At 39.2% G+C, this 72089-nt stretch overlaps 2 protein-coding genes across 4 annotated transcripts; both read right to left on the minus strand.

Moving 5' to 3' along the window:
- Nucleotides 1-4417: 4417 nt before the first annotated feature.
- LOC129366753 (sphingosine 1-phosphate receptor 3) lies at nucleotides 4418-8999 on the minus strand. Its single transcript, XM_055040763.1, is given in 3 exon segments — nucleotides 4418-8548; nucleotides 8768-8843; nucleotides 8845-8999. Coding segments are annotated over 3 exon segments (1266 nt in total). The 5' UTR covers nucleotides 8890-8999; the 3' UTR covers nucleotides 4418-7403.
- Nucleotides 9000-21954: 12955 nt separating this feature from the next.
- Nucleotides 21955-44537, minus strand: LOC129366435 (zinc finger and BTB domain-containing protein 7C). 3 transcript variants are annotated; one of them, XM_055040271.1, is made up of 4 exons: nucleotides 44451-44537; nucleotides 25177-25897; nucleotides 24050-24702; nucleotides 21955-23692 (listed from the first exon to the last, which is right to left on the minus strand). In XM_055040271.1, exons 2-4 carry the CDS (start codon nucleotides 25879-25881, stop codon nucleotides 23071-23073), a joined length of 1980 nt encoding a protein of 659 aa, XP_054896246.1. In that variant the 5' UTR covers nucleotides 25882-25897; nucleotides 44451-44537; the 3' UTR covers nucleotides 21955-23070. The 3 variants fall into 3 exon arrangements, with proteins under 3 accessions (XP_054896246.1, XP_054896248.1, XP_054896247.1); XM_055040273.1 differs by lacking the exon at nucleotides 44451-44537 and adding an exon at nucleotides 41213-41236; XM_055040272.1 differs by lacking the exon at nucleotides 44451-44537 and adding an exon at nucleotides 32232-32628.
- Between the last annotated feature and the right edge of the window lie 27552 nt (nucleotides 44538-72089).

Consider the following 72089-nt stretch of genomic DNA (forward strand, 5'->3'; position numbering starts at 1 on the left):
GAAGAAAGAAACTCACATTTTGATAGGGTTAGTGGAAATGATCTGCAGCTGCTCTGGAAACTGCCTGTTTTTTTGTTTCTACTCTCTCTCTTTTTTTTTTTTTTCAAATGGCTTCATTCTTACTGTTGTTGTCAGGACTCTGATGGATACCAAATGAATGGGGCATTGTGTTTGAAATGCACTCAACCACTTGAGTTGTACCAAAACAAGTACGTGTTCAATGAGTTTGACAAGACAGATGCAATGTAATATAACGTGCCTGTGTTTTGCTGCAAGAAGGTGTGTATAGTAGGGGGAACTGCACAGCAACCTGTTTGGTCACGGACCTTTGACATACTATAAAACACTTTTACTTCTTTACATCTTTTACTTCTGCAATGTTTGTGACTAAATTTGAGCAAACTTGAGAACATGCAAAAGGGAACAATACTAAATTTTCTAAAAAAAAAAAAAAAAAGAAACGAGCAAATTAGACAAAATTTTGAAGAAGGTGAAAACAGCTTCATACTTGAATGTAACAGACTGAACCTTATTATTTCTGCAATGTAAAGAATCTACTCCACTAAAAACGCTCGGACACTGATGGCGTCTTTCCAGATTTCTCTTGACTGAAATGTGCCTTTAATTTGTACAAATGGTGTTTTGTTTTCTCTCTCTCTCTCCCATTCTCTCCCTTCAGTGTGCAATAGCTGATCTTCAATGGGGCATGCCTGTTCACTGGAGGTTGTTTTTGCCCTGCTGCGTGTTGCTGCTTGAGACTAGCGTTCTCACTTTATCTTGGTCTCTTTCCCTCACTATTAATATGTATTATAAATGTCATTATTTCTGGGTTACACATTAATGACAGAGGGTGTCACAGAAAAACACCATTTCGGGACAGCTATATTTAAAAGTATGAAATAAAAACGAGTCCAAATGATGTTTACAGATGTTCAATCTTTTAGTTGTATGGGTTTGTTATTATTCTGTTTGACTGTTTGGCAATAAAATTGTGAATGTGTATAATCTCTCTTGTGTTTACTACGAATAAGATTCTTTTTCTTTGGCTTCGCATACAACTTTTGGCATTTTTTAAACACATTTTCCCTCAGTAGCAGATGTGCTTTCATCTAAAAAACATATCTGGCTACTTTAGATAAGCTTGTGCTGTTGAAGCATTTGTTAGTAACCAAAGAATTGCAGCAAACAAACAGGTGCCAGTAAATTCCCATCTGAATTTCCTTGCCAAAGTGTAGGGTTGACCTCAGCAAGTCCAGCAAACCAGTCGACCTTGGAGTGGTCTAGCCAGTGCTGGCACATCCACCAAGAGAAGGAAAAAGAGCTTGTTCCTAATTCTGGATAAGCTACACTCTTTTTTTAAGTTAGTTTTTGCCATGTTCCTGATGCCTCTTCACATCTGTGAGACCTCACTGGGTTGTGTGTCTGTCTCCAAACCTCTCTGTTCGTTCTGGTTTTGGTTGTTCTGGCTGCTCCATAATTTCTTCCAGCTTTGCCTGGGCTTTAGGATCTGTCTGTACCCACCGCCGTCCACAAAAAGTCTTTGTCTTGTCACGAACGCCACAAACCAGAGCCAGGAAGGCCCGTCTCATCTCGCGACTGGCCAGAGTGTAGATGACTGGGTTCATGGCCGAGTTGAGCACAGCCAGTGCTATAAACATTGTGGAGGAAGGGGAGATTTTCAGATATAAGAAGTACAAGTTCAGAGAGGAACAGAAAAGTTTCCTAAACTCATTTTCCAACTCTCATAATCTTTGCCCGTTTTTGGCTACAATGTTACATGGACCTAATTCTCATTGGCACAAAAATGTTTTAATCCACTACAACCTGTAGAACCACACATGCAACAAACCAACTTCCGCTACTTGCTGGCAGGTCGGTCTTTTTTTAGATGTCTTGCTATCAACCTGTTGTAATTTCCCCTGACATTCTTGAGAAGTCGTCTTTACCGGAATGAAAAAACAAGCCACAGTTTATTTGTGGTTTCCCTCAAAATTTTCGTTTATTTGAAATGAACTGTCTCCTCTTTCTGATCAAGTGACAAGCTGCCATTTCACGTATATTTTAAATGCATGTGAAGTTTTTGCTGAGCAATAAGCCAAAATTATATAGCAGCACTTTAGGAAGAAGGCAACTTTTCAGGCACCTCAAGCAGACTGTAAAACAACCAAAAACGATACTCAAGTATTTAGGTATTGCAAATAATCTTAAAGATCATCTCTGAGCAGCGATGAGGCTTCAGTAGCCTGAAGGAGGGCGCTGTGCTGTTTCAGTCGTCAGGTAACATGCAACACATTGCTGTCAAAAGCTAATGCCACCCCAGTTAATGAAATGAAGTTTTTAAAACTTTTTTTTCTTAACAAAGGTCCCAACAAAAGTGGAAGGTGCTATTTCTTCAACATGTTCCGACTTTTTATTATAAATCAAACATAGACCCCTGTCTAAGGCAGTCGAAGAAAAACTAAAGTATCTATTTTGTGCTTCTCTTCAACACTTTAAATTAGAGGTTTTCCAATTTCAGCTTCTTTAAATTCCCAAGCCTTTATAATTGTAAATGTCTGCCAAGTGAAATGGGACAACGTTAATGTGGGAGCATAGCTTTAAAGCTCCCTCTTTTGCTTGACTAACAGGATGCGGAACACATACCATGATCTGATGCTAACTGCATTAGACTAGCTGGTGCCACTGTTGCCTTGCAGCAAGAAGGTCCTGGGATTGAAACCTGGGATTTTCTGCCTGGAGTTTGGATCTTCTCTCCATCCATCTGTGGTGACCCCGTTCTCCATACCCTTGTTTCCACTCAAAACCAATCAGCCAAAATGTCAAAAGACAGACTTTTTTTCCTTCACAAATATCTTTTAAAAACCTTAAAGACAGACGATATACAATTTTAGTAAATATGAGAATACATCTGCGATCCAAATCAAGAGGCCGAACTATATAGACTCTATACTTCAGGCTGTATCAAGTGTGGTTGACTCACTTGGTGTGGTTTCTTACACATTGTGCGTCATGATTTTCTTGTAAAAGGAACACAACTCTTGCAGCGCTTCTTTAAAATAAAACTCAGTGTGTTCTCAGTGTTTTAGTGAAATGTGGCTAAAAGATCTACACACAAACCTCAGCATGAACTCTCATTTTTGCAGAAGAAAAAGGGGTAACCTATAAAGGGGGGTAACCTTGATGCATTACAAACAATTTAAGTAGACAGCAAAACTGAAAACAAGAATTGAAAACAGCTGTCTACTGTTTGTCTTACTGTTTAAGAACAAACATTTTCATCTTGAATGCAAAATAGTTTTCTTTTTATCCTTTTGTACATAGAAACAACAAAGAACATAATTTAAAATATGTATGAACTTTAGTTTATTCAAAGTAAGTGGAACTTTGCACATAAAGTGATAATAAAAATGTTTTTGATTTTTTTTTTAATTTTGCTTTTATTTGGATTTACAGAATATTGACATTTTCAAAAATGTTTGCCACATTTTAAATATGTTGCTTTGTATGGTTCTCTCATTATTATTCCAAATTACACACATTCACTTTTTTCAGTAAAACAGTGAATGTGTGTAATTTTTTTACACATGCGTATGCGTAGGGAGGACACATGTCAGTGCTGCCTGCTCTGATTGCAGCTTTCTCATCCCTGTTCAATTTCAAACTTAACACATTGGATCTCCCTGTGACCCCTCGTTGCGCCCTAGTGACTCCTCGTCGACCCCAAGTGCTCCCAGAGCTTCCTCGTCACCTCCTTCCTAGTGCTCTGTCTGAGTCTCAACCTCCTCGTGGCCCTCCAGCTCCATCGCCGCCTCCAGTGGTCCGGATCTCCCACGACGGTCCACCTCTTGAGCCTCTGCCCACCCTGGTTGGGTTGTTTTTTGTTGATTTTGGACTCTGGCCCCCCGTCCAGTGCCCTTCCGCCCGCCCTTGTTGTGTTTCTGTTTTTGGACATTTGGGGCATCTTGGAGCCACCCTTGAAAGGATGGGAGGGGGTACCATCATGGTTTGAGTTTTTCTGCGTGTTTACTTTAAGTCTCAGAGTCTTCTGAGTCTCCATGTTGTCCTGTCTTCCCATTGATTGTTCGTGTTCTCGTTCCCTGATTACCGTCTGTGTATTTAATGTCACCTGCGTCTCTAAGTCTTTGTCGCGTCCTCGTCTCGTTTAGTCTCTGTTCTGCTGTCCACTCGTTTACCAGTCGCTGCCAGTGATGAACCTAAGCCTTCCGCTCAGCTGTGCTGCCTGGGTTATCGGATTGTTGTTTAAGTCTTCATTAAATCATTTCATTTTACATAACTGGGTCGACGGCGTCTTCCTCATCACCTACTACTGCATATTATGGCACACATATCTTGTTCTCTCAAAATTCTATTAAAATGAACAGAAAAACAATCGGCACAGGTGAATAACACAACGTAATAAATATATATTTTTTAATTTGAGTAAACAATACAGTAAATACAAATAAACATGCTGTAAGAAAAACCAAAGAGCTAAATCTTCACAATGATCCTTTTCCAGCTCTGTAGCAAAAACGTCATGTCTGTACACTAATGTCTTGTTTAAGTCTGTCCGTTTTCAGGTTTTTCTTCAAGGTGACAGTAAATTTGAAAACAATATACAAAATTCAGGTGTCAAAAAAAATTTTAAACAACATTTGGTAATTAATACCTCTTCACAATAATAGTATTTGTTTCTGTTTTGGTAGAGCAGTGCTGCCATTTAGGTTGAAACGTTTGCAAGACAGATTACCTACATTGGTTGGTCTACGTTTTGCGTTCACATCTTACCTTTTTACATGTTCAAAAATTATTACTGCTGATCCCCGTAGATGTTTGAAAAATCTGTTACTTTCACTAAACTTAATCTATTTAGCCCTTTTCTAAGCATAATGACTGTTCAAAAGATAATACACTAGAGCCAAATTCCCCCAGTAGTACTCACTAGGCGCACATGTTCAAACACCGATAAGTAGATTGTGAGACATCCAGCAGACTGAAGCACCTTGCCTAAAGGCACATCAGCATGCAGCAGAAAAACACTGGACTCAAACCCGCAGCTTTCAAACTGCAAAATGACTATTCCATCCACTGATCCACAGTAACCCCAAAATAACTTTTATTCATTTTGATTAAGTAGATTAATAGATGACTGACAGGATTTGGTATTGAGAAAATAACCTGGATATAACTTGCAAACCAAACAGTCACTTTGGTAGATTTCTTCATTCAATATTTCAACATAATAAACTTCATTTATAATGTAACATCTTGAACATAAGTAGTGAAAATAAACAACAATGCACATTTTCTCGTGTCTTGAAATGTTACAACTTGAGGTAAAACATTCATCAAAAAAAAAAAAGACAGGAATGATTTTTATAGTTTGAGCTTTTGCATTTAAGATTGTTGACAGATCAGAATAAAAAAAGTTTGACATTAGGCACACAGAGAGTAGCACTCATGTATTTGCGCCAAAAATTATTCAACCCTCACAGCAAGTCAGGTGTGAACGCATTTGCAATAAATTAATAACTAAAAAACAGTTAAGGTAGCTAAATAAAATAAATATTTTCAAAAATTACTTTTTTTTAAAAATGTTGTGGAAAGACTTAATTTCACAACAGACTGTCCAAGGTGACCCTGCTTCGCGCCCGAAACGTTCACTGGAGATAGGCACCAGCACCCTCCCTGACCCCTCCAAGGTCATAGTTGTAAGAAAATGGTTGGATGGATGAAAGACTCAATTTGTTTGTGTCACGCTCGATGACAACCAATTCTGATTCAACCCCCCCAAAAGCCCTCAACTGACTGTACAGGCCCTTACAAGTTTCCACAGTAAGGGCTTCATGTCTCAACTTCAAGACATATCCCATTACTGACACAAAAGTACAAGAAAAGTTTGATCCAATTTACTCACCACTGTGTAACTAGGCCAAAGAGGTTTTGTGATCTAGTTCTGAGGAGCAATGAATCAAACCTAGACTATGGAACAGTGGTTTATGAGAGGAAGGAAAAATTAAGTATTGACTAAAAAAGTTCCATGCCTGCAGGTAGGAAGCATGCTGGTGGCTCTGTGAGGCTTTAGATGTCCTTTGCTTCTTTTGGCATTGGAAAGGAAGCAAAGATGGATTCAATGAAGTCCCTACTATTTATTAAAGAGACCTGTCATGATGGAAAGAAAAGACTTAAGAGACTTGCTGCCATTTAAGGTGTTATTTGGAGGTAACATTTGTAAACTGTGTCCAGTTGAGCTATTTTAATTGATTCTGTTTGCGTCGTTTACCAACAACTAATGTGTTGGTAATAATTTCAAGCTCATATGTCAAAACTCCTTATTTTTCAATTCTTTGAAATGGAGGGTTGATAACTTTTAAGTTCCACACAATCGCTCCAATTTTGATCAGAGAACTGCACAGAGAAAACAGAGAACAGGAAAAATTAATGCTCTCAAAAAATATGTGCACTTGTCACTGGTCTGTCATCAGAGACTCCAGATTCTTTTTAGATTTTATTTTGAGTTTGAAAGATGGTATATTGCACTATATAAATAGGCTAAAATATTTTGCATACTCTTTTTTTTTTTGCATGCAGCATCCACATTTTTCTTAAATACTTGATTTGCCAGGGTTACATTTTTACACAAGCTCTAACTTCCACCATGAGAACAATTAAAAACTGCATTTGCAGCAATACTGCACCTGACCAGCAGAGGGAGCCCTGGTATCATTATAATAGTGTCCTCATTCGTCATTATGCAAAATAGGTGAAAGGGATGCAGTTTCTTGTGTTCTTTATCAATCAGGAATTTACAATCAAGTTACTGGTAAATACATATATATATGTATATAAATGCATAACATATACATCAATAAATACAGCTAGCTGTTTTATTCCTACATAATTGTCTACAATCATGCTTCAGTTTGTTGTGGAACTCTACTTGCACTTTCTAAAATACGTTGCAAAATGAAGGTACAATTTATTCAGATGTTATAATACTGATCACTAAAATTGTATCTAGCAATGAGCTGCCCTGTTCTCTGGAAATGCACTGTTAAAAATATTGATCGTTCTTTATATTCAAAAAAGTTACCTGTAATTTTAATGATCCCATTTGAACATATTTTGGTTTGTTTCAGGACTTGACAAGGAGGCAAAACCTGCCAGCAGAGTTACTGATTGTAACAACATTCAATTATTGAGACCAGCACAGTTACTGGATGTAATGTCTCAATTACAGATGCTTAAGATATGTAAACATTAGTCACCAAACTGAAACTTCTGTGCTGTACAGTCCAATCTTCATATTGGACTTGCTTCATGTTAAACTGACTTCATTCATCAAGCATCTTTCCACATTTTGTTTGATTTCTGGTACTCTTCTCTCAGTTTTTCCCATCACTCTAAACACCCTGTTGAGCATCCTCTCTATTCATTCCAGTGTTCGTCTCCTGGCCTCTCTGCTGGTTCTGGTTCGGGTTGTTCTGACTGCTCCACGATTTGCTCCTGCTCCGGCTGGGCTCAAGGGACTGCCTGTTCCCGCTGCCATTCACCGGCACCTTCATCTTGTAGCAAACGCCACAGACCAGAGCCAGGAAGGCCCGTCTCATCTCGCGACTGGCCAGAGTGTAGATGACCGGGTTCATGGCCGAGTTGAGCACAGCCAGTGCTATAAACCAGTCAGCCTTGTAGAGGACTGGGAAGTGCTGCTCAGACGCCACATCCACCAGGAGCAGGACAAAGAGGGGCGTCCAGCAGGCGATGAAGACTCCGACTACAATGATGACGGTGCGTAGAAGGGACATAGCGTGCTCAGAGTTGCTGTGCTTACTCACCTTTCGGCTGCTGGATTTTACCAGGATGTAGATGCGAGCATAAAGGACCGACATGGCTAAAAGCAGGATTATGAAAAGTGTGATGCAGAAAGCTACATATTTCTTGCTGTAAAGAGGCAGGACTGTGGAACAGTCTGGGAGGTTGCCAATGCAGTTCCAACCCAAGATGGGTAAAGCTCCCAGGGTCACAGCAATCAGCCAGCAGGTCCCTATAAGCAGAAACACTCTGTAGTTCTTGTTGGCATCATAAGGTCTCATTTTGATCATAGTCAGGTGTCTCTCTATGGCGATGGCCAAAAGACTGAAGATGGAGGCACTGAGCGCTACAAATGTGCTGCCCTCTCTAACAAACCACAGAGTCGGTGAGAGATCAAACGTCTTCTCCCCAGAGAGGAGCAAGTTGACCATGTAGGAGACTCCAGCCAGCAGGTCACACAGTGCCAGGTTCCCAATGAAGAAGTACATCCGGTTGTGGAACCTGTGGTTCCTCCATATGGCCACCAGGACGGTGAGGTTCTCCAGAACGATGAAGCTGCAAATAATGAGGAAGACGATGATTTTGATATCCAAAGTTCCAGAGTTTGTGTCAGAGCTCAGCAGCCGGTGGTCCAGCTTTCCAGTGTGGTTGTAGTGAAGGAGTATGACATTCATCTTCAAATCACCAAGGTTGCTGTCACTGAAGGTCCTCGCAGAGAAGAGTCTGGTCTCTTCAGCTACAGGAGAGAAATCACTGTTATTTCAGAAATCACATCATACATATACGTTCATTTTCACAGTCATAAAGTTGAGCTGCATTTTGTCAGCTGTCAAACAGTTGTCAGGGAAAAGAGGGGGTTAACAACAACAACAACAACAACAACAACAACAACAATAGTGAGAGAAAGTAAATAGAGATTCTGCTGCTCCAAATTCTTTAAATCTACATAGCCTACCTGACTTCCCATGCGTCGCACTTTTAAGTCTTTTCAGTCGCAGTTCTCGTTCATGGCAGCCTGGAGGCAATTCACTCGCTGGACGCTCGGACCTCGCAATTAGTTAAAAGTAAAAGGAGCATCAAAGGACGAGCATTTCACGGCTGCGAAAACGGGAGAGGCTACGTCTTTCCTCCATTCTCCGCTGACTTTTTTTCCCCGTCTTCACTCCGTCATGAAGGAGAGAGCGGCTCCTCATCTCTCCCACCGAGCTCTGAAAACACCCGAGAAGTCGGCGGTGGGCTGGAAGTCCCTCTCGGCCCTCCCTCCCTCCTCTTCCTCCTCCCTCGCTGCCTCTCTCCCATCAGCTCGGACACAGAGAGCCCGCTGTGGAGCAGCTGCGCACTTTTCCAGGCTCATCAGCACCAGGAGGTACGTCGTTTTCCTGCTCCGAGTTTTCCCTCCCGTGCAGAGCGCCCAAACACCAACAGGTGAACTTTTAACAGCTTGAAAACAAAACAACAACAACAACAACAACAAAAACAACCCTACCCTAGTGAAAATAAATAAATAAATATGTACATTTTTTTAGTATATTTCAAATATGTGTAAGTACATTTTAAGTTTACATCATAATTCATATTTCTATATATATTATATATATATATTTTATAAGTGAATATATATATATATATATATATATATATATATATATATATATATATATATATATATATATATATATATATATATATGTAAATATCTTATTTTTTTCATTTATATAAAATTTGTATTTTATATAAATAACAATATATATTTAATTTATTTTTAAGAAATATATTAAATAAAAGTATACTTTAAGGGAACAAAATATGTATGTAAATATACACTTGCTCAATATTTCAAAAATATTTTGCGTATATTTTAAAAATATATAAGTTCACTTAATGCTTAATTTAAATTATTAATTTCAGCTTGTTTTAAATGTCATCTTAGTGTATATTTTAGGCTAATAAAATATGCCTTTTTAGGTGCCTTAATAATATTTTACTGTTTTTTGTTAAAATGGCAAATAATTAAAAAAATAATAATAATCATCCTTATTGTGGAACTTGATGTAATGTTTAAGAATGTATTCATACCTCAAAAATATTAAACATAGACACTTTAGTGACAGAAGGTTCTACAACAAAAACAATACTTGTCCTGAACACTAATAGCGATTTTGCACGTCTCCGAATATGATCTATTGTTTTCAGTTATTTTTTAAAAACTAAAACACTGTCCTTACCCAATCCATTTTCTGTTTGTGAACGGCATTTGCTCCAGTTCACACCCCAGACCAGATGGTGGCGGTACTGCACACTTCCATATTTGTTTTTTTTTTTTTTTTTTTTTTGAAAAGCGCCATAAAAAGAATAACAGCCAAGACACGAAGAAGATAACAGACTCTGTTCAAATGTGCAATTTTTTACCCACATAATATTGAATTGAAAGTAGAGAGGGCCTTAATAATAGCAAGTAGTTTTGGTAAATTAAAGCTGACGACGTCCTAGTCCAAGTTAGACACAACAAGAACTGGATGGACGGTGGCTACCATGTTGCTAGCTGGTGGTAAGTTTGCTTCAAAATGCTAATTATCTTTGTTATAACAGTGCATAAACAGTTAATGTATCAATTTTATTACGACCTATTACTATAACAGTGCGATGCATGGAAACATTTTATTGTTGCACAATTGCCATGCGGTATAAGGGTCAGGGGTTTGAATCCTGGTATGGGGTCTTTCTGCATGGAATTTGCATGTTCTCTCCATTCATAGGTTCTCTCTGGGTACTCCCACTTCCTTCCATTGTCCAAAAAGGATGTGTGTATGTGTGTATGAATTGTGTTCCTCAAAGTCTGTGACTGAGTGGCAACATATCCAGAGATAGGCTTCAATACATGGAGAGTCACCCTCACAACACTTCCGTGACTCTGCATGGATAAATGTGTATTGAAAATAAATGGATGACTTCTAACACTTTCCTTGAAAATTATATTTAGATGAGTAAAAGTTCAAACTAACCGATCAGTCTCTGCAGACGTTGGGCAGAGATGAGCAGTTCTAGGCCCCCAAGAACTAGATGAGTACATTTCAGTACTCATCTAGTTTTTTTTCAGTACTCATCTAGAAACTCTACTGGAAACTGTAACTTACAGAACTTACAGTTCTGTAAGTTACAGTTTATTTACCATATATAAAAAAAAAACTGGTTCTGGTAATGTGTCACTGGTTCTTAATTATTCGAAGCATTTGATCAAATTGACACAGAAATGATTTATCAGACACAAAACTAGTGGCCTTCCATTGTTGCCTCAGTCCCAGATTCATTAAGATGTTTTTTTTTAACCCAACTTGATAAATTTGCATAAATTAATGAATAGATGAATATGAAATTTTCAGAGTGAAATTATGAAACGTTTTTAAAAGGTCTTGAAGGAGATGTACATGTTAACACCCATCAGTGATTTAGGATTGCTGGTCAGGGAAGGATAATAAAAAAAATAAGAAAATTACAAATCAGACTACACTAGTGAAACCAAAATAATTTAATGTTGATTAAATAGATTTTGGGGATGGTGGCAAGAAGTTACAATCTGCAGTTCGTTCTTGTTTCAAATTTAGATTAGAAATATAAAAAAAAACTGCCTTTGACCCGGGTCCATCATGCAAAGATGCTTGAACAAACTTAAATCCTATTGATGCAGATTATGTTTTTAAGATCTGATTCGAGGTGGAAGTGATATATAGTACATAGTGGTAACATTTTATTATGAATACCGTAAAATGGATAACAAATGTACCTATAGAAAAGTGAAGTAATTACAAAAACTTTATTCAAGTTTCTGATCTCTGTTTTTCCCAAAGTATGGGTCCCATAATTTGAGTGTACAAATTTCATCTGCACGGCTTGCCAGCAGAAGCACTCAGTGATTTTTATCATGATTTTCACATTTTCACACCTGTATTTGTATTTGCCGAGGCAACAACGCTAAAGATTGCGTGCAGGTTATTGTAGGTCAAGATGACTGAAACAGTCCTTTGTTCTGACTCTTCTTTTGTGACCTCATATCCAGGAAGGATGGGCAGGGCTGGCAGTAACAAGATGATGACCCTGTAAACCAAATGTGACAGAGTGGAATCTACAATCTGTTGAAGTATTGAGGCTTTTCTAACCAGTCAGCCTTAAACAGTGAAGCTAAAACAATTTACATCCAAAGTAAAAAAGAAAAAAACAGCTTTTTCCTTGTATAGGGCTGCACTCTGAGATAATTTTCTCCATACTAAGCACATGCTGTACTGTCTCACAGACCAAATCTCTAAATAGTCGATACCTTCCAGTGTGTGTGGTTATTAACCCACAGGAATGTTTAGTGTGGTTGAACAAACAGCTGCAGTCTGGCAACAGTTCATTTTGCATTGTTATAGTCACAATTCTCAGTCATTTCCTGCTGGTCTCACAGTGCCAGAAGCAATGGGAAAATTTCAGTGAAAAAAAGCCAAACATCGTTTCCGGACCCACAGCGAATCTGGGACCAATCACGGAGTGGGTTCACGTTAAGGCTGCTGGATTAACAGACTGGGAACATGGTTGGAAAATCCTGGGTTTTTAGGTTGTTGTTTTTTTTTCCAGCAAACTGCAGTGATGTGGGGCTCACATCTGCATTTACATAAACTTTCAGCCAAATCTGAAACCATCAGCAAGTACTAACCCATAATATGTGGTCAGAGTGAGTCTATGTGTATTCATAGCGTGCCGGAGAAGAAAATGGGGTGGAGGGTTTTCACTTTGGCAGGACCACCCTTGCTAAAGCCTTTCTTTTCCAGTATAAATCTGTCTTTTCCTGGTCTTTGTCTTCAGGAGATGAGAGTTATTCTCTGTTGCTGCCATTTTTTAGAATAAATTTTTCTAGAACATCCTCAAATGATGAGTGCGCCATATGTGTGACTTCCTGCCATTGCGTTGCTATATTATTTAAGCATGCCCTACAAGCTGCGGTGGTATATAACCTTCCCAGCCTCTGAGTGACTGTGCCTCATGGATGACAAACCTATCACAGTCCTGGCTATGACACAACCAGTCTTTGAAATTTGGTAGTTTTATGGGATTCTATTTGAACATATTCCTCAAAATATTTTCATATTTTATAGGCATGAACCACCAGGAGACACTCCATGTTCATTTTATTGGGATTTTGTTTTATAGAACAACACAATACAAATTTGAAGTAGAAGAAAAAGGATTCAGTCAATTTAGATAAATAAATATCAGAAAAAGTGTATCATGAATTTGTATTCACCTGCCCCAAATGTATTACTTTGCAGATAAAGACGGCAATTACGGTTGTAGGCCTAAACACAGAAATGATACACTCTCCACCCTCCGCAAAAGTGCAAAGGCGCAGTCAGATTAGGTGGAGAGTGTCTCTGTACATAATATTTGAAGTATTGACACATTTTCAAATGGATTTAGGTGTGAGTGTTGCTATGCTATCACACGAATATGCTTCGTTCTAAACCATTCCATTGTCCCTTTGGCTATAAGCTGGGATTATGCTCTTTCTGGAAGGTGAACAACCACCCTCAGTCTAGATTATGTCAGCGTTTCCCACTTGTTTTTTTTTTCCATCATCCTATATTGAGCTCCAACCACCGACTCATCTTCTCTGACCAGCTTCTCTTTCCAGTGGGTTGCCAGTTCGAACTCCTCCTTCGTCTATCTCAGTCATTGTGTTCTTGACAATAACAGCGCTTCATGAGATGTATGAAATGTGTGTCAGAGTAAAGAAAGCTACGATGCTCTGATTCTTTGCAAGTTTTTTCTATGATATTACCATATAATAAATCGAAAATACATCTACAGCGGTCAAGTCACTTTCGCATTAGAATTTGCATGCATGAATATTCTGCTTAGATGTGCAGTAAATATTTAGCATTTAACCAACTAATGTTGACTCATGACTTTGAGATCAAGACATGCATTATTAATTATAATGCTGCATGAACGAAAGCACCTTTCGGATATGTACTTGTATAGAGTATTTTACCAGCATTCATAATTGATTATAAGGAAGTCAGTGTGAGAGCTGGCACTGTACTCTGATTTAAACTGCAAATCTAATGGTCAAATGAGAACATGAACGTTAGAATAAATGTTAAGAGTGCAGAGCTGGAGTACTAAAGGTGTTCTTGTAGTTACCTCTTTTTTTCCAGGATGTGCTTTCAACCCTCCATTAGTGCACAAGAGCTTGGGTCAGGTCTGTGGGCAGTGGGCACATCCATGTGCAATTACATGTGAATGCTGCCTCTAATTTCATGCTTCCCATTTTGGGGCTAAAACACACCCTTGTGAGTCTGGGCTTCGAACCCAAGGCGGACCGTCCCCCTCCTGGCCTGCGGCTTTGTGGCAGCAGTATTTCTAGGCACAGCCTTTGGTCTCTTGCATGCAGCTGAGCAGAACAAAGCCTCAGAGATGTTTCTGCATGGGGTATAAATTCAGCTGTGGCACAGTTTAGTCTGAGACTGGCCAACTACAGAGGGCCACACAAACAGAAATAGGTCTGCTGTCTCCTTTCAAATCTGTGACTGTTTTTACCTTTAGCTCTATAAACTACGTTGCAGTGAATTTTTTTTTTTTCACTTTTTTTCCTATCCGAGAGATTAAGCCAAGGTTTTTTTGAAAATGTTTCTGACTGTGGTAATACTCCTTTGCTGGATAATTTTCAACAGAAAAGCCAGTGTCAAACGAGCCAATATTATCTTACAATCATATATTTAATGGATTAAGGTTTGATGATGCTGAACACGGAGAAAACTGAAGCCACTATTTTCTGGAGCACACTCATTGTGAAAGCTTCTACAAAAATTATATGTTTCTGAGCCAAGGTCTCTGCATGCTCATCTGGTTGAGTCCTTGTAATATTTTGCCAAACTTCCAATGCATGAAGAGAAAAAAAAAAATAACAGAAAGACCGTGTAATGTAATATGACCCAATGCAATGCCACCCAAAATATAGTCATAGGGGAAGTTTTGCTGCATGGATCAAGTATATTTAATGGAGGAAAGTGCACATGGTGCCTGCATGGTGGTCAAGTAAATTTTAAGCGTAATGCTTGTATAAAGCGAGAAGTTTCATTCTCCAGGCAACCTCTGCGAACAAAATGTACTTGTTCAGTCTGGTCAAAATGGAACTTTCACACTGTTTATATCTCAAAAGTCTCAGTCTGTCCATCACCGATTGGTTCCTTATTTTTTTAGCTCTAGAATTTATTTGGTCAGTGCACTGCCAGTCTGAAGCTACAAATAATCTTTCCTGTGATAAGTTGTAACATCTGTGAACGCCACTATATATAAATGTCTCTTATTTACTGTTAAAAGTGATATACGATGTGTCCAGAAGTTGCCTTTCAAGCCTCAGCAGATGAAGGAGAATATATATATAGGTACCACCCACTTATGAAGAAACATCTTTTTGCCAACAGCCCGTCTCGCAGAATTAATTTTAAAGTTCTATTTTTACTAATATCTAAATCGTATTGTTCCTCTCTTGCTCTCTGAGTTACTACAGGCTTATCTTCCTTCACGGGCGCTAATGTTCACCAATCAGCTGCTTGTAGTCGCTGCAAAGGCTCGACCAAAATTTAGAGGATATCAAGCTTTTACTGTTGTGGCTCCCAAACATTCCAATATGCTGCCTTTAAATAAAGATGGACATCTTTGCTTCTTGCTTTTTATCTTTTGCAGTAGTTATTGCAATGATATTTTGCAGGTCATAACAGGAACTTTCTTGTTCACCTTGAGTCAGTGTCACTCATATGGTGAGACCATGTTTTCATGTGGCCTACGGTATTTATTTTACCTTAACCTTTGTTGCATATGTAAGAAATTAATTTTTTTTCTAATAAGTTGTCTGATTGCAACACTTCATCTACATTAGGTAGTGAGCGAATCTGCTTCCTGTCCTTTGTGTTGAGTGCACTGGCCTTTCAGACAGTTAATGCGAGGGTACAGCACGGCTCCATTCTTCACAAACTGAACAGAGCGTCTCTCTCCAATCCATTAAATCAACTTTACGTGAAGCATGTTGTGTCAATGTCCTGTAGTAATTGTTTAGCTACTGGCTTTCTATCAAATAGCTGGCTGGTATGTTGTTAGCAAAACAAAATTTGATGATGTTGTAATATGTATAAAGTTTTAATCTTGTTTCTGAGGTTTTGGTCTGAACTTGCACAAGAGGTTGCATTTGTCCCACTGCTGAATTAAACTTGAGCTTCTTCTTCCAAATTATCTTAAAATCTGATCAGATAACCAAATTTATCTTAGAATACATTCACATTAAAAAAAAAACTGAAATGGTTCCTCATTCCGCTTAGCCCAGCTTTTAAAAATGTAACCATACCTCTTAGCCAACAATTGAGTGTTTGTATCCTTTCACTGCAAGTAAAAACGCACAGAGGAGCACATTTCAATTGTATGTGCATCTCAAATGCTTTTTGAGTCAATGTTTCTACCATCTGAACTGTCTATTTCCTTATTAATTCCTTCTAACTCAAGTGCTGTAACCCAAATAGCAAATTTAAAATCATTTCAATCTGAAAAGTTCCACTGAAAGCCTCAGGCAGCATCTTCATATTGCTTTCTTGCCAAGGCAGACAGGATTAAGTTTCCATAATCAGATTATCCAGGAAAAGTGTTCTGTTGGGTCAATAATTTGCGTCTCCACTTGGAACCTCCAGCCACGTTGCAAAGCCAAGCAGGATTTCATGCAATATTTTTATTGACATTATCGCCTGTCTAAGTCTCTGATTTGTGAAGCAAAGACTCCAAATAAAATACTATTTTACATTAACATGTATAAATTATTGTTCTTTTTACAATGATTGTCAAATAGTGTGCTTCCTGTTGATGAAATCAATAAAAAGGCTCCGTGGTAAGCTATAAAACTTCCTGAGATGCATTGTCAATGCACAGGAAACCATTAAAACATGTCTGATTAAATGTCTGTGTCGGCCTGAAGTGTACAGCAAAAAGCTGTTCCATAAGCGGGTGATGGGTTCTTGTATCTTAACTATTCACAGAGATTTATTTGACTTAATAAAAGCTGGTGGAATAAAGTAGAAAGAGATAAAGTTTTACTCAAAGCTGACAGTACAGCTCAAAGTAGGTTGTTTGCCCTCCCAAAAAAATTGCAAAGCTATAAAACTAAATCATTTCTTTCTTTGTCAGGTGATCTATGGATTAAGATTAATACTGAGCCTTACTGAACTAAACTGGGGCAATTTTTGGCCACAGTTTGGCATCATTAGGGGAAAGTAACCATTTATAAAATGTTCAGTTTTGCAGGTTTTACCTATTTCGAAAGTTGTGTCATAAATTGAGAAAAACCACTGAAAATCTTGATTGTTGAAACATAAATTAATGAAAAGTGATGCTTCTGGCTAAAAATGACTAAAACATTGCCCTATATGACATATCATGGGCAGCAGTAGGGAGCGGTTGCCCAGTGTTTAGACAGAAAAGGAAATGCTTTTGTAACAAAATCACTGTCAATTAAATATGTTGCTGTTTATTGGCAGAACAGAAACGACTAAAGTGAACACTCTTATTTACAAAAGATTGTCTATACTGGAAAAGCATGTGAGTAAAGAGGTCTCTCTTTGTTTGTATAATGTTTGCACAAGGAGTCATAAAAATATTGAAGTTTGGAAGGGAAATTTCTTTAGATCTGCTTGGAATAAGCAGATATAAATGAAGGATGGATGGATAGACCTCTGAGCCAATAATGGATGACAAGCTTTCACTCTGACTATACACACCCTGCAGAAGAAACTGATTTCACCCGCATGTTTGCGATCTCATTCTTTCAGTCACTAACCAAAGTTCATGACAAATAGGTAAGGGTAGGATCGCCCGGTAAATCAAGAGCATCGCCTTTTCACTCACTCTCTTTCACCAGTACTGTATTTGCATCACTGCAGATTTATCTATCCATTTATTTTCCTCATTGGTCAAAAAGGTACTTAAGCTTCTCCAGGACCTCATCCTTGGTCTTGAGAGGACTTTCTAACGTTTTCTGGATCAAGACAATGGTCTCTGATTTGTGGTGCTGATTCCCACTGAGATTTAACTGCAGAGGTGACTTAAAAAAAACAAAAACTGATTTGTCATAATCAGAATATTACGGTACACAATAAGTATATCATAAAATCCCTGGACCGCAATAAATGTCAAAATGTTTCTTTAATTTCTGTTTTTGTGCATGCACCTCGACTTTGAACATGGAAAAGAATGCAAGAAGAGAAGTTGTAAAAAATTATTCATGCCGGTGTTTTTCAAATTATCTCTGAGGGAATCATCCGTTGTTGTACTTCAGCTCATTTGTTATAATATAAAATGTCAAGGTGCATAGAAGGTTTTCTGTCTTTGAAACTCAGCCTATTGCATTAAGTCACTGACTTGCAGCATTCACTCCTACTGGATGTGCAAGAGTTGTGTGAAAATTTAACCGCGGAAACTCAGTGCACCTTATACGTGTTTACTGAAGTTGCTGCACCCAGTGGAGTGTGTCTTTTTTTGACAATGAGGTCATTATGTGGTCTTAAGCTGCAGCTGAGTGGTTTGCTAATGTGAGGACAGGTCATGATGACGTAACTTTGTAAGCAGCCAAATTGGGTGACTGACTTGGGGTTTGATCCTGGGTTCGATTCCCGGCCCGGAGTCTTTCTGCATGGAGTTTGCATGTTCTCCCTGTGCATGTGAGGGTTCTCTCCGGGTTCTTTGGCTTCCTCCCACAGTCCAAAAACATGACTGTCAGGTTAATTGGTCTTTCCAAATTCTCTTTAGGTGTGAGTGTGGTTGTTTGTCCTGTTTGTCTCTGTGTTGCCCTGCGACAGACTGGCGACCTGTCCAGGGTGAACCCCGCCTCTCACCCGGAACGCAGCTGGAGATAGGCACCAGCACCTCCCGACCCCGTTAGGGAGAAGAGTGATCAGAAAATGGATGGATGGGTGGATGGACTTAGGGTTTGAGAAGACAGATCTCCCACAGGTTATTAGTTTTCAATATTCTAGACATAGCTAACTATCAGTATCATAAATAGTGGGGAGGTTGGAGCCGGCGACATGTTGGTGATGATAGAATTTATTAAAGAAAATACTGAGAAACAGGTTCTGGAAACCACATGAACCCACAAATCAGCATGGGAACCCCCCTCTTGTCATAGAGCTCAGAAAAAAGAATGCAGATGGTGCAGGTGAAGGTGGGGGTGATGAGAATACCACAGGAGATCAGGGGGATGATGTGGTTCATATGGGTATTGTGGATGATTGACCAGTAGATGGTGATTATGATGCTGAAGTTAGCACAATGAAGCTAGGTCTCGACTGGCCACATAGACAATTGCCAAGGCTCCTTTGTGAGTGTGACTGTTGTAATGGTTAATTTGCAAAGTCTCCATGTGCAACGGTGACAGAGCTAAATCCTGTCAAACCGCGAAAGATTGTAAAATTACTTACTCAAATTACCTCCTCAAATGAAGCTCATTATATATGCATGCCAAGTTTATGGTTGCAATGTGATAAACAATTAAAATGTTCAAGGCTTATGGCATTTTTTAATTGTACAGTTCACATAAACTATTTTGGAATCACCATGAATATATCAAATATGAATGTAAGAATTTAACAGGTTTCCTGTCGCTGATACAAATGTCTCTAAACTCGTTTCTAATTGTGTCGTACATACTGTTCCATGTATCTGCGAGTTCCTTTTTCAAGGTCCTTTGGTCTGAAGGTGTTTCCGCACTGATCTCACAGAATCCCCACAGAGGACATCAGACTGTGTTACCTTTAGCAGGGCCTGTGTTCTCTCTTGAAGCTGCATTGTCACATCACTTCCTCAAAGGATTTCCCATTAGGAATGCTTTGTATGCGCAGACACACCAATAGCCACTGTGGATTCTAACAGGCCTCAGAAGATTATTAGGGCGGTGGCTAAGTGCGAGAGCAATGAGAGAGGAACCTAGTGGGTTTATGGTTTATGGGGTCAGGAAATCACACCTCAGGAGGGCTGGGCTCAGGAAGTCAAGAACACACAGGACAATTTACACATTGTCCTATGGTTCCTAAAATGTCCACCGCTGTCTCACACTTCAGTTACTGAACAATAATCATTTAAAAAGAAGCTCTTCAGCAGCTCTTTTTGATGTAGACGGGGTAGAGCAAGAGGGAAGTTAAGATTTAAGTTTGAGTCTGTTGCCATTGAAATGACAGACAGTCCAATTCTAATACAACATGTAAGGGAAATAGATATACATTATTCCAATTGACTCTCAGAATTACATAACAAGAACAAATATCTGTTTCTACCTTGAATAGTTGGACAAATCTGAAAAGAAAAATGAAAAAATGTCTCATCGAAAACCCAGACTTAACATGAAACATAAAACCTGCAATAGCAATGCATCACAATTAAGCATTTTTTTTCCCATGTCAGTGAGAAACAGACAAATTAATTGACATCACCGCAAAGTAATATTGAAGTGACTGTGTAGTACTACCAGATCAAATGTGAGCCCTCAGCATCCTCTGGTGGTAAAAAGATTACTCCTTTTATGCTATATTTAAGGGACCTGAGAAATGTTATCTTAGAGTGAGCACATTTTTATCCTTGGTCATAACAGCAATTTTCATCCAAATCTTTTATAAAAATTTTATTTTTTTATTTTTTTTTGTTTTGTCAGGGCAAATTCAATTTATAGTACCTCTTGTTTTCCACTAGAGGTCAGCACAGAGAAGCAGAAGAGTGTGGCTCTTATAACTTTGGAGGAACGTAAACTTGAAATGTTCAAAACAAATATGGACCACAGTTGCTCTCTGTTTAGAAACAATCAGTGTGTGTTGCTTGTGATTGATTTTGAGGTTTTATGCACAAGGACAACATAATCAGTCAGCATTTGGGTACTTCAGCATAAACTGTTGTTAAATACCTGCATTGATTTATGAATGTTTATTTCTCATTATGTTCCTGGCTTAACTCAATTACTTTCCTCATGTAAAGAATCATTCTTTGGATATTTTCATGGTCCAAAAATGATCATTATGATGATTTCTCCTGAAGCATTAAGCCTGTTTTTACCACATGAATGTGCAGTTAGCTGTAGGATACTATACACATTACTGGTGCCCTTGAAACAAAAACTAAATTAATGTAACTGATATTGCAGTTTTCTTCCAGTGAGAAATTGTTTTATCTCCCTTACCATCTTCCTCACTGAGTGTTATAGCAAGAGAGGCTCTGGTCCTTGTCCAGCCTTTTTGCTACAGTTCCAGTTTTTTTTAAGCTGTAATGATTTCTCTGGATACGGGAATGTTTATTTGCCCCAACACATACCTTGCTTAGCAGTAAATTAAACTTATTTAAATGACTGATTTGTTTTGTTGTTTAATCTGGAAATACTACCAAGCATCAAGTTGTAGATATGCAAAAAGTGCCGGAACCAGCTGAGCAGCAACAGGTGGGTAGGACTGCATTTGATGCTATAAATACGTTTTTTTGGCATTGCTTGAGCAGAACTTGTTAACACCAGCAAACAATTTACGGTAAAACACCGGCATCTGTGGTTGCGGTAAAATTATGGCAACCACAGCTGCCGGCATTTTACTGTAAATTAGAGATGCTTTTTTTTTTGTAGTTCACAGTTTGTCCATCGATACTAACTACTATCTGATGCATGTTTGAATCAGTAAAACGATTGGACATTTAAGCAAAACCATCAAAACACACCATCTGATCATGCATTTGTTTATTCTCTACATCTGTTTGTTTTTGAGTTGAATCAGTTCTTAATCTTGACACTGTAGGTTGACACTGCCGATCAACCTACGGAGGAACTTTCTCTGTGAGCGTAAATACTGAATACTGTAGTTTCATTATTCAAAAAGACAGAATGAAGATAACAAAACACTGATCTTCGAAGAATAAACTAACTTTACTCCCTTGCCATGTAAATGAAGGTATGCAAATTATTTGAAAGTTCTTGGAAGCTTGCATCATCGTTATGTACTGATGATGCAAGCTATCACACATAAATACGTATTTGCTTTTTTTAAGTTACAATCAATTCTCTCGCCCTCGAGCTTTAATCAGATCCTAATGCAGCCGACTAAGTTTGTCCACAGCTGTTAAAGTAATTCACCCAAAATAATACAAGCAGACAATGGTGAAGGTCAACATTTAGTGTCTTTATAAAACAGATTTGCAAAATATAGCCAAGGCTCATTCATTTAAATACACATAAATAGCAAGAAAATACTTTCCCATTTCAGTTCAAATAATTCTTGCACTCATCAGTGCGCCAATCAGAGATGAACATTGCATGAAAAAAATTTGGGCCAAAGTTCCCACTGAATCGTTGCACCAGAGCAAAAAAAAAAAAAAAAAAAAAAAAATCACAAGCATACTCTTGTAGCTAAAGCGGCTGTAGATTAGGCAGATTTGTACGGCATCCAAAGATACACATATTTCTAAATATTAAAACAGAGTTGTATTCAAGTCAGATATCAAAGTACTCATCTTTGGATGAATTTCTCAGTCTGTAAAGAGCAAAATACATATATATTTTGTTTTTTTTTTAATAACGATTATTTTACATCATCAGCCACGTCACCGTAATTAACACCACCACGGCCAGAGGTTTTATGTACAATAGTGCATATGAGGAGCCTAAATCAGAACAAGGCAGAGGAAGATAACAACCCATAAATGAATGTCCTTAAGCGTCCTGATTTAAGCTTCAAGTGGTTTTATTTGTGATTTTTTTTTTTTATAAGAAAAAAAATGGACAAATTAACTATTTAAGCTCTGGTTATTTCAACCATGTAAACACAATTATTATGAAAAAAGACTTTTATTGTTTCAAACTTAAATTTTCTGCTGTACAAACTTTTTTTTTTTCTTAGCAAAAATGCTTCAAATCTGTCAAATCTTGTTTTTTCTTGTTTTGTGGCAGATCTGTGTCGTTTTGCATAAAAGGAAACACCATTTTACAGGATTATCAAATGCTTTGGAGATACATGTAAACATTCATGGGTTTGAACAACTATTTTATAACTTAATTGGACCGTATGAAGAAGAAAAAACAGCTTTACCATTGCCACATCAGCAGGCTTCACAAAGTTCACTTTTTCCTTTTTATAAAAGGTGCTTTAGCTTCCTGGAGCAGAATAGACACAGAAATTAAAGAGATTTTCTTGTGCTTATTTTTACTCTACAGATTAGAGTTCATTTTGCCGACTCGGGGATGGGTGGAGCACGCTCCAGTCTCATGGTCCATGGGTCAGCGGTTGCAGCGTAAAATGGAGAGTGGGTAAGCATTTCTTCTCCAGCTAGGGCAAAGGCGAACACTCCCCTCTGCCTCAAGGCTCCAGCCTTTTGCTCCTCCGCGACTTGCCTTCCTTCTGCTTGCCGTTCCTCCCTGCTCTCCCTGACCGAGCTGTCCGCACTCTTAAACCCTAAACCTCTACCACTGAGGCCGAGGAGCTCCCCCAGTCCGTGATTCTTAACCCCTTGGTACGCGGGACTCAGCCCAATCTCCTCCACCTGAGCGGCTGACACTGTGGGAGGGCACAGGAAGCCAGCGGCGGGCGCGGACCTCCAGGCCGATGGCTTCCTTCCTCGTCGAGGACGCGAGATGCGGCAGCTCTGCCTCTTGATGTGTCGGTGGAGGTGGTCGGAGCGTGTGAAGCTCTTGTAGCAGTGCTCGCACTGGTAGGGACGGACACCAGTGTGGATGCGCAGGTGGTTCTTCAGGTCGTAGTTGTGGACGAACTTGGAGTTACAGTGAAGGCAGATGTAGGGACGCTCACCTGTGTGCTTCCGCATGTGGATCTTCAATTTGTCCTGCCTGCAAAAGACACAATGCACTCGTAATGAGGGTTGAAAGACAGTGACAAAAATGAGAGGGTGTTGTTCTTTGTAGTTTCTAATGCTTAATTTCTACTGTGACAAAATTACACCTTTGTCCTAGAATAGAAGCGGAAAATGCAAAAAGTAGGAGGAAGTAGTTAACAGAGATAATGCTGATAGAAAGAACAGTGAGTGGAGGGGTTTTCCACTTTGAGCTCTTTGATATTTAGATGAGATGAATGTAGATTAACCTCAGTCAGAAAAAACATGGCATACTTTTCCGTTAACCCTGCTGTTTCACAAAAGCATTTAAAGCAGAACATGACTGTCTTCCTGTGGTTTGTTGTTCACGTACCTTGTGAATCGCACTTCACAGATTGTGCACATGTAAGGTTTCTCCCCTGTATGTGTCCTCATGTGTCGCGGCAGTTTCCCGGCTCCTTGGATGACTTTGTTGCAGATGGGACACTGCTGCGAGGCTTTGGGTTTCATCTTCCTCTCCTCCTCCAGCTGCCAGGGTGGAAACAGCGCCCCCAGGTGGGATGCTGAGCTCAGGAAGCTCAGGTAAGACCGGATGTCCGCCTCGTCCTTGATGTGACTCTCTGACGACGCTGAGCCGGCATTGATGGTGCCTCCCAAACCCGAGCTGACAAATTCTTTCAGAAAGTCGCCTTGTAGAAGGCTGGGAGGGACTTCTTCCTTTATTTCCTCCTTGATGATTTCTCTTTTCACAGCGAGATCGAGGGGCCTCGAGGGCTCGATAAGCGAGGAGGTTGGGAAGGTGTGAGGCAACCGTGTTTGCGGTGAGGATGCAGTGTGAGGATGCGCAGGGTTCAGGAGCTGCTGGGGGAAAGATGGGAACTCTGCGGCCCACATAGAGGGGTAGAAGCCAGGCATGAGAGGAGAGAAGTTGGCCCTCCGGTCAAGTGCCGACATCCGGGGATAGAGCCCTTCCTGGAGAAGAGACTCAATGGAGAAATCCTTGAGGGCTCGACTCTCCATGCTCTCCTTTAACACAAAAAGTGTCAACAGTAAATTTTTCTGTAACGTGACAAACTTGAACACATAAATAGCAAACAGGAGTGTAACTAGATCTCGAGATATTATAACCTTCATTAGGAAGCCCACCAAGTCTTTTAGTGGGTGTCTATGTCTATTAATATAACTGTAGCACATTATTAAGGCCACAACATAAAAGAAACATAAATGCTGTGCTTTCTATTTTTGAGATGTAGAAATAAGAAAGGAAGTAGTTCTTGTGTGGATGGATTTACCAGATAAAGACTTATTTTTAGGCTATTTACAAAATACTTTCCTTTTTCTTTTACTACCAATATAAAATCTGTGTTTTGGGATTTGATAAGAGAATGACATAAAAGTTTGGGATTATGGCATAAATAGGGCTAAACTAAAGGGATTCTTTTACAGTCTCATGTTTTGAGTGGGATTTAGGATTGCACCACTACTAGAAAATAGACATACCTGTTTACCCCTGATGTTGTCTGGAGATTGTGACTGGGACAGTTGGTCCAGCTGTCCTTGATAAGTGGAGGTGCTGGGAGGTGAAGAGTCCTCTGTCCCCAGAGGCGTCCGCTCGCCTCTGCTCTCCAACGACTGCATAGATCTCTCACTGACGTTGTCCTCCTCCTCCTCCTGCTCATCCTTCTTGGAGCCCATGTCTTCCTCCTCGTCCTCCTCTTCCTCATCTTCCTCCTCGTCCTCTTCATCCTCCTCCTCTTCGTCCTCTTTTCCATCTCTGCCACCTCCTCCACCTCCATCTCCGCTGTCCATGATCTCTAGACACACGTTGATGATGCAGGGGATCTCAAGCATCTGTGCGGCGGTCAGGATCTCCTTGACGTTGGAGGCGGTCACTGTCAGGGTCGAGGTGTAGGCAAACTCGAGAATAGCTGTGAGGGACTCTGGAGCCACAAAGTCGATTTCATACACAGCAGCGGTGTGATGGGGGTCTCCACCATCTGTGGTCGCAACGGTAAAGAGCTTCTTAAAATACTGGCTACAGGCAGCTAGGACGGAGCGGTGGGTGCGGTACTCCTGGTCACGGACAATGAGGACGACGTCACAGAGCAGTCCATCTCGCCGCTGCTCATTGAGGCTGCAGAGAACGTCGCTGCTGTGGTTTGGGAAAGGGATCCCAATCAGGTCGTCCTCTCTGTGATGAACCATCCTCCTCCCTCTGTGTCTGTTGAAATAGAAACCGCAACAAAGTCAGACAAACTGAAACGTCTGAAAAGACATCTTTGCTTAAATTACATTGCATCTGAATGAAATGCACCTTATGAAAAACTAAATCTATTCTGATTTAAAACTAAACAGTGGTGGTTTTCACATGAATGGCCCCTACACACTTCATACACTCTCACTCCACTGAGCAAGCTTTTTCTGCCAAAAAAAAAAGCAACAAACAAAAAAATATATTTATTTTATGAGTTATCAGAAGTATTTATATTGAGTTGATAAAACTGAGAGAGAGGGATGCTAGATTTTAGCTACTATATTTTTGATAAAACCTTTCCATTACACCATAAAGAGAATTTGCAAGTTTAAAAATTTGACAGATGTGTGTTGAAATCTGCCTTTAGAGCGTCTATAATCACTACAGAATAACTCAGTTCAGGTTGATATATAGTTCTTTTCTTTCTTTTTTTATGTTATTGTGATCCTAGTGCCAAAGTCGGCATTGAAATGCCTGTTTTTGCGTCAAGAACCTAGAACTATGCAGCTGACCAATCTGAATATTTAGGATTTTGAACCACAGATGTTCAATTGCAGGCCAAACATACTGCAGGAATAGCCTTTTATATTTATTATGTCATAGCGTGTACAGAAAAATATTCTCACATTGTACATACTACAGTGGAGAGCCCATTCCCATTAACTGGACATGAAAACATGTTTTTATTTTTGCTCAGTTGCATCAAACCATGCTGGTGCATTGATCTATCATGTTTTATTTTCTCGCCTCTTTTCGACTTCACTGCAAACCAGACTTCAGCTGCATAACAGCATCACAACATAAACTGATATGGCTGTAGAAAAAATATATTTAATGGTGAGGTTTTTTTTTTCAGTCGCTATAAATAATTTGCATTGCAAACAAAATCAGCAAGTCAACCATTTTGAAGTGGGAGTTTATAAATAATCTGAATTGAACCGAATAATTCAAATGTCAGCTGCGTAGCAAACTGTCACATATTAAACAGTGATTAATTTGAACATGCCTCGTTTGATTTCCTGTTGGCATTTAATGATAAGTCTCGTTTCCTGTTCCCCTCTTCTGAAAGAGCTGCATCGTGAAACTTCATTTTCAGTGAGATGCTTCGGCAATTTTGTAGTTGGTGCTTTAAATTTTAAAAAGGTCAAACATTTCTTTAAAGAGTGCTGTGGGTCAGATATGCTCGACCAACACTTGATGTGTTGGGTTTTGCAAAGGACTTAATAAGCGATGATGATTAAAACTAATGTTCACGCACTGAGCCACAATCAAGCTTTATTCCTTCTTGCAGCGCTTGTTTGTGTGCCATCTGTGCAGTGCAGGCAACAAGTGGTAAATACAGCACGCCTAACTTTGAGCAAACATCACATTCTTGGGTAATATTTATTCTTGAAATGTGTTATTACAAATCCTCGTGTGGCAACCGTGAGTTAGGGAAGCCCATCTTCTTCATGAAGCATAAAGCACCCTTCTCAAAATTTCTTTTTTTCTTTTTACTTCGGCTCTGAGAGGCGTGATAAGTGCGTGCGAGGTTTCTGCGATCATGTCCATCGTTCTCGTCTTGTGCCTGGAAGATTTGAGCATGGAGCAAACCGATACCTTCATGTGAACAATGCAGATTGTGACTGGGATGTGGTAAGAAGAGGGGGAGAGAGCAACAAAAGAGGTCAGATCGTTCTCTAGATACTGTATCCTGTCAAAAATGCTTACTTGCAATCAGCTCTACACTCCTTCGGCGGAGGCCTAATAGAGCTTTCTCTGTGAGCCGTAAAAACCTCTCCTCCCTCGGCTTGTTTTCCCGGCGTTCCTGAGTTCCTACCTGTTGATTCACTGTGCTGTTGTTTATGCTCAGAGTGATAAAACTTCCTCTGGCAGAGCGCTCGCTCATTCACATCTATGAATAGAGCTCAAACTCAGCCATCCACACTTTGGTGGTCACCGGAGGCATGTGTAGATAAACACTTTGAAGCGGCCCCGAACACCACAGCTGCATTGTTGACTGGCTCTAAACGGGCCAGTGCTGAAGCCACATAAATACACACATACACCAAAAAAAGTACCTCTGCTTTCTTCTCGATGCAGCTCAGAATCACAATAGAGAAAAATACAAGAAAAAATAAATATAAGGGAACAAAAACACAGACTCCTTAAGTTCACCTGCAGGTACGCAACTTGGATACCAATCTTACATGTAGTTTATTCTTGTCGATCTTGTTGCTTGGTAACTGAAGCCGAGTTCATGCCATTGATACAGTGTGGACATAATTAAAATGTCTGTGGAGGGGGCGGTGGTGCAGCGTATAGGGCTGCAGACCAGATCTCCTGCCTCGCAGTGCAACGAAGAACAAAAATGACCACATATATAGGGAGGAGGCAAGCAAGTGAAATTAAAATAGTACATTAAATATTATTTTGATCTTGTTCCCATTCTGTATTCATTCTCGTTATCTATGAGAATGTCACTATTTAGATCCAAAGGTTAAGTTAAAAGTTTAATGTTTTTAGCTGCTTTAATTCATCAGAATTTAGTCTGCAAAAAAAATATTAAAGGCTTTAGCCTGTTTGATCAACCTTAGCCACCTGTACATCCCATGTTGATATCTTTCACTTTTTCCCTACTTTTTTTTTTTTGTTCATCCAGAATTATTGGAAATGTCTTTCCATTAAGATCTTGGATTTGGGGCTTGGCTTATAAAGATGTGGGGATTTCGCAACCTCTGTACATCATTCACAGGAGAAACAGCTTGGCTAAAAGGTGGGAGAATCTCCAGTTAGAGATCAGATGGCCCTAAAAGTTCCCCAACAGGTTGCACAAACACAAGCCGAGGGGCCCCTCCCTGGAGCAGCCTGCCAAGGCAAACAATAGTGCAAAGCTTAGAACAACACGGGAGTGGATAAGAGGGAGAGAGAAAAAGAGTCTGGGACTGGGGAGGGCTCGGGCGCACCAGCCGTCATCCGTTTCTTTTCTCGAACCATCCCACCTCGCTCCTGGAACCGTGGGGCCACGTGCTGCTGTTGCCGTTCGCTCTCTCCATGCCCCGGCGAGCGCCACTCCCCTTCGTTCCCACTGTTTGCCTGCCACTAGATGCAGCGTTTGGCTCTCGGTGGCCGGCCCCCTAATTACAGTGTGGAGAGGATCTGAGGAGGATGTGCCACATAGGCAGGGAGGGGAGGAGGGCACAGCGTTCCCACCGCAAGGTCCTGGAGCGACATTTCATCAAGCCAAACAGTCTTAACCCTTTATTCACACACGCACTTGCACACACCCCACCCACCCATCCGAGCAGCCAGGGTGGGGACGCCATGAGAAAGGGCACTGGTAATTAGTATGACTCACAGTCCATTATTTCTTAAAGCAAAGTTAAGATCGTCAACAACAAAAAAAAGTCTCAGTGGGTTCTCAGAAGCTTGTGACAAGTGGTCATTAAAGATCAGACTTTAAATTAATCAATAAAAACAACAAAAGTTACGTCTTTAACCCTTCTGTCAGGATGAGCTTTTCCCAGAATAATAATCTCAAATAAGAAAACACCATTTTTTCACTGGATTTGCACAGATGTTTTATGCAAAATAAATAATATATAAGCTAAAACCGACAAATTCAACAAAATTCTTCTGCTGCTAAATTACAGTAAGATTTGTGTGATCGTACTTAAAAAAAATGTTGAATTACATTTATTTATTTTGAGTTAGATATGTACCTAAACATCTAAATGCATTTGTATTTTTCAATTCCCTTTTGGTCATTATAAGAGGTACGATAAGATTTTATTAGCTGGTAATTAGCTGGGGTGTCTGCCCGAATAACTAGCCTGCAGTTTGCTGCTTAACACACTCATCTCTTATCTGTGCTTATAAAACTTTGATGTTTTTTAACATTTATGGGTAGCACTCCTTAGCTCGAAAACTGCGATTGTTAATCTTTTGTTCTTTATTTTGCAAATTAGTCAACTGTTTTGGGGAGAAAAAGGTGTAGAAGCCGTGTTTTGGTTTTTTTGAGCCAGGAAACCAGCAATGCAAAGCGATAGAGGGGGGAGCGTCAACACGTCGGTACTTTATGCTTCATGCGGCCGGAAAAAGTTCAGATCATTCAAGCACGTTCTCTGACTCCTCTCGAACAGGACTTTAAGCCATAGCAGTGGTGTATGGCAAGATTTTGGGTTTTTGAAACCTAAATTTTGTGTCATAACTTCATGCGCATGGCTCGTTTGCGGTAATTCTGTTTAAGGCTTTGTTGCAACAGATCTTCCAAAGTGACTGCTTCTAATAAAGGCTTTTCTGTGTCTTTCTCTGCAGCGGCCACGTCTCCTCATGCCTCACTTAGTCACCAACACTTTCAACTCAGCACTCCCACCTCAAATTATGTGTCACCTCTATTCGCTTGTTGTCTTTCTTCAAGAACTTCATCTGCTTTCCGGGCCCTGACCACCACCTTCTCCTCCTAATCTTCCTCCTCCTCCTCTTCCTCCTCTTTCTGTCCATGCTGCAGCTGTATCATCATTATGCCCGGAGTAGAGTTGCTAACTTGTCCCCAGCCCTGACCGCTCAGGCCACAAATCAGCAGCTAATGTCCATCTCGAACCCTCCTTGTCACAAGCAGACACTCATTTGGCCTGTTAGCTACAACAGGAAAAGCCCACTTTAGCCCTGTCAGCCCAGCGCGTACACCTGACCCACATGCTAAATCACCATCAGCCAGAATCCACCCGTCACCAACTGGCCATAGCAAACGCCTGCTAAACAGCTGTCACAGACGGACAATTGCCCAGCCAATAATTTGACAAGAGACAATTCAACCCCTCATTAAAGAGAGGACACTCATTTAAGCCATTGTGTAATTATCACCAGTAAACAGTGCACTTGTTGCTGCAGGACACAATTCACGCTCCATGCTACTTTTTTTTCTTTCTTTATTTTATAATGGGACAGTTTTTGAAACTTTTTCAAGTACATGGGGACAATTTTCATGCTTAAGTGGTGTCAATTACAGCAGCGGAGGAAGGTTTATAATGGGACCTGCACTGTAATGAAGACATGTCAGAGAGAGACGGAGTAAGCTGGAGTAAAAGTTAACTAGATTTACAACTATATATATTCACATTTTTGCTGAACAAATCACTGATTTTGTGTTCAAGTTTATTTCAGTCTACTTTTGTGTGTATTTTAATTACGTACATTGGATTCTAACCTTTGTGTGTGTATGTGTATATATATTTATGTAAGAAGCATATTTGCAACCGATATATTTATGTATAATGCTCATGTTGTAAAGCAAACTTGAGCATTAATTCCTACTGCAAAGTTGCAGATGTGTTTTTGAAAAACTCAAATATACATTTATGTACAGTTACAGTAGTTAAGGAAGCACAGCTTTTTTCTGACACAGATCTGCTACTATATATATATATATATATATATATATATATATTATATATATATATATTATATTTTTTTTTTTTTTTATTTTTTTTTTTTTTTATCACAATTAATAAGCCTGTTGAGGAGGTGTCTCCTTTTTTATATACTTTCAATCTATGTCATTAACAGTAGTGTTATCTGCTTAGCTATGATCAAAACAAACTTGAGTGAAACAAACACCAGCGGGTAAAAAGCTTTAATCATGACACTTTTTTTATGTCATTGTTGCGTTTTGTGACGTGACGTAAGAAGGCGATGAGAAGGGGCGTGTAAACAGTAATTTGCAGCTTAAGTTTGAATCCACAACATGTTTTTATTTTGTCCGCACTCCCAAACACCTCCTTTAACTCTACGAATCACCTGAGTATTTATTTTGGATTTCGCCGAGAGAACGTCGCCTGAATATGGAAACTGAAATATGTAATTACGCCAAATGACCCAAACACACACTTAAAACTTCACTGAAAACTGCTCTGTTTGCCACTTTGCAGATGTGTTATGATGCTCCATCTCCTCCGGTTATTTTCACTCCCTCTTATTTTTTATTTATTTATTTTTTCACATCTCATGTATTTAAGCCGTACCATGAACAAAACTGTGAATGTTGGGTCATTTTTATTGACCAGTTTCATGCCTTTCCAGAGTAAAGCAGAGCGTCAGCGCTCATAAACAGTGAGTAAGGCACATGTGCACGCTGTAACACAATGCACAAGTGTAAGCTTGTCCACCATCGTGCTCATGTTGTAACTCCTTGACAAATTATTACAGACTTTTCCACACACGCACACCAACACACACCTATGTGCTTGGCGCACAGGTCTTGCTTTCACATTAAATTTACACGCTCTCTGACATTCCACAGCTATCAGCCAGCATCACCCACCTTATTTCAGCTTTCACGATTCCCCTCACGTGTCTTTGTATTTCCAGACTACTAAGAGGCTCCGCTGCTCCTCACTTGACCTCTCAGCATCCCTCTCTTAAAACTCAATTGCAGCTGCCGCACTTTCTTTCTCTCTTTTTTTGCCCAGCTGTCAAGCAGGTCAGTCCATTCAAAAGCTCCTGGCTCTGGGCACTGATGCCCATTCAGAAAAATAAAATAAAAATGAGAAGAAGGGAAAAAAAAAAAGCACCTTAAGAAGAAAATATCCAGTGGAGGGGAACGGAGCGGTGCATGAGCCGAGTGTGAGCGTCGGGGTCTGTAAACGTGTGGAGTTTAGAGTCAGGCTCAGCGGCTCAGAGTGTGTGCGCGCAGCTCATGTAGGACGAGAGCGAGGGAGTGAGAGGAAGGGAGGGAGGGCAGCAGCACTGCGCTGTGGAGATGTCGCACCACTAGTTTTTATAGCAGGGTGGGTAGCTGGAAGATAATAATACCCCATCCTCCTCCACAACACAAGTTTAAGCGCAGTGTGTAATAAGCCCGTGGCGCAGACACCCTCTGATTTAGGTCAGACAAAATGAATTTTTAGTTGTGTTAGAGTGGATTCTGCTGTAAAGGGACCGGGGCAAAGAAACTCGAAGGGGTTGTTTGGGGAGACCGAGGGAGGGTTAAAAAAAGCAGCGGAGACTGAGAGAGAAAAGTTGGACAGCATCTCTGTGCACCTCCGTCGACTAGAGTGAAGAAACGACTGCATCTCGAAGCTGCTTGCTTTCATTTTTAACACCTGTTTTATTTACTCTTCGGCTGCTGCAAACTCTTAAAGTGGAAGTTTTTGCTTTTTGTCATAAATCCAGCATTTAACAAGCGATTGACCGCTCTGGGCAAGCCTTAGTTCAAAAACAGGTGGCGAGGTGGTCACCAGACTCCATAAATACTTAGAACAGACTAATTACTGAAAAACATCACAATAAATCAGCCCACTGGCATGCTGCAACCTACACACACGGAGAGCGAGACTTCTATAAAGCTGGCTGGTTCAGGGAGTTGTGTTAATTTGAAAGGAAATATTACTTAAAAAGCTGAGACTGAATTCGACCACAAACACAGAAACATACCACAGGCAAGAGAGCAGACGTGCATTGTTAAACCGTCAAATAAAACCCAAAGTTTCAAAACCGAGCTCAGACGACTGAACGTTGGATTCCTGTTTTGAGTCAGAAAGCACAGAAACAGGCAGGCAGTTGCTGATCACACCATCACCTCCGTTTGAGGAGGAGAAGGGGAAGTTAAAGCAAAAAAAGTAAAAGAAAAAAGTCATTGAACTTAGTGGGGTTTAGTTAAACATCAAAACCACACAATGCCTCATACTGTAGACAAAGTATCGACAATCTCTGAATTTTTCCACCTTTTCAATGCATTTTAGTTGGATTACGTGTGATAGACCACTGCTAGGGGAAATAATTATATGCAGTTGCAGCCCTCCGCATTACAAGACTGAAACTTTTCATTTTCAACTTTTAGAAAATGGATCAAGCTCAGTTAGCCTGAATGGAGAAAACATGTAAACATAAATTCTCAATTCTTGCTGCTGATTCTCTGTTGGAGTAGGAATTGAACTTTGAGTCACTCTAATGAATAAATATGCTTTAATCTAAACTATCCTTTTAAGGTCTTGAAATGCACAAATGGTGGGGAATCAAGTCACTGTTACAACAAAGCCATTTATCAGTTGTCATTAGTGGCCATTCTAACTAGTCTTAGCATTCACGACAGGCTTTGCTGACGGGGAAAAGCTTGATCAAAGGGCTAAGGGAGACAGCTGGGTGATAAGGGGAAATATTAGCATGATTGACAGCGCTAAGACCCGCCTCCAGGCTATGCTTGTTGATTTTTAGCACTGAGAGAAGGCAGAGTAGCTTGATTTGATTTTTTTCCACATTATCTGTCTCATACTGTCACAACATACTGGCAAATAAAAAAAAAAATAAATATATATTATAAAAGTTACATACTGCAGCTGTTTCTGTCTCCTATAGTTCTTTTGCGTAAACTGAAGCATTTCACTAAAGGCCAGCGTTGTCGAGTCGATAACTGGCTGTGGATCTCTGCAGCTCCTCCAAAGCTACCACGAACTCGCTCTCCTTGCACAGTCTCTCAGTTGTGCAATACTATTTCTATTTTAGTTCATTGTCCCTCATTATATTGTTTTTATAATCTCCAATTAACCTCTCAGGCCTTCAGAGAGTAATTATTTATACTACTGGCTACTGAGGTCCTACCAGATTTGATTTAGGAATATCAGACCTAAAGGGCCTAAATACACCACCATATTTTATTGTCCTTTTACTACTTTGAGTTTTAACCCCATTAACATATATGTTTTTACTATAAAAAAAAAAACCATAGTTCTGCTGTGATTTGAGTTTTTATTGTGTCAAAGCTTGTTTCTTATGGTGAGGAACTACAGAGAAAGAAATAGGGCAAATGTTTCATAGCCAAGCCAAATCTTATGACAAAGCACATTCACACAATCTGGAGCATTCATTGGGCTTTCCTGTGTGACATCATTAAACCGCACCCTGTGTAGTACTCCTCTTTTTTTTACATTTTAGAGATACATGTAACACGTCAAGCTAATGTAACCATCAGCATAAGCTAAAAAAAACATATATTTCAAAGTATCGGCTCAGGATTTCCACTCAGAGAGGCAGAACACACTCTAAGCCATTGTTTTCTTTGTGGCTGCTGCATTTACAAATCTTCTAAAATACTTCAAACCATCCATACAGTATAACCAACAATCATTCTGTAAAAGCTGTCACTTTCTGCTATAAACCTTGACTAGCCAAGCAGAAATCAGAATGAGTGTACATCAGGCTGCCATGCCCACTTCCCCCTACCGAGGAAAACATGGACCAAGGCAAACCACAGCCTGGGCCGATGGTGGTTTACACTGTTTTGTACAGGGTGAGAGTTGAGGGCAGCTCACATTGGCATCCAGTATATATAAACAGGGTTAGCCACAAACTGCTCGTAGCCCAGCCAGACAGCCAGAAAAATAAGAGTTTGCCATCCTATATGGGCAACTATCTGCTCTAAACGGAGCACAGCGACTATAGCAGCTTGCTAACTCCTACCTGTGAGGATGGCAATATCCCCAAATGGATCCTTTTTCTTAAATGGAAAACTACCATTGAAAAAAAAAGCATGTCTCCACATCTGGTGACACACACTGTAAAGAAATATCTAAAAAGGCAAGACTCCTGATTTCTTTATTATTTCTTTTAAAATGTGAAACAGTTGTTGAAAGGAGTGATTTTCTCCTTAGTGTTCTCATCTGGTGTCGACTTAGTACTCATAAATACGTGACTCTTCGTGTGATTAGAGTCACAAGACATGAGGACTCAAAGGGCTGAGTAAGAGTCATCTGTTTTGTCTGTGTGTCTGACTGATTGAGTGGCCACTCAGCGTACCTGTTTACCGCCACCTGCTGCTCCCAGCAGGACACGCGTACCATGCCACCAGATTGGCGCTTTGGAGAAGGGATGGAGTGTGAAGGAAGCAGCTTAACATAAAGTCAGGGAGGCTCGGATGCCATTCTCCGCTTGCTTTACTGTACTCTACTATAAAACGTCAAGATTAAACCATCTAGAACAGAAAGATGTCCTAAATGCGAGGCTGAGTATTTTGAAAAACAATTCACAATATCTCAATATTATGAGGCTGGTAGATTGTCAATGTCTACAGGCCTCATATCGGAATAATGTAGATTTAGCCAAAATCCATATTATTTTCTTCTGGAGGTAATTCAGCTGCATAACTGCTTACTTTTGATGCTTATTAACTTAGTTAATCTCTAATCTTATTTTCCGCAGCGAATCTACTGTCAAGCACTAGCAGATTGTGCTTCACACAACACTTGTGTTGAAGTAGTCACTTACAGAAGAAGGCTAAAAGTTGGCTAAGTTCAGGATCCCTGTGCTTTTTAACATGAAATCAAGAGAGCACAAAAAATGTACAAACAATTGGAAAGTAAAAGGAGCACAGTCTCTCCATTCAGTCTGCCACAGCACAGATCTAGACTTTGAGAATGATGGTCATTTCACTTATTTGTCATTTTTGTACTGCACTTTTGGTCGCTTGGTATCTTGATTCCTTCTGGTACAAAAAGAATAGGACTTGATTTTGTACTGTTTGCACTGATTTATCCTATTGAGCTTTGGTCCTATAAACAGGTGGCTGCCTTATGGTAAAAATAAAGGTCCAAATTCTCCTGAAAATGGACATGGAAAATTATGCAATATTAATTTTTAATTTTCTAAGTGTAAATAAAATGTTAAAGACAGTTCAAAATGTCAACTCTAAATCAGTTTTGCTTGTTGCTTCAGTAGGAGACGGTTTTACTGTTGATTTTTATTTTTTATTTTCTAATGTTGTAACCAGTAAATGCATCACTTGAAGTAAAATTTTTGGATTCCCTACTTCAGTGGACTAATGAGCTGCTAAGAATCGAATTTCGCCCTGGAGATGGCAAAGTTTATAATGTGTGAATGCGTATGCATAATGTGTGCGAATAATGAAGTCTGTACTCTGAAGACCTACAAGCTCAGATATCTGCACAGACACCAATCTGACCAAAGCAACACATTTGGTGCTCTTGATTCCTAGCCGATTAATTTTGTAACTGGAATGATGATTAATAATTATTCTTCTGACTTCAACTAAAGTAATTTGAATTTAACCTATGACATTTTTTTTTTGTCATTTTGACCTTAAACCCCCACTAAGATTTAGTCTTCATCCACAGTTTTTTTTTTTTTTTTTTTTTTGTCTTTTTGTTATTTTGTGCAGGAGGATTTGCTTATTTAACTTTTTCTTAGAATAGATCAGACACTCAGATATTTCTGACACATTACTCTACCTTTTGCGAAGGGTTTCGTTGAACTAGTCCATGTAGAGAAGCTGATGGGTGAAATTATGGTGGTGGGAGTAAATTATTGATGTGAAATCAACAAAGAGATCAATGACAAATACTTTTTTTTCCGTTGATGAACATTCAGTTTTGTCATTGCCCTTTATGAAACACACTCTTAATGTGAGTGCATTCTACCCTGACCTATTTAAAAAGAGGATATCAATTACTAAAACCCCCCTAGACAGGATGTTGATCGGCCTTTAAATGGAATCGAGCACCTACAATCGAGCACCTACACACCTGGTAGACTGTTTCATCACAATTCAGTGGGTTTACAAAGGAAGTCGAGTGGGTCATCAAAGCAGTTGATGTTACCCTTTCTTAAGCCATGAATGAACAATATTTTTCTCTGTTGCTAATGAGTTGTACTTGTTTCAAGCTCCAGGGCAAGTTTCCTTTTGCCATTTCACACATCCACATTATAAACAAATAATAATGTGCTAATGTACTTCATCCCTGCAAATCATTTCATTTTTCTTACTAGTTAGGTACTATTTGAATTATTATTGAGCTCATTTTTACTGCAGTTACAGCTGCAAATCTTTTAGAAAATGTCTTCACACATATAGAGATTCTGATCAGCTTTCCTTTCCCTTGTCAAAACAGGCATGCATGCTGCTGCTACCTTGTTTCATGGTGAGAATGATGCATTCAGTAATATCCATGGTTAATTTTACACCCTGCACAGCATTTTTATGAAAAAAAATTAATAATTCCAACCATCTATGCCTTCTTTATGGGTGATTGCAGAAGCACTGGCAGATTAACGCCACCAAACCAACTTGTGACCTTTACCCTTGTGTTTCTGAGGCCAGGTGTGGTCGAGTGTGGGAGAGAGGCAGGAAAAGGAGGCAGTCAGCAGAGAGAAATAGCATCATATGAACCCCCCAACTCCCTACTCAGCCTTCAAAAGTCCAAGGACAGAGACTGATTCTCAGATGAATAGCAACTTGAACAAAAAAGGGATCTGTGTAAACACTCTGTCGTCTCAGTGAAGTCATTAGAGCTAACCTCGGAGAATGCCATTCGGATGAGTGAGGTTAGGGTGTTTCCTTTCTGTTGACCTGTCTGTGCTTAACTTTCTCCTGTTGTGTCTCATTTTTCAAACACCCTAATCAGCTTTGGAAGCTTTGCCAAAAGGGAGGTAAACTACGCATCCTGCACATTGGGAACTGTGAGTACCAAGACAGGCACAGTTACAATGTTACACAGCTGGGGCTGAGTGAGTTCTTGTCAATCCATTGTGAAGCTGAACAACTTTCTTACAGTAAAAAAAAAAAAAAGAAAAAAAAAGATGACTATTAATAAAGTTTGAAGAGATCTTTTTTGTCCTGCTCCTAACAAATATGGAAATTTATTCTGAACTATTTATCCGAATCTCTGAACTGCAAACAAAATGTTAGAGGAGTCGAACTTCTTTCTACCACTTGGAAGATTAAACTTTGCAATGCATTTCAGTTGTTGTGTTCAGCTGATTGGCCTGGTGTCAACATTTGTGTGTGCGCGCGGGTAAGTGTGTGCTGTGAGGGTCGTCAGGTGAATGAGGACAACTCCTTATGGTGATAACGAGAAGGAGGCCAGCCTTGGTGGGACAGCCTCTGTCTGCCCTCGGGTAGTGTGTGTGCGTGCGTCTGTGTATGCTTGTGTACGTGTGTGTGTGTCAGCAGGAGAGCCCTCGGGCACTCTGACACCTCCTAATTAAAACCAGTCAGGCTGCAGGGCAGGGGAGACAGATGCCTGTCATGAAAACACACTCTCACACACACACACACCCCCACACACATACACACACACACACGCCTTCACGAGGCGGCGGACCTCGTTGAACCACATGCACGCTTACTAACACACAACTGTGATGTGTAGGTCAGTTATTTTTGGATGCAAAGTCACCTGCATCCCACCCACTCAGGTATTAAAACAGGTAACTAAATTGTTTCCGACAAAGATGCAAAAAAAAAAAAAAAAAATGAGCAAATCTCCTGATCTTCTGAGACAAAGAAAATCAAAATGTGCAGAAATGTTTCATGGTCAATCATTTAAACAGTCATCTTGAGGTTAAATCAACAAATTACACCAATATTCTCTCATTTATTTGATTTCCATTTGAACCCTGTTGGATTATTTTAGGCATGTTCACCAATGACAATGCATCAAGCGGGATTTTCGCTCATACAAAAATCCCTCGTATGCCATCATCATGACCCGTGGTGGCTTCCATGTTGACACTCGTGTCTCTCTGCCACAGCAGCGAATGAGACATAATTGTGCTGCATGTCTGTTACCTGCATGCTCTGTCACATTTTATCTCCGTTCCCACATGTACGAGTCGGAGCTGCAGGCGGCCACGTATAGTTCTTAGCAGGCTAACTGCTGTTTGTCTGGGGTGGGTGGGTGGGTGGATCAAGGCACGCTGCTCTCCCTTTTTCTCTCCCAGTGATTAGATAGCATAAGCAGGCCAGCTAGCCTAACCCACACACTCATGTCTCTAAAACTGCCATCCAGCCCTGCTTTCTCTCTCACTGCCTCTCACATACAGGTGGGTGGACCCACTTATTCAACCCAGATCTTGCTTTTACACATTATGAAATCGTGTCTTTTTTCCCCTCTCTCTCTCTCTTTCTTGTTTGTCTCTCCTTAACTCTCTCATGCTGAATGACATTCGACTCCGTGTTTCCTGCGCGTCTTTGTGCGTTCTACAGCAGAGCTTTAATTTTCTAATTTACCAGATGATTATTTCGTCTTGCTGCCAAGCTGAGAATTATGTCTCTTTGTACTTGTCTCTAGGTTGAAGCTAGGTGGGTTGCCAGTGGTGACAGGGCCCTATTTAGTATTATCTAGGTAACATTCAGGAAACACCCACAATTTTGTATGTACAAATGCTTCATTTCTCAACCGCTTTATGAATTGTGGCTGTCACTGACATTTCTGAAGTTGAAACCAAAAGACTTGCGTGTTTCTGAGATGACTTTGACCTCTTTAATGATCACAAAAACCACCGTAAGACGCATTATGACTCTGATGTTATAATATAGATTCAAAGAAAATGGAAAAACTTGTCAGTTGTTAATGAGGTATACCCAATGTTTTTTGTGAACTTTGTTTATTCAAATTCAACAAATATTAAATATAATTTGTTTGTTTGATGGGGTTCTGTCAGTCATAAAGTTTGATGGGGTTCAGTAATTGCTGAAAGGAGATCTGAACACAAACATACTTATTTGTGGTGCATTGCAAACATATCCTTGAACTTCATGTTTTTGTGCTTCACAACCACTAATTTTAATGGATCAACATGAAGGTTACAAAGTGAAATAAAAATCCTTGCAGAGCCACGTTTTGGTGCCATTCTGCAAACAGCTGCATGTCTTCTCCTGAACGTATTGGCAAGTTTTGAAGTAACAGAAGAAAAGTTCACACATGCATCTTTGCACACTTGCTCAGTCTTAGTATGGAGCAAATCCTCTGTGGAGTGTTGTCAACTTTTAGAAGTTTTCAGGATTTTGCCACATGCTCTCAACTGAGAATGTGAATGGACTACTCTAATGTTTTTATAGTTGTGGCTCACAGTGTAAAAGAAGATCAGAGGACCTCCGTTTCTGATTTTGGCATCATTTTCATTTCACTTTGCTTGGTTTAATGCGTCAAAATTTGCATGTGTAACACAGAGCGATGAGAAGTCTGAGGGGGCATGAATACTTTTTCAAGGCACTGGGCGGGGGGAAAAAAAGCTGCAAAGAATGATGCAAGCTGTAAATGGAAGAAAGGTGGAGGATTTAAAAGAGGTGGAGAAAAAGCGGGAGTGTTGACCTCTGCGAGCGCGAGCGGCTGCCTCCCGTGGCTGGTGCTTTGTCGTTAGAGCCAAGCGCTGTGTTTCGTGAGGCACGCAAAAAAAGTACACAAATCCCACAGAAGGAGCTTTTTTGGCAAGGCTCTGGCCTCACACCCACGGCAGCCTCTTCAAGCCTCCTCCCATCCCCTATTCATCTGTGAGGGGCGGCTTACTCACCCAGCCCAACTCCACACAACAAAACCTGGACCTCGATCCTACGGAGGGGGGCGGACGAGCGCACACGCTCACAGACATGGCTGCCATCTCATTGTAGACATGCAAACACACAGACACTTGTTTCAAACTGAACATGCCAAAAGCTTTTCTTCTTTTTTTTTTTTGTCTTTCAATTTGTATTAAGTGTATCTGGTTTTTGACAGCTGCCGTGATCGGATCTGTCATCGGAGGTCAGGTTTAGTTTGACCGTGCCGGTGTAAACGCTGTTACATGGACGTGCCCACACACTGTCAGGTGGGAAGAAGGCGTGTGGACTCATTCACGCTCTTAGCATCACAATGAATGCGTTGGGAAAAAATCTTTGCAGTCATGAAGCCACATCCTCATTCATTAAACATGCACAACCCTTTAAAGAACTGGTTATTAGTTGCAAAACCCACAAAAACGTAAACATTGCCATTTTTGTGTTTGCATAATAAAGGGATTTAAAAAGGCATTTGTTCCCTTTTGATTCTCTGTTCTTGTCTCATTATTATTATTAATTTTTATTTAATTATTTATGTTTCAGATCATCCATTACACAAATTTAAATTCCAGACATGGATAACGATGATTTATCTATTGCTTTTATTTAAACAAAGCTAATTGTCCCTTAAATCTCACCGTTGTAGAATTGGTTTTCATTTAGCCACTTTTGAGGGTTTTCAAACGTAAAAGGCCTGTTCAGCTACTACATCTCAGTCAGACTTAAGTTCGAGCCTTGACTAACATCAAAACCTTCATTTTTCTCTGATTTTGAAGCATGCAGAGGCAAAGTTGGCGGTGTGCTCTTGAAATTCTGCATGAGACGCATTCGCTTAAGTTTAAGGTAACGAACCAATGAGCAGACATTCTCCTTTAGGATTATCAGTCAGTGAGCAGAATTTGTGGTTCCGTCAATTTTGTTGTGCCCATCCAGGTCCTGAATCCAGATGTATCTGGATGCATATCTTCCAAAAAAAGGTCTATTATTGCATCATCATTTTTCAAAATATCATCCCAAAACTCTTGGTGATCTTCTAAATGTTTTCTGGCAAACATAATTGGGGCCTTAGTGCTCTCTTTGCTCGGCAGTCGTCTTATTCTTAATGTTGAATAACTTTCACTGAGGTGAATGAGGCCTGCAGTGTTTTAGATGTCGTTCTGGGTTATTTTGTGACCTTGAGGTGACTTGTCAATGTGTCTGGAGTGATTTTGGTTGGTGGGTCACTCTCACTGCACCGTGCCATGTTTTCTCTGTCCTAAAGCGTTAGAAAAAAAGTTTGTGGCCCTTTCCTGATAGAGGTCAGTAACTGTTTCTCATCTGTTTTTTATTTTTATTATTATTATTTTGAGATGGGGGTCATGTTGTCTTACTTTTCTCTCTCTTGTAACCACTACATGTTATTGGACAGGTTCTACTTTAGGAACTTTTTGCGTTTACACATCTGGTGCTAATTAGCTAGCCTCGCTCGTGAAGTTTAACTAAGCTTTCCAAAACCTTAGGAGTAACAAAAGTTAATTCACGGCTTTAAAATCATAACTAATAAGTTCGCTTTATGTTATTCTTTTTTTTTTTTTTTTTTTTACATTTGGTGTTTTAGGGTTAAACCTTTCAGTTAAGGGTTTCTGTTTTTCCTTTTTGGTTCTCAGGTTTACAGACTCATGCGGTCGCTTCCTTCAAAGAGTCAGTACATTAAGAGCACAGCATTAAACTGCGCAGCGTTCCACAGGCGGGACTGTACAAACACGAATGAAATCTGCCTCTGGTGATGTTTGCTAAACACGCCGACGTAAGAGAGGCCCAGCAACAAAAGACTCCAGAGGATCAGGTTCAATTGAGATAATCCTGGAGGGAGAAAGAGGCAGACAGAGGGCTATAGTCAAGGGTGTGTGCATGTGAAGAGAAGAGGTGTGGTGGAGTTTGTTTTTTTTCCCTCCATCTCACCCTCACTGCAACAGGAAGATGGTTCTATAAGTTCTGCTGGCTTTTTTTTTTCTTTAATGTATTAATGATGAACACTGATAAGGCTGACAGTATGTGTTTTTTTTTGTATAAATGAAGTCACATAAAAGTGCTTTTGATTATCAGAATTGCATGTTTCCTGTTCTGCATTGCAACCCATTCAAAATCAAGTTTATTCTCAGATCTTTGTTCCTTTTCGCTTTGTCTCTTTTCAAAATAAAAACAAATGTTAATGTGGTTTATATGATGTGAAACTGCATCAAACCACAGTTGACTGTTTTTAGATCAGTGTTGGGAGCTGATTGAGCTTGTGAACAACTGCAGTTTGATTGCGATGCATTGATTGAAGTGTGTTTCAAATGACTGAAAAGTTAAATGAACCACTCGAGTCTAATTTATTCTCAACGGAATGATCAAACTCCGTTCAAACTTTCCGATCATTTTGCAACAAATCAAACTCGGAGGTGCCTCTCCGCAGTCGAGCAGACGTGACATATAGTGCTATCACCCTTAAAGGTTAACAGTTATTCATGCTGTTTCATGGGGAATCACAGGAAGAGTGAAATAATTTTGACTTTCACACCTCTGCCCCCTCATCTGCTGCACAGAGTGCCTGATCTGAAGCAAAGATTAATGTAAACCGTAGGCGCATTTCATCTAACAGCATAAATAGAGTCCGCAAAGGACAGATGTTCCCCTCAGTGCGTCTTGTCGGCTGTTACAACCTTATCAGTGAGACACTCTGGTGCTGCGGCGCATCTACACATAAGTCAGAATCAAGGCTGACAGGAATACGAAGCATCATAAATCTTTCTGCTGTTTTACAAGCTGCTGAATTGATAAGTTGAAGCAAGAATGGAAAAAAATATATATATATATTTCCAGCCTTGTCATGCTTTCACTTGCTTCCTCTCAGAGAGGTTTTCACTGCTTGCACATCTGTTGCAAAATATGCTCTGGAAAGCATCTGGATTGCACTGCTGGACACGTATTTTTTTATATCTTTTTTATTCTTAACAAGAGACTTGAAGCCACTTGCAACACAAAATAACAACACAGACCAGCCCTCGTTCTGATGCATGCTTGAGGATTTTTTTTCTTTTTGAAAGAGAAAGAAAATGTATCTGTATATATAGCTATATACTATAAGCCTCCCATTATATGTTTTTTTTTTTAGAGAATGTAGGAAATTGCTGTGTTTCAGTGAAAACAAATGCAGAAAAGAAAAGAGTGAATCAGAACAATATCACTGACCTTTAAGGAAGGGAAGTTTTGAATTCAGTTCCTCTTTTGGTGCGCTCTCTCTCCCTGTCAGGAAACTCAACTCTGGCAGACTTGTGAAAGTGAGAGCGGCCGAAGTAGACACTCAAAAATTTGCTCTGAAGGTGTGTCTGTGATTTGAGGGGAGTGAAAAGGTACTGTTTTCACAGTTCTCTAAGAAACACAACAAAACAAAACTGCTACACCCACCCAGCCTAAGCCAACACCCCTCCCTCCTTCTCAACCAAAAGTATTTGGCAGCGCTCCCTTCAAGTCCACCTGTGCTTAGGGGAGGGGAGTGACACACTCTACCACTCCTGGGCCAAGCCTAAAAACCTGCAAACCTGCTTGTGAACTTGGACTGAAGTTTAAGGTTATGCCCAGAGAACAGGCAGGAGAGGGGGGACTGCTGATCTGAAGCTGGAAATAAAGCTGAAGCCCAAGACACGAGCACAGATAGCAACACATTTATCAATTTATAAACAGAAAAAGACACGGGAGAGGTGGCTGCAGAACAAAATCAGTTGAGTGGATTTTAACAGAAGGTTTATGTAGAATAAATAAATAAAAGACACATCAGAGATTAATGAGGGGAGAGGAGGAAAATTAGAGTCGTAAAAGTCAGTGACTGTGTCAGTTTCTTTGGGTGTGTTCGTTTTCATGCCAGCTTGTATACCTGGTGAGTTACAGGAAGTATTGTTCTGGTGAAAGGGAGAACAATGGTGCATAATGAGGATGTAATAATGAAAATGACCAGCGTTCTAATCTAACAAACTGTTAAATTAATAATGAAACATACACTATAGTTGCAGGACATGATTTGGTTGAACTCTTGCTTTACAACATAAATAAAAATATTCATCAGTGCAAAAAAACTATTTGCCATTTGTTCTCCTCCTCTGTTGTTTCCAAGTCCAGCCAAAGCCTTTGAAAACTTAAATGACTGTGAAAACATAAATAACTCTTCTCTGATTGGATGCTTACCATCTATACAGGCACATATAAACATTACATTGCAGTAGGTTGTAAATCAATCAACAATCAAAAGTTGTGAAAACCACTTTACTTTTTCTACAGTGTTAAAATCATCAGCACACAAGTATGTTGTTCTGAATACAAACACTTTTATTGTCCTAATTTAACACATTAGTATTTACTACGAACCCAAAAATAGTTTGCCACCCTGGGAGATTTACTTCTAAAGTAATATTTTTTATTTAACATTAGTATGGAGAGAACTACGAATTAAAAGAAACCTTCCAAAATAGTCACATTGAGCTTATATGAAAAAAAACTGCAAGGCAACTATAATACAGGCTTGGGTGATAAAATGGCAATAGTTTTCCATTGGAATTGGGAAGGTTATAAATATCTTTTTCAAATGGTGGATTTTCAATAAAAATTTTAACATTCTAGTCAGAGACAACTTTATGCCCATTAGGGCGTGATAATGAGCCAGTTTATACACTGCCTACTTACCAGAAAAGAAGAAGCAAAGAAAGAATATTAACATTTCTCTCCACTGTTTTTGAATATCCTTGGCATATGCATCAAATGCTCTCTTTCACAAGCACAATGCTGTTAAACCTGCAGTTTAAAACTCACTTCCACCCAAGATTTTATAAGATGCAGATTGTTCTCGAAACTTGAGCCCCAAATCTCAAGTCCAAATCGAGTCTCAAGTTATTGTTCATACAACTTGGAAGAGCCTTAAGTCTGTATTGATTCTTCTTTTCTTTCATCAATTATTGTAAATAAAACGAATGACGGGTTTGTTCTCCAGTTCTTATTTGTCATACTTAGTTGATCCTAAGGCTTAATGTTATTTTACGACTGCTTGTTATGATGTTAGTAAATGATCTAATTTATAGTTTTCTTTGACAGTCACTCGGCACTCGCCTGGAAGAAAACTGCCGCAGCTCTTTCTGTATAAAATATTTAAAGTTTGCCTCTGAAAAGTAAATATGTGTAAATATTTCATCCATCCCAAAACTAAGAGCTGAGAATTTGTTTCAGGGTTAGAAGTTTTTAAAAGTGGTATTTTAACTTGAGCATCCTTCAGTTCAATGTTCCTAAAAATCCAATCAAGTGACTTATGTCGCACAAATCCAGAAAGAGCAACGCAAATCTGCATAATCTCTACGCTGTGTTCAGCATGACAGAGGAAATAAAAAATACTGTTCAAAAGCTGGTTTACACCTCATGACTAATCGATGCACAAACAGCTGGCAAGTCTATGCATCACAGATATTATTACTCTTACTATCATGTCACAACTTTCCTGGTCAAAATACAATTATCATTTGTGCTAAGCATGGTACATTCAGAACAGCAAAGAAAAGTCAGCTATGCTTGTTTATCATCCAGTTAAACTTGCAAAGGCATTTTATTACTGATGCGTTTTGTTGCTTTAGATTGAGACCCTGTTGACATGTGGCCCCGGGTCAGAAAACAGAATTTGCTGGAGGGATTTACCGCATCACACATTTCCTGGGAATGGCTTGGGGTATCCCGGGAGGAGGTCGCTGTTTGAAATGATAATGCACAGGTTCTCTCCAGTATGCAAACAGTTGCAATAATCCCATTTTTCTTATACTTTTAAAATGTGATGCATCACAAGGTTGTTTTGGGGAATTTCGCCAGGCGAAAATGGTTGAAATGAGTTTAGTTTTATTTATTTATTTATTTTTTGCAAATAATAAACAAGGTGGATTTGAATGAAACAGTTAAATTTAGATCCTAACACCTTGCGACGGTACTTTAGATGATTACACCTCTGCCATGTTGGATGGGTTTGGGTTTGTAACAAAATATAGTTGTTATTAGAAGCACACACCCTGGGGAGGTTTGATCAGTTTGTACTCATACCTGTGTAGTATAGGAGGAAGAATATTTTATTTGTCTTCTTTTGTGACTTTGGCAAATTTCTGTTTCGATACAGTTCTCAGTTAGATGCTGTGGTGCTACGTGTCTGTTTAAAAAAACAACAACAAAAACCCCGTATAACAGACTGTGTGCACTACTGTGTTGATTGAAAAAAATCTGCAGAGCCTATCCATTACATGCATGCAAGCGTGCAGATGAATGTCAAGTTGCAAAATATATTCAGAAGAATACAGGTGGCCTTCAAAAAGTCCTGTTGGTAGAAGAGCTCAATACCATCTATTTCCTTAGATAACTTTTTTCTCTGAACAAAAAGAAAATCCTTCACCATTTGAACTCAAATTTCATTCATGTCTCCTACAGAAAATGTTTAATTGTCTGAACTATATACGTATGAATAGAAAAGAGAAAACAAAAAAAAAAATCTGTGGGGAGAAGGCAGAAACGACATTGACCTTAACTAAAGATTTTCGTCTGAGATTTGTTGACGAATGTTTTCACTGAACATCAGCCACCTAATGTGGCTATTGTTAGTTCTTAAACATATACTGGGAAGTGTAAAAAGATACTTGAAAAGAAAAGAAGTCCTTTAAACTTCTTCTCAAGGCTGAACTAACCAAACCTGATGGGATGATTCACAATATTTAGCATAAATCCATTGGCAAGGTCACCACCCTGATAATTACTGGCGCTTCTGATTAACTTAAAAAGGAGGTGGCAAATCAAGGGCAGGGCAGCATGGCTGAGAATTCAGATGCTATTACCAAGTAAAAGGAAAGATATTTAATTAAATTTGTGTGTGTGTGTTGGAGACGTCATTCCAAAACCAAGTTATTTGATATTTACTCATGACTTTGAACTACCTTATCTTAACAGACCCAAAACCCCTTTTCATTTGATGTTTTACAGGTGACAGTTTTTCTATGGCTACGCACAAGAGGTCAACAATCAAAACCTACAGCTTGGGGATCCGTCTGAATAAATGTGTCTGTCCCCCAAATCTTTTCCCTTTACAAACACCAAAATCTCAACAAGAACAGCAAAGATGAACAAAGCCAAAGTGGAGCTTGACGGTCTTAACCACCTGTGCAGGAAGCAGCACAGGTGGTTTCAAACTCGCTTGAACTGATGTAATCTGTCGCGCGAGTGGTCGGATCTTGCTCCTGCCGAGCTGCTGTGATTTGAGAGCAAGAGATTGGGGTCCGGAGAGCAAAGCTTCTCCCTTTGAATACAACAAAGAGAAACGCTTACAGCACATAAAAAAAAAAAAACAAGTCAAAGTTACACCCACATGCTCCTGTTGCTTTCATGCAGCCACCTGCGGAGTGGGTGTCACCATCTTATCCAGCAAATCTGTCAGATAGACCTGTTTCTGCTCTCATGGTTTCTCTGGTGGAATCTGTTTTTTGACATTGTTGAGCTGTGAGTTGTCTGTTATTTCGTCCAGCTGTAAACTCCTTTTCTTTTCTCTTAAGAAATATGTTGCCAGTTATGCATAACTTATATCTAAAATAAACATTAAAGAAATGTTTTCAGTATGCATTAAAAGCAGAAGTAATTCTTCTTGGGCAACTCAGCGGTTAGAATATAGTTGCAGGACACTTCGCCAAAGCTACAGAGGCCACTTAGTAATGTTATAATAATGTATAAAATATTTTTAACTGTGCATGTTGTGTTGTTTCCCAATGAATGCCATATATTTAGTCACTATTTTATACCATTTTATCTTGTGAAGAGTAAATTTTGGTCCAACAGGCTAACTTGGGTTAGAGGTGTGTGGGTGTGTGTAGGAGATGCCAGTTTGCAGCAACCTTTTTTCGGCAGCTCTTTGCTTCCAGAAGTTTAAATGTACATATATATAAATGACCTAACAACCGCGATCCAGGCATCTACATCCTCTTTCTCCTCCTCCACCTCCTCTTCCTACACCTCCGCCGCCTCTTCCTCTTCTGTTTGGGTTCAAATGTGAGGTTGCTGTCAAGTGTTAAGCTTGTTCTCGTGCTAGAGTCAGCTACAGCATGGCAGGGTGTTTCAAACAGAAACTATGCACTCCTGCCACGCAGGGTGATTACTTTCCCTCTTTAATCAGATGTAGTCATAACGACACACCCGGCTTAATTGTGTTGCTTAGTGTCATTCTCAGTGACCAGGCTAATTATCAGCAATTAAATCTTTACATTCTCCATCTCGGAGGTTGCACTGTACTATGTCAGACAAATCTGTTGAGATGCAAATCATTACAAGTCCAAAAAAGGACTTTATAGCTACAGCATGTAAATCCAACATGGCAGCCATGTTGGATTTATGGTAAGGTTAACTGCAATTTGTAATTCAAGCCAATAGCAATGTATTCCTTTGGACTTTGTGCATTCAACGTCTTCATAGGTGGCACTGAACTTTGTGCATAAAGAATTTAATGAGAAGTCCAAAGACGCAGTTTAATACTCCAGGTGTCACGTTTTACATGTACAGCAATTTTGGAATTAAATGTCAAGACTGGTGGGAAATCCTCCAACTTCCAAAGCTGGAATATTGACTTCAGAGACATTACATGTGATTTAATCATCCTGTACTCAACTTTCAACAATCACAAATTTGATTGCTTTCACTTTGTTGCATCGTCATAAGTCTACCTTGACCGAAATTTGAGCACTCCATTTAACTTTAACAATCTTTTGATTAATTGTAATTATAAAGGAAATACATAATCAGATGACATACAATAAAATCGTCTTTAGTGTCTGTAAAGCATTTAAAGTCGCTTCACAGTTCTTTGTTTATTAGATTTTATGCTAGGGATGTCACAAACTACCAATCCCAAGATCAATGACATGTTAATGCTTGTAACTATGGCTGTGTCCCACATTATTGACAAATACATTATGTTTAACACACTTCTCTATCTGTTGTTTTTGAATGCCTTTCTTTATACTGACTGTTCATTTGTTTCAAGATGAGGCATCCATTAGTGTCTAAAGGTATACCTGACTCAAAACAGGCTTCAGTGAAATCAGGCCTTAGTCACACTTACTTTGTTTTATGTGGAGCGGTTTTCTGAAGTATGCTCTATTTTGATATGACTCATCAGTAATTTGTCTGAGAGCATAAAGTTTTTCTCTTGTTGTATAAACTTTGCGCTTTGCTCTAAACGTCATAAAATGTTGAGTTGTGCTTCAGCTCCTTCCTCATTTACACAGATCTCATTTAGATCGAAAGATGTTTGAGAAAAGAGAAAAGCAGGGTACTTAACCCAGACACAAAAACATCTCCTGAATGAAAACTCATAAGATTATGTGCCTAAACTCAATTTGTGTGTGCACAAATGGCTGGTGGTGTGATATACTTTACATTTGATAACCCAATAAAAGGTGACAAGAGCCAAGAACTAGGCCCAGGACTCTGATAGAAATCATTTTTACAAATCCAGTTCGGTATATTTTTGTTGGTAGACCTGAATTATCGAGGATTCTGTGCAGTTTTGTTTTTTAACTGGACTCTTGTGGCACTGTAGGTTACATATTTTCAGGTTACTCATTTCTGTCCTTCCTTTGATCTTACATTTTCTCATATTATTATTATTATTATTATTTGTTTGCCTCCTGTTTTGTAATGTGTAATTACTCACCTGGTTCCTATTCTAAAACTCTCCCTTCTCACTTTATGTACTGGCATTATTGTTTTTTTTAGATCCTCTAACTTCTGTTGCCAGTGTTCACATCTTGGCTTCAGGTGATTTTTTTTAACTCCTCCAATTGCACTTTATACACTAAATATTTTACCAGGCATTCAATGTGCTTGCCGGTCACTTTATTATTGGTATATTGAGTTATGGACAGTTTAATGTTATATACATCTCTTTCATTTGTTGGACATTTTCTGAATTTGCGTGTAGTAAATGAAATGTTGGGAAGGATCCAGGAATACTTGTGGTTGATGAGTGTCCGGGCCAGAGATAAAATGAGGGAGAATAGGAAGACGTCTGCGACTGAGAGTTCTTTGAGGTTAAGAATCATTTCCCCTCAGAGTCCCTTAAGTGGGCATTAGCTCTATGGCAGACCACAGCTGTATCAGTATGAGCTGCAGGCTTTGAAAAACTAGGAGCTCGAGTTCTGGGAGTTGAAGCAAAGAAGCAAAAGCGGATTTACAGAGTAACTGAGTTAGTTAGAAGGGCAAGCACGCATTTTGGTGGTGCTTGTGTTGGAAATAAGTTTGAATCAGACGTCCAGATTTTATATGCTAAAACATCAAAAACTTTTCAATTTCACATGTGTTTAATCAGTGGCTTTTTGACTCTTTTGCAAAGTTCATGATTAACACAGTATTTTGTATTTGAACACTTTTGTCAAACTAATTGACAAAATGTACTTTTTAAAGTTTCTTTTTACGTGAAGATACAAATCTTAATATTAAAATAAACAGTTTTAATGATTTATTTATTTTAAAAGTGCTTCTTTGGATGGAACTCACTCTTACTCGACCTCTCTTGAATCAGCATCACTTCATTTTGAAGTGTAGAACATAGCGAAGCCGAGGATGTGGAGTTAGACCCCAGACCTCAGTAGTCTGCTTCTCAGGTATGCCCAGAGGCTACAGGAGCTCAGTGCTACCAACACAAAACAGCTGAATGTTAAGCTGAGCTGTCAGTGGTTTTGTCTTAAACAAGACAGTGGAATGAAGACAAATCAGCTCAAATATCTGGTTGTGCTGCAGTAAAGTTTAAATTCCTGTTTTAGACCATCCAAAATGAGTCATTTCAGTGCTAAGTCAGTGGCTTTATTAAGGCAATGGAATAGGAAGATGTTGAGTCACTGTGAGTTTTGCTAAAATTTGGAAATGCATTCAAATGTGATCTATCTACTGAGTCTCTTGAGCAGTTGTATCAGGCATTTTCATAACATAGTTGAACATTTATCATGAACAATTGTGTTTGGTCTTACATCACGAGCTGCAGATGAGCGTGACAGCAGCGTTGACCGTGTTCAACGTTGTATTTAATTGTGCTTAGAAAACAGCTCTGTTCAAGAACAATTTATAGGCGCAGTATTTGCTCTGTGCAATAACCTCAATTAAAAATGCCATGATTTCACAATATTTACATGCACAGACATAAAACATGACTCAGTTGTGGGCTGTGCAGTTCATAGCTGTGCTGCTTTTGCAGCAAGAAGGTTCTAGGTTCAAAAGTCATTCCAGGGCCTTTGTGTTATACTACAGTTAATTGATCGCTCTAAACTGTCCGTAGGTGACAATACATGTATGTGTGCATTACTGCACGTCCTTTTCTTTTTATGTGAAGCAATGATGGACTGGCAACCTGTCCGACGTTACCTCTGTCCCTGGGGTGACGGCGTAAACATTAACTAAGACGTCTCAGGATGATTCGGATGATGCCTGAATCGTCCTTGGGGTGTGGTTTTGAAACTGTAACCTTTTTTTTTAAACTTTAACACTGTTCGTAGCCAAAACTGTGTTAAGGTTCTTTTGAGTGAAACAATTCCCTCACCTAATTATATCTGTGTAAAATGGCAGTGAAGACAACCTTTATACATCTGGTGGTTTTAAACTGATTAGAAAGCAACAAAATATATCTATGCAGCGATTTGAACAACTTTTTTGCTAAAAAGCTCTGCTGAATTTGGCATATCTTTTTAAAACAAGTTATTATATGTGGTAGGTAGTGTCATACTTATTCTGTCTGATTTGGACCGATGTTTGGAAGCATGTTATTTTTCTTGTCAAACGTGATGTGAGTGATATAAAGGTACTAACACTAAAAGGTTTGATACATTTTTAAATTAAGGAACAAACTGCTCATGAAAAACCATATAACTTAAGAAGGAAAACTTTCAATGCAGTAATTTTAAGTTGTTTGAAAGAAACGTGTAGATAATCTCACTCAGCGTCAAGCATGTGACCTTGACTGTCCTCATCAGCTCTGGTAACCTCTGTTTCACAGCATTTACCTCACTTTGTCTTATTATAACCCTGCCGTATTTTAGTTTAAATGCTCCAGCAAAGAAGCAATAAACTGATACGCCCAGAGGTGAGGCTGTTCGTGACAAGGTGGGATCTGCTGGTTTAGAAGCTAACATGCTATCCATCATTTAGGACAAGAGAAATTTCACAAATGTGCCACCATAGCCACCATGAAACCAGTTTAACGTGCTTCACCACACTAGGAACAGGGAGGGAGCAGAAAAACGCTGGAAACTAAGAAAGGGTAGACGTGCTACGGCTTAAGAGCTTAACTGATTACACCACACTCACAGTCTAACTTTACGCTAAAACGTTAGGCACTGTGGAGAATTACACAAAGTCTTCACCAGAGTATTTGTGCTACATGACGGAAAAATTAAACCACATATGCAAACGTGTGTGAATCAGCCCTCAGTCACAATGTGGCACTCAGCTGAAGGTGTGCGCTGCTTGAAGCAAGCATTGACTACCTACTAGAGAGTTCACAGCAGTGGTGTCAGAAGGAATCCACATGAAGGCTGTCGCCATGGACCCAATGTTTTCACACTGTTTCAGGTTTTCTGCATTGGTTTGAGTCCAAAAAACACCCCTTACTGCACATTCACCACTCCCTTCGGTTGTTGGTAATCGTTCTCTTTGTGTGTTATTGTCATGGGTCGCACAGAACTACAACGTTGTGGGATAGTTTGCGTAAAAGAAGTATCCCACTAGTGAATTCATTTTACAGATATGAAGCACCCAAAAACAGTCCTTGAAACTGTGTTGACCATCTTTTGAGGTTGGACTACTAACAGGGAGAAATCTGAGTATTTGATGTTGCAGGTCAAACAGCAACATCTCATTTAATTTATGACACACACACCCACACCCACCCCCCCCCACCCACACACACACACACACACCCCGCCCCCCCCCACACACACACACACAGTGGTACAGTATATTTCACATACTTAGCTTATATGCTAAAGATTTTGGCTAACTTTGATTATCTTGACTTATATTACAGGAACCCCCCATTCATAAAGATGAATAAATAAAAAAATAAAAACATCCCTAGTTATACCTCAGTCAACTAAGTAGATATACTGCTGCATTGTTAGCATGTGACAAGTACAACAAAATAAGCGTCTCCATAAAACTTGTCAGCAGAAGGAAGCAGTAGGTGCTGTACACTTCCTGGAAGACGACTGTGATGACTTTACCTTGATAAAACACAGTGAAGCAACACCATTAGATAACATCGCTCTCTCGTTTAAAAAGTGTTGTGGAAAATTTTTATTTTCTTTCCGGAGACGAGTTTCTGTAGGACAGAAGCAATCTTACATCTGAAGACCCAAACAGCTACAGCCATCAATAAACCCATACCTTGCTGCGCTCTTCAATTTCCTAAAGACAATGTTAGCATGTATGAGAAGGTTAAATATGACTCGATAATATATTGGCTCACATTCAGTGTTTTTTCTTATTGTTTGTGTGCGGACAAAACTTTCAGAAAATGCTCAGTGACTTGTTTTTGAGCTGCTCTCTGCTCAGCTCTTCTTCACCCTGACAGCTGTCTGAGCAGAGCGCACAGTGCATGTGACGAAACACAGAAAGACGGGAAGCTGCGACACTCAAGCCTGTATTCACTCTCGATCTCATTGTAAATGGCGAACAAAACAAATAAATGCTAAGATTGTTTGGGAAAGCCCAGATTCGTTGCATCAACACATAATGTGCAGATTTGAAAATCTTGGACATGAAAGTAGGCCATGATTTCACAAAGGTGGTTGTGCAAAACGCGACAGAGAGGTGAGGTTGGCATAAAATCGCACAAAATACAGGTAATTCATTTTAATCATTACATGAATCATGAAAGAGCCATTAAAGAGACAACAAATATTTTGGGTTCGACAAGAAAATCCCTTATTATTACAATTGCAAACACTTTTATTGATATTGCAGGTCTTGTTAAATGTCAACAAGACCTGCTCATCAAGACTGATACAAGGAGACCAGGAGGTGGAAAACTGGAAAAAAAGCAAAACACAAAACTAGTAGATATAATCAGATAAAAAGTGTGAAAACAAAAGATCAGATTGTTTTATTTTCTAAAGTGTTAGAACTTTTCAGATCCAGATTACTACTTGTTTTAAACAAAATCTATTTTCTTATATGACACTGCCCTGCCAATTCTCACTAATTTCACACATCATTCTAATCATCTTTTCAAAGTAAATGCAGACACATTGGCCAGGTAAAGATGGTGAATTAATGCAGAGAAAAAAGTGTGATAAATGAGACGCAGTGTGTTACCTGATCATAATCCTGTGAAGAAAGAAACAATAAAATCTGGATTCCTAGAAAAGGGGCGGGCTATGCAAAAGTAAACAGATGGTCATAATGTTATGGTAGGAGTGTCAAACCATGTAACTAGCAATGAGAAACTCTATCTCGTTTAAATAATCATCTTACAATTATAATTATGAACAGGATAGTTTACTAAATGTGTTCCTGTGGCTCGTTGGTTTTGAAAACGTAAGTCAGACATTGGAGTAATTCTTTGTATGTTCAAATGATTTGGATGACAAATTTCTGTTTTCTGCTAATCTAAATGTTTAAAAGAAAACGGCATCTCACGAGAAAAATGCCAAATCACAAAAAAAGAGATAGAGATTCATGTACACCAGCCTTGTCACATGAGTAGTCTACCGACGGTGCTGCGTCAGTGAGAACCGTCGGCTCTGCCATCTCTCACCGTGTCCCTTCCCACTTCTCCCTCTTTCTTTTTATTTTGTTCATTCTTTGCCTCTCTGTTTCCTCCCTCCTTTCCAGCCAGCCCCGCCACAAGGCCCCACCCACAGCATGAGAAGACAGGGAGAGGAACATGATCTAACCACTCTCCCAGAGATATTACCTCAGCAGCCACCTCCACCCTTTACACACACACATGCAAACAAAACAAAAAAAACTCCCACCTCCCCTTCTGTCATACCTATGCGCCACACCACCCCCAACCCAACACGCTCCCTTCCACTGCCCGCCCCTCTGATCTCCTCCTCGTCCCGCGCTCCCCACACCTCATCTGCCAGGCCGTAATGTTTTTCTAAGCCTCTCCTACACAGTTTTCACACAGATTCCCTCTCCCTCAACATACAACGCCATCCCACACACCCTGGGCACAGCTGACCCACTGTGAGAGGAGGTGGGAGAGCTCTGGTTAGGCAACAACGCAATCGCTGAGGGACAGGCATTGTGACTGTACCACTCAAAAGCTTTAACTCTTTGTCTTCTGCTAATAACAAATGAGACCGAAAAAAGCAAAAGTTTTCTTTTGATTGCAGTCGTTTCGCTGGCCCACATGTTTCGAAGTGCAGCTTTCGTGCTGATTTTTGCAGAAGTCGCGTCGAGGCCGTGATGATGTGGGGTTTGACAGGATGTGGTGTAGGATTTATTCCCCTCCACAGAAAGAAAGAAAAAGAAAGAGAAAGAGAGAGAGAGACGTTTTTAAAGGTTAGGACGTCTGTTATCAGCAGGTCTTGATACTTCCCTTAAGTCTGTTGTGGTTTTCTCAGCAGGGCCCGTAAACAGCAATACTATCCATCTGCGGGTCACAGCAGAGACTCTACCTCTGGTGGAGATGTGACAGAGACGCTTGAGAATGAGAGACTAAGCAAGACGTTTCGGTTCTCTTCCCGCAAACTGATATATAGACAAGATGAGGTGTATGAAACCTTTGGTTCATTGGAGCCCATCTGTTAAAGAAGAAAAGCTTTAGAAACCAACAGAGTACCTGTTCAGCACCAAATATGTCAACGTGTGACTGCCTGTCAACATATGGAGCTTTTAGCAATTAAAGATTCAGAGAGATCCCCTGGGCTTTAGTCGAAACAGAGGGGAAAAAAAGAAAACTAATAAGAGCAAATAACTGGGACTAATCATTAATAAGCAGTGATAAGTCTTCAAACTGTGGATATCTTGCTTAATGTGTTAATTACCAGCTGTTTGTTTCAAAAAGAAAAGTTTTAAATTGGTAAAGAAGTCACAGAGGAAATGCTGTTTACTACCACTTCTTGATTCATTAGCCATGCCCCCGCATATCCTTTTATATACAGTATATATATATATATATATTATATATATATATATATATATATATATATATATATATATATATATATATATATATATATATATATATATATATATATATATATCAAGTAAGACAGTGTAAAACTTGGTAGAAGTACTGTTTAGTCAAATCAGCATAATGTTTTAGAGTTTTACACCACTTTGTTTTCCACAATACCTCTGACCAGAAACGCTTTACATGTTCCATTCTCAGAGTGTTTTTCACACAGGAAGATGACCTGAGCCACAAAACGTCCTACCTACTTTTTTCCATTCAAAGAATTACCAATTTCCATGTAAATAACCCTGCAATGCAAGCTTGATGAATTCCCCCCCCCCCCATTAATTCATTTTATATGACATCAGGGAAGAACTGATTGCTGGCAATTGCAGATGCTTCATGACGGTTGTTGCCAGCATCCAGTTATCAGGCCTGGTCATTTTCAGATTGTTTCATCATTTAAAATGTGCTCCCTGGATTTACTTATTACCTATTAGGTTATTACTGAGTGATATTAAAATGCATTTGATGATCTGAAACTTTTTGTGACATATGGGGCAAAAGAGAATAAATCTGTGAGGGTGTAAGATGCTTTTCCATTGTACTATATCCTTTTTAGAAGAACTCCAATTGAAAACGGTGAACCATTGATTAAAAGAATCAAATGTGACAAGAGAAATTGATTAAAAACATGTTTTTTTTCCATCTGACAATTTCATACCTTTATTTATTTAGAGTGAGCAGCTTACACATGTGGTCTTACAGCTCCAACGCCTCTCAGGAAATGAATAAATGTCAGAAAATATGTTATCTTGCTGTTCATACAATCCTATACACAATTTCTAAATATATTATCTGTGATATTAGGTTTTTGGAACTCTGCAACACGATGATGTTCCTACATTAAAGCCTAACGGAAGAAAAAACGACAGAAGTCTTATATTGTTTATATTATTATGGTTCATCAGAGGTCAGATTCCAGCTCACAGCTGTCTAATTAGCCACTGCTCCTGAAATAAAGCCAAACGTGCCTTTATGAAAAATGTTTTATTTATGTGCTTTACAAGAAGTGCAGTATTTTTCTCTTTCTTCTCCGATAACAAACGAGAACGGTGTTGACGGCTGATGCTCCGAGCTGCTGATCAGTTCAGATAAAATACTGAGAAATGAACATGTCACTGAAAGGAAAAGTGCTCACTGGCGATACTCTGTTTTTCTCCTTCTGCCCACATATTCAGCTTTCTACTACATTTTCATAGAGCGCCTTATGATGTTTTCTTTTTATTGGCTTTGAATATTTTTAGAGCTTGTATTTTAGTCATATCAATAAACCCATTTTTTTCCCCTTTCTTTCACCTAAAATACTCTGAGGGAAACCTCAATTTACAGAGGAAACAGCTTCAGCTCCTTCGAACTAACTTGTTTACTGTTGTCCAGACACAGTCAGTCAAACGCACGACAATAAAACTTATATTCAGTGAATGATAATAATCCCCCTGGTCTATCAATATCCACATTATCATTATGGCCAGCAGAGAGGAGAGGGCTCTGGTCAGTGGAGGATTGTGGCTTTTGCAGTTCAGAGCAGCCAAAATAAGATATGCGGGCTGGTTGGGGATGTGACTACAGGGACCGGCGGAGCTCGAGAGTGTCCTGGCGCAGCGGACGAAACCACACGCTGACACAAATGAGTGGCCTGGATGCCTTTCATCTCGTCAGGGAATTGGAGGCTCTTGTCAGAAACGAGCATGCAGTTAAAAACCACAAAAAGCGCAAGTGACGGGTGTCAATGAGAAGGAGAGAAACATGCATCAGTGAAAGGACAGGAAACATTTTATTTAAACAACTTTTTAGACACGACTGTGGAAGACACTTGACTTTCCGAGGGCTACAGGCTGTCATTAAGCTGAGAGCTTTAGTCTAACATTTTTCTCACATTGTGCATTATTGTACTTTGTTAGAGGTTTTATAAGAGACCAGCACAAATTAGCACATAATTGTGAAGTAAAAGCAATACAGCGCATTCAAATTGTTACAAAATAGTATCCCAAGTTTTCAAGCATATCAAGGAGTATTTCTCAGTCCGTCATTTTAAGACAGACAAAGTATGGCATGTCTATAAACCTGCCAGAGCAAAGGGAGTGAAATAGCAAGCCAGGCAAGAGGCCCATAGTAACTCTACAGGAGCTAGAGCTGGAGACGCAGGTGGGGAATTATGTTGCTACAATTATTATTAACGGTGCTCTCCATAAATCTGACCCTAAGTCAAGTGAAAGGTGCAGCAAACAAGTGGGAGAATGTGTTGTGATCGGAGGGAAACTGGAGTTATTAAATAGCCTACATGCAAAATACTTTTTGTATAAAAAAATAAACACTAAAGAGCACTTAAAAAAATAAAACAAAAAAAAAAAACACCCTCCCTGCTGTGAAATATGGTGATCACTACAAACAAGGCCTGCAAAAGCCTTCAACAAAGTAAAAGTAAAATGCACCAATCAAAGCCCAGATCCAAATATAAGTGGGAATCTGTGGCAAGACTTGCTGGTTAAACAGTCATATTCAGTAAATTAGATTATGCATTCAAAATAGGCTTGTTTGTCTGATTAAATGTACTTTTTGGAAACAAAAGCCTTTAAGAATTTATTAACATACATTTTTAGGTATAAAGCTTGCTTTATTGGTCTGATATCATATTTTAATTTTAAATGCTATGCTTTCAGCACCTGTAAGTATAAAAACATTATAATTGTCAGCGATAAAGACCATTAAACATCAGTGTGTGATTAATCTACATGTGATTCTATTGGAAATAAATGGGCTTTTCAGTAATATTCCAATTTATTTATGAGTCTGTAAACAGTATTCATCCTTTTTTATTCTTCTTTTTCCGCTGGTTTGCAAAGTTGAATAATCAAAGACTCCTTTACATGTACATGTAAATACACACCTCAAGGAAGCCTTAGGTTGTGTTTCTGTACGTTGTCGTTCTTCAAAATGTTCTTCAAAATTAAAATTCATGCCACACTTTTCAGGTCTGCATTTTTAACAACATTTGAAAATCCTTTAACATTTACTTTCCTTTGTGCTGCAAGCAGAACACCAAGTTAAATATCTGAGATGCTAAAGGCCCAGCTCAAACAAAAAAAAAGAAGCCCAAAGATGATCCAGCTTCTTTTGTTGCTGCTCTTAATTTGCACTTTAGAAAAAGTACCGCACATTAATCATAATTAATTGTTCATAGGTTTTCTTTTTATTTCTTGTTTTTGTTCAAGCTCATTTTACTCGACTATATTGCTGTGTCCTTCTGTTTATTGTATGCACAGGCCTTTAGGACAGAAAGACGTTTTTTGAATAATTAATTTGACCCAGACATTGATTCCAGCAACACGTCTTATGTGTTAATCTTTCATATAAATTCCCTTAAAAATGAGTATAAAAAAATGACAAAGTTCAAAGGATGTGGATACTTTTGCAGGGCAGTGCAGCTGTCACCAACTTGTATTATCTTACTTACTCGACATTTTTTGCACACCTGCAGGTGTTTGCCCCTCTGCTTTTTCATGTGGATTTTGCCTGCAGCCGGAGCCCCCTCACCGCTGAAGCAACGTCCCTTGTTTCTTCTTCTTTTCTTTTTTTTCTGCTCTAACATGTACAGATGGTAAAAAGCTCTCATGTCTACTTTGGTTTTTATCTTTGTCAGGTCAACCTGCCCACTCTATACTCGACGGCACTGGGATGAGATAGGCTTGGTTGGGGGAGAGGCTATCTGCAGCTGAGAGAGGTTGAGGTGAAGAGGACAAATATAAAAGGAAAATGTCAGAAGAGGAGACAATTGATGCACTGCAGAATTGACGAAGAAACGATTTGGTGAAGGCCACAGTTTCTTTCAGGGACTGAATGAAAGTGTTGTCCTAGCTTACCCTCTATGCACTTATTTTACATGAGATAAAGCGCGTGCAATCGCTCGTGCTTCTCACCGGGCACACATGTGCACGTGTGTGCGTGTGTGTGTGTGTGTTTACACTCCTCTGGCTTGCCAGCTGCCAGTGTGTAGCACTTAGTCCAGCACAGACGAAGCCTAATTACAGACGCACGGCTACAGATTTAGCCGGCATGCTAACCATAACTGAGGAGGCAGAAGGGAGGGGATCACTTGGAAAAGTCACGGCTGGACTGGAGCTCCGTAGGAGCGGACCACAGGGACAAGGGAAGGAAGGAGGTGGAGGCAGGGGGGGTATTACTATTTCTGCATCTGCTGCTGCTCTCATTATTTATCACAGCAGAAGTTTCTGCAAGCAGAGGAAACCTGCAATTGACTACACACAACCCCCGCCTCACCCACGCCTCATATTCCTCCATTTGAGGCATGGTGTCCAAAATGTCAAACGGTTCATGTACACAACTGCGTTTGGCCCCTCCATTTGTATGCACCGGCACAGGGTTTAACTGTTATCACAACGCACTTGTCTCCAACAATATGAACACCTCGGGTGATGGAAAGCACACGTCTCATTACGGGGGGTAGATTCCTCTCGTGTCTGACATGCATTAAACGACAGAAAGTTTTCCCAGGTTGTCAACTTGGAACTCTGCACACAGAAGTGTGTGTGTGCACGTGCAAGAGAAGCATGTAAGTTAACTGCGCGTGTGCGCGTGTGTGCAAAAGCGTGTGACGGGCAGTTTGAGAGACCAGGGAGGGTTGGCAGTTAAACTCTGAGCTCACCCACGACTCTACCACTTCCACCCACAGTGTCCTCTATACAGCTGCTCTCACTGAGCCAAACTCACACTTCTCTTTTTCTTTCTGAGCTTCTCTCCATCACTCCCACCCTCCCTTATCCATCTATCCATCCATCTTTACTTATATACTCCATTTTCTATTTCTAATTCTCCTTGTACTCCCAGTTTTCACCTTTTACCCACCTCATTCACCATGTTTATTCAAGCGCTTTTTCCCTGCCAGAGGCGATTGTTTCCGCAAAACTATTTCAAACTTTCAGACTTTTACATAATTTATGCACATTTTTAAGGTCTCATTATAGAAAAATAAAGAAGCTCCTGGAGGTTTTATTGTTTTCGTCACGGCTACAACAGATTCACATGCAGATTCAAATGAAGCGATGCACCTCCCAATAAAATCGCGTCCAGCGTTCATTCTTGTTTCAACACCACCACGTTCATTCAATTACTGTATAAATAATCCATCAGTCGTTTGGTATAAAAAGATGACTCAGCCACGAAAAAGAAAAAGTCATCCACAAGAACAGAGGAGCTGACTCACACAACAACACTGAAAATGAGCCCAGTGTCTCCTGTTCATGAGGAGCCGGCTCTTTCATTGACAAAAACAACTTTGCTAAATTGCCTCCACTTTCCTGCAACTTAGCGACCTTGATCTGACATCCTAGCTTCTGCGTTTTTGATTTCTTTTCTGGTTTTTTTTTTGTTTTTTTTTTAGATTCCTGATAAATGTCTATTTAGCGCTGCAGCTGTCCTCTGGAAACGGCTGGAGAAAATTGACAAAATTGGTAACCTTTTTCTGGGACATGGCAGGAGCAGTTTTTCGCACCAATTTGGCTGTGCGCTCTTAAAGCGATTATTCATTATTTAAAAATAAGTGTCTTTCTCCTGTTCGACTAGCCTGCCCTCACACACAATTTGTAACTGATGAGAAAATTGGAGTTTGGAAGTACTGTTATAAAACTTTTGTGTAACATTCTGCAAACATAACTGCATAAAGAGCTAAAACAATAAAGCCAAATCAAAGTCAGAGAGGTTTTGGGTTTAATAACCTCTGCAGAAAAACTTAACCTCTGGCTTTTTTGTCCCATTGTGAAGCATTAAAATACGGAGTGTGCACAGAGAAACTGAAGTCCAGCTCTGAAGTATACAAACATTCAGACCGAAGAAGTGATGTTGGAGACAGAATGCTGAAAACTTTAACAGAGATGACAGAAACGCCAGTTTAATGTGCAATTCAATCTCTCAAACTATGTATTAATGATGGTGAAATTTTTATTTTTTTACTCTTTTAGGCATTTTGGAATGACAGAACTGGGAAGATAGATATGCATATTCTATTAAATGTGTTTTTTTACAATGTTATTTTTTTTTATTTCAAATGTGCCGAAAAAAAATCAGCGTCTTCGTCAACTTCCAACAGTGAAGGGATCACAAAGTAAATTTTGAGGCTCCGATTCAAATTAAGCCCATCAGTCATTACTTCACAAATCATTTCTCTTTCAAATTGTTCAATCTTGACCATCTTGACCGTCACACCCTTTTTCACTGAATGTTGCTGAAAATAAAAGTAGAAAAAAAATGCTTCAGTTGCTTTTGTTCAATGTGAAATTTTACTGCTGCAATAAAAGTTTAGATATATAATCTACAACAAAGCCGACACTTTCTGTCAGCGTTGGAGAGGATATTAAAAGAACATGATGTAGAACATGAGCAATAATAAAGGGTTATTCTCTTAAAATAAAACCAAAACAGAGAATTAGCTACAGATTAGGTTGAAATGTGGCCAAAAGAATTCCCTCACCTACAAAAAAAAACCCGCAGAATTTAACTATTCCAGTCCAAATCCAGCACCGAGACTTCTACAGACATTTGTAAAACAATGGTTCACTCTCAAAACCTCGGTAAATCACTCTCAAAACCTCGGTAAATTCCAGCATGGTACTGGGATAGGGCTGGGATTGCTCCACAATGGTGCATATATTGCTTCCTGGACTGGGTTTGTAGGTTCTTTAGTTTGAGTTGCAGCAGATTCATGTTTTACCTCATGTTTATTTTTAATCCCACAGGAGCTGCTGCATTCAAAATGTGCAGTTTTTAAATACCCAGAATTAAAACCAAGTTCTATAGATGATGGCATATTATCTGTCTTTGATGCTTTTTATCTAATCTGTTTTTGTCTTGGGTAGAAATACAGATAGTATCTCTGCTTATTGGAGAACAAAAGAAGAATTTGCTGAAATAAATTATTTCCTTCATAATTTATCTCCGTTATAAGACAAGGGAGTTGTATAAAAAAAAATCTATACTAACAAACATATACTGGCACATTAAGTGGCTGGTATCGCACGGCATAAATTAGTGTATTGCAGAACTGGTGTGTACCACACACCACAAGTCTTATGGTAACGAAAACAAACAAACAAAAAACTGTGCAAGTGCATAGCAAAATACTGAAGGGTAACCCACTTACTATGCCCACAAAGTCACAGCCAGATAAGCTTTGCCCCTAAACATCATCTTGTACCCTGCAACAGGAAAAATCTGCACTATATTCATCTTTTGCCCATCCTGTGTACCATCTAAACACATTTATTCTGCATGAATAAAGCTGCAGATAACGAAGGCGCGGCTGAAACCCAAAGATCCCCTTTTTCAAAAAGCAGCACAGAGCACACTTCTGAGCTCTGCCATGTCAGCAGTGCAGCATGGGAAATGAGGAGTGGGTGGGTGTGTGACCCGACGACCTACCAGCAGCTCGCTTAGGGCTCAGCCGCACAACGTCAACATCTCCCTGCACACAGCTACAGCTCAATCGATCGGCCTCATTTTCACATGTACAGAGGGAAAGCTGACTGTTTTACAGTTGTGTTGCAAGACGTCTGCGAACTGGGGGAGGTGGAGAGGAAGCTGCATCGCAGATGGCTGCTGTGTTTCTTGAGCGCTCAACAGTTTACTCACCTCCTGGGCTTGTTATCAGCTTTACGTGGTATTTTTTTTATGAGAGAAAGGACATGAGCATATGGCTTGTTAGACTATATTATATTTAACCTTGTGGTTGACATGACTGACACTGTCTGCGAGCAGATTCCTGCATTTAAATTGTGTCACACTCTCCATTTTCTACCTTGCAGAGGAATCGGAGCCTGTTTAATTCCTGTGTGTTTATTGGACAATCGCGATGCCTCTTCACAGAAACATTAAATGTTCCTTCACATGGCCCCATACTGTCAGAGTATCCTGTAACGTAATTGTCTTTGACATTTGCGTTTTTATTTTTTATTTTTTTTGGCTTAGCATGCTGATGTAACACAAACATGTGGTGAAGGTAAAGTCTCTGCTCAAGGAAACCAAAACAATGTACAAGGAAATCCATCATTTTGATCAGCGGATGAACGGATGGATGGACGGCCGGACGGCCGGACGGAAGGAGGGAAAGGATGGATTTTCCAAAATTGGTTTCCAGAATTGTTTCATGCTTATCCAGACCTGGATAAGTATCCGTCAAATTCCAGACAAGACGTTCCGCCATCAAACATGTTGACTTCAGACGTCCGAAGACGTCCGCTCAGACGGTCAGGTAGCTCAGCCGTTGGACAGATGGTGGTGGTGGTTCACTCTTGCTAATCACAAAACTCACACCCAGCGGGGTGGCTCAGTGTTTACAGAGCAAATCCTTTGGCCAAAGCCACAGTGTTCAAGGAGCCTCGTTGGTGTTGATTTGTTAGTAAGACTTGACCTTTCAATCTATCTGGAGAACGAGAGCACAGTATTAGAGAAAGCCTGCCCCTAATTCCAAAGTAAACCAATGTGTTGCTTGGTTTCTATGAAGTTAGACAGTGAAATATTGATTTCTACATTGAGGTGGATGCAATCAAAGATATTTAGTTTGGAACCTTGCTGAAGTTTCTTCCTAAATATTACAGTTTATGAGGATTTTATACAATCAATCAATAGTGCACTATTTTGAAGTGAATTCTTGCCCCCCGCCCAGAAAGGCAAAAGAGTTAACAGTGTTTAATTTATTGAACTTATTTATTGAATTTATTCTCTGACTCATCTGTTCTGTAAAATTCTAGACCCACTTTAATAGTTAATTTTCTCAAAAACAATTCCCACAGGCATAACATTTGGACAGTCGTCGTCCTCATTAAATCCATAGATTATTTTATTTTCTCCAGTTGAGTTGTTGATTTCTCATATATCAGGTTTTTTCAGATGACCTCACTTATGGAGTTCCTGATCTTTCCTGAAGTTACACATTAAAGTTATGAGGGTAAGATTTCATTTCCAATTTTACTTTAAAAAACACATTTTTTTCCATGTCAATCTTTTTTCTTTTTCTTTTGACACCTTTTTTTTCTTCCTTTTAACTACTCCAAAGGTTTCATCCATGCTTTCATTACGCCCCTGCTGGATCATTGGTACTCTTTTCCATTGATAATTACTCAATTGAACAGTTCTCTGTGGAACTGAACTCTTCTACAAACTTCTACACAAACTTATCACCTAGGTGAACTCTAATTGCTTAATTAGGTTGATTCATCTGGCTGTAGGATGCAAAAGATTTTACTGAAGGGAATAGTTCAATAAAAGTAAGCCAGGAATTACAACTGTTTAAAAAAAATTTAATTTTTCACAACTCTGAAAGTTTTGAAAGCCTATTTTCTTTTCACTTCTCAATAATTTTCTATTTTGTGTTGATCTGTTGTACAAAGTTCCAATATTGAATCTTGCAGTTGTAAAATCTATGAAAATATATCTGCTCTACCTGAAATTTTTCTTCTTTTTTTTTATTTACAGTCTCCAATTGATAAAATCTTAGTATGTAATCAGATATATATGTTTAAAAAAAAATCAATCAACTGACAAGAATGTTATGTACATCCACTGATAAAAACAAGCCTTGGCTATTTGAAGGATTTAAAGATAATAAGCAGAAGGTACAATATGACTAAATCTGCTATATTTATTGGAGACACAGCTCTAATTGCACAAATAAATAGCTGTTAAAGTGAAAGAGCAAAAACTATGTTTACTGTAGAAAAAAAAAGTCCAAACTGGACATTGATTGAATCTCTTCCCACTTCGTAGAATCACTATCAGAGTGAAATCGTTACTTCCCCTGCAGAAACCGAGGTTAAAAGTCATTCATATCATGGGTCAAAATCTTGAGTAACAACCCAAGAAAAAGCAAAGAAGAACCGTGGGTGTTCTCACTGTGGCTTCGGACAACTCTGATAATATCACCATGGCAGTCAGCTATACCGTAAATGCATGAGTTGAAGCGACTGAGACAAATCTCTGCTCTTTGATTTGCTTCATAGACGGTTTCCTCTAACCAGAGTGGGAGCTGGACGACAGGATAGTCGTGTTGAGATATTTTTTTTTAATTTTTCATGTACACTTCGTGTCGTCAGTGCTGTCAGCATATGAGGGTTATTTTACTTCCACAGGCATCAATGAATATTCTGAGAATGAGATGATTCACAGGCAAATTGTGCAGGTTGTTCAGAGGCAGTGAGAATTATCAGAAGTATAAAGAGAACCACGTCAGACGGGTCGGTCGACAAAGCCACAGTAGATGCAGCAGATTTTGTTTTAAAAGCAGATTTAACAGAACTGCTTTACATCTCATAAGCTCAATGAATGGATTTTAATATTAGATAAAGTTCTTTAAAATTGATCTAGCATTTAATGAAAAGTACAAAAATTGTAAAAAGCGCCATCTAAAAAGATTTCATCCATTGTTACCTGAGGCTCTTATCCAATTTGCACAAACCGTAACATGGCCAAGAGAAAAGCAATGTATGTGTTAGATTGTTGTGGGCAATTTATAATCTTGAGTTTTTGCAAAGCTTTGGTCTGCTGATATACATTTTAGTCGAATGTAATTACTTTTTACAACTATAGTATGAAGAGATATAAGAACAATGTTAGCCTTCCTGCTAACATTGAGCATTGATTATTTTTAACATCAAGTCGTAGTGTGTGAGAGGAGTTACTGTAAAACAGGCTTTTACTAAAGACAATACACACTGATTGTCAAAGTGTGTATATGTTCAATTCATACATGAACATTCAAGCTGCTTTTTGACAGAGGGTTACTGTGACCCACTCGTGCCTATGTATTATTTGTCTTGTGTGCTCAGTAGTTTTTGTCATATTATCTACACCACTGATTTCACGTGAACACTTAGATTATGTAAAAACATGTGGTTATCATTTGTTAAAGCAATTGAAAATTAGTAATTATGAAACATCTAGATTCAAACCCCAAATTTTCATACTTCAAAAAAATTTTAATATGAAGGGGCCGAAACTGCAAAAGAACAAAATGGCATGAGTTGTTTTAAAAGGAGTGAAATGGACCAATTAGTTAAAAGTAAAAAAATAATTGTATTTATTGTTATTATTTGTTTGTGTTATTATTGTTGTGATTAGTTGTAGTAATATAGTAGAATTTCACAGTTTCTTAAAATGATTCTCAATGTAAAACAACAGAAATGATCAATACCCGGTGGTCTAAAGATAAAAAAAAAAAAAAAAAAACATATGTATTCCATGAAATCAGTGCTTCTACTCTTCCATTTATCTTAAACAGCTTTTTCATACCTTCTGAGAAAATGCTCCTGTGACAGATGGAAAAGTTTTCATCAGCTGAACATAAATCAAGCTTAAGTCAAATAACACAACAATAAGACACCAATGCGCTGCAAACATTTGACTGTGTTGTTCTGGTGGTGCAGCCTCCTAAGGCATACAAATGTTGATTGAATATTAATTTGCACTAAACATCTATTTGTATTGTAAGTATTCTTTTAGGTTTTTCTGTACACTTTGCAGACACACATACACACACACACACATCTCCTGAGTGCTGTCTCCTGGTTTTCTGTGCTGTATTATTTAGTGAGGGAGAAAAAAAAACCCTAATCAGCTTACTTCCTTGGGCATCAGTCTGTGGCCAACGGCACAAAAGGCCTCGCTGGGACCACCAGGCTCTTTCCTGGGACTCTCACTACCCCATTAAACACCAAAAACTCACACATACAAATATTGTTTTGACGCACACACATACACAACTTTCACATGACATTCCCAATATCGTCACTTTTTGCAACTTTCATTTTATTTCCATGGTTTTATTTTGTGTTTTAACCAAAAATGTACATTTGATTGAAAATATCATATATATGAAAAAAAATTAAATGAAGTTAAATTAGTTTTGATGACTGAATATTGTCAAACCTTATTTCATCATGGATCTGACATTTCAACTCTACTGAGATGAACTAGGGGCAAACTGAGCATCAAGGTTGTGCAGCTGGTTTTGATAAATGGTTTTCTTATCATCCTGGTAAGCAGCAAAAGCATGACAAACATATATCTCTGCAAAACTCTAATTTCATCTCGTTTCATTTAATTTTATAATTCTAGTTAAGTACCTGACAAACATTACAGAAAGCACATTTTTCTAAAAATAAAAATAAAAAATTACTTCACTAAGTCAATTTTTTCACCAACGATGATGAAATTATGTCACTCAAAACTGAACACGGTAATATGAAAACCACAGCATACACAGAAACAATGCCTCGGAGCCATTATATTTTCAATCCCCACACAGAATTTACAACAAAGTGCACTGAACATTCATACACACCAGATAACCTGTTTTGTTTTTTTCTGAGAAAATTGATAGAACAGCCAGTGCACCTTTTGCTATCTTTCGCATTTTTGCAGATGGAAGTGAAAAGGCGGAAATTTCTGGGTCAGTGTTGTGGGTAGACCATATCACGCCATTCTGAGGTGGGCCTTTACACGTTTTTTGTGTCTCAGTCACACATTGATGGGAAGATGAGAACTATATGCATATGATGACCTGTTTAGATAAAAAAAAAGAAAAAAAGAATGCTTGATGTGCATTTTGTGTCTCAGAAGACACGAGTGCAATCAATTATTTTTCAATTTGCCACTGATGTTGATAAAATAAAGTAAAAATGTGCTTTATGTATATGGCATACTTTAAATAATGTACATTATGCTTAGACTATATCTGTTAAATATGAAGCTTATACACATGTACTAAATTAAAAGTGGACCACACACAATAAACAGTGAGCTGTGGATTTTACTTTAATTAACAATCAAAAGAGATTAGGGCCTGTGTGGCAGATGAACCTTCCTCCTTTGTGTCCTGCAGGATGAGGATGTGTATCTTCATGCTGCAGCTGGTTCTCTCACACGTGCTCATCAGCTTCACTTTTTTATATTTCCATGTCCTCATCCCTCTACCCATCCGTCCACCCACCCTCCCTTCCCAATGCCTTTCCTGCCCGCCTGAGAAACAGAGGCTCGGCCTTGGAGCGCTGACCTCACCCTCAGACCCCAGGAGAACGTGTCCATTACTGTTTCCAGCTGTCTTACTGTCCAGCCTGTTAGCCCTCCTCAGACTGAAATAGCATCGGCCACTCACCCTCACATCCTCTGCCTATTAGCGCTCACATATGCCCTTACTGCTGTCCCTGCCATTGTCTTATAGTAGGTTCTGTTGTAGGTTGTTAATGATATGGCCCGGGCGTTTACAATAGGTGTTCACTGAAAGCCGACAGGAAGAGGAAAGACGTAGCTTCAGCGAATTTAATCAGGTTTCATTAGCGACACTCGCTGTGCTTCCATTTTATTTGTACCTTTTTTTTCTATTTCCTTCAGGTGAGAACTTTAGCTTATGCATGGGAGAGTTTGGACATTTGCAAGTACGTTTTAATCTTCAATAAATTGAAACAAAATCAGATTCCATGCAGATTATGACGTGCGTGCAAAGTGTCACACAGTTTAAGATCAATTACGTCACCTCTGAGGTCAACTGATCTACTGCTGTGGAAAGTTTTGATGTCAATGCAAGTGGAGCAGGATGTTAGAGAGTAACGTGGGAAACGAACAAGGAGGGACTGGCACATATAATATCGTAGTGTAGGCAAACAGTATAGTAATAACAATCTTTGCAAAATTAAGAATTTTTATTTTAAAGGCAGAAATAGAAATTCAATCACTAATCAGTGACAAAATTGAAGTCCTGAAAAAGAAACACATTGTTCTTTCCCTTAAATGACAGAATGATGAAGGACAATAAGACCCTCTGATTTCACTTACTATTGTCTTTGCATAACTAAAAACTCAAAGGCTTGTCAGCAACCGAAACGCAGTGTTTTTGTCTTATTGACACATTGGAGGTTCTATTTTTTGGTGACAAATCATATTCTTTATAGATTGCTGAACTGATTAAGAAGATGCATGATTATTCAATATAAACAGCTTCACTAGTAATAATTTAACTGAAAAACAATTAAACTGTCTACATTTGAGAATTACCTTGATCTAACATTAAGTGATGGGGCAATATTGTCAGTCCAGCTGAAATGACTCAATAAAAGTTTAATTTGAGCGAAAGACATTGTCTTCTTGTTGTAGCAATGAAGATGCTGCAGCAAGAAAATAACAAGAAAATAGCAGCCATTATAACTTTGATGCAACATGGCTTAACATGTAAAAATGTTCTGCAAAGAATAATGGATCTTAAACTTCTGTATTCCGGTCAGAATTTGCACTGCAAGGAAAATTAGGAAGTCAAAAGTTGTTCTGCCCAAGAATGAGAGCAGATTAAAACGAGACAGATAAGTGGACACCAATTAAATTATTAGAATCATTAAGAAATTAATGGATCACTTGCTAGCCTAAAATACTGACTTTTTATTTACATTTCTGAGTTTTCTGATCATAGAAAGTGTCTTTAATTTTGTTCTACATAGTAAGTAAATCCTTCTCAGAGATATTCTGAGAATGTTAATGTTAATGGAATATATGCCATTAACATTTCTGGACAAAACCCAATAATTTATCCAAAATGTGTTCAAGAA

Source organism: Poeciliopsis prolifica, unplaced genomic scaffold, assembly GCF_027474105.1.
Source record: "Poeciliopsis prolifica strain line A6 unplaced genomic scaffold, Auburn_PproV2 SCAFFOLD015, whole genome shotgun sequence".
Taxonomy (NCBI): domain Eukaryota; kingdom Metazoa; phylum Chordata; class Actinopteri; order Cyprinodontiformes; family Poeciliidae; genus Poeciliopsis; species Poeciliopsis prolifica.

Bases quoted from the DNA above. Each gene is read 5' to 3' on its own strand.
- LOC129366435 (XM_055040271.1), bottom strand. From the start codon at position 25,881: ATGGTTCATCACAGAGAGGACGACCTGATTGGGATCCCTTTCCCAAAC. The intron at 24,703-25,176 runs GTATGTCTATTT...TTTGTGTTAAAG, and splicing joins ACAACATCAGGGGTAAACAG to GAGAGCATGGAGAGTCGAGC. The intron at 23,693-24,049 runs GTACGTGAACAA...TGTCTTTTGCAG, and splicing joins TGTGAAGTGCGATTCACAAG to GCAGGACAAATTGAAGATCC.